We start from the raw sequence: 72089 nt of genomic DNA, 5'->3' as shown, positions 1-72089 counted from the left end.
TATGCTCACTTCAAAGGATGACTACATTGTATTTGAAAGTGGAAATAAAAAAATTGATCTACACATTATTGAGAATTTAATAGTTAATATCTGATAAATCTATTATTTCATTATTCAGTTAAAACAAAATCGCGTTTGTTTAACTATATTTACTCCTTACTACTTTACCACCATCTGAGAGACTAAGAAAACCAAGAAAATTCAGCTCAATTATTAATTCAATTGTCTAGTTTTGATTACTTTATTATGTTTAAAACATTACTGCAAAAGCCCTGCTCATCAACTTCGACTGTTTATTTGTTACTTGAAATGGATCCGTACACTGTTTTACACAGGCAACACGAGTTTTTTTAAAATTTTATTCAATATTAGTCTACTTTTTCTTTGGCACTCTACCTTCTTCAGTTAAGCGTAAACGAAAAAAGAAAGCAATTTAATCAGTACCTACCAATAATACTTGCAAATAGCAATAAATATGAAATATTAAATGGATGCCCAAATGCGATCTAGTCTCTTCTCTTATTGCCTTTAGTTGCAATGAATTTCAGTTGCAACTGTCTAAATCACGAGTAAACTTTTAATTTTCTTTATTACATACCATATACATAGACACATTGTGAAACCTATATACTGCAGTTCATATACTTAATAATTTGTAGTAATATTTTTTTTGCAATTCGAATACCATTGCACATACACGTACAATGTACACTTTGTTATATAGTACGTTCCATGAATCCTTTTATAAGGAATATGTAGAGTAAGTAAAATGTAGAAAAAGGTTTCAAATAAAAGTTGTTGTACTTAAGGCTGTTTTATACACACTTTTGATTGGCGTGAAATTTTTTTAAGAATCCTTTAAAATATTCATTGGTGGAAGAAAAATTTATAAAGAAAAGCGGTTTTCCAGATAAGAATGGTTAAAGTTACAATTGTATTTCAAGCACTGCAATTATATCCTTTATTCTATCGATTTGAAATTTGGATATGTTATAGATATTCATATTCTACCTGCTCTGGGTACTTTTATTTTTCGAAAATCATGTTCTCAATTTTCATCGTTCACTTTCAGGTACAGTGGAGTAAGAAAAAGTATCTGAATGTGAACAAGGAAAATTGGGAAAATTAACAACATTTTCGAAAGTCTCCAGGGCATGTATAATAGGAATACCTATAACATCTTCAAATTTCAAATCGATAGAGTAAAGGGTAAAATCGCAGTTCGTCTTTATAACTGAGAACTATTTAATTTAAAGTATATTTCTTATCAATTAAGAGTTCGAGTTAACTCTTATATGACCAAGGGTGTGTTTGTTAAATTATAGATCTTCTGCAAATATCTCTTCTAGATCTTTTTGAGCTAAAAAACATTTGTTTGAATGATTTGGTAATTTAACCTACAAGACTTTTTTTGAAACATACTATACAGCTTAGCACCGGCAATAGCAATCGTGAATATATGTACAGTTATTTACTATATTAATGTCGACAACAACATAAAACTCATATTTTACTCTCGTAAATCGTATACTACACGTGATGTTGCCATGGATACACGTTGCAAAGTATTGTAATGTGTATAGTTATGTTCACACTAGAATCTATTCTCTACTTAGACCGTGAGCCCATAATAAAACAAAATTTCTTCGATGCTTTTTGTCTGACCTTTAAAGTATTGATAATAACTCAAAAGAACAAAGTCAACTCAAATATTTCAACTTCAATTAAAATATTTCCACAAATTTGTGCTAAAAAATGATAGTTCTCTAAGCATCCTTTCATCTCATCTGATGCCCTTGGCCATCACTTTGATATTGATTTAAGAAGGATTATTATAAGTTGAAAGTGTTTATCTGTGCGTCTGTGTGTTTCTCAGTGGCATCGTAGTCCCTAAACTGTCGAACCAACTTGATTGAGAACATTTTATAGCTAAGTTTCCAAAATCGGCTTACAAGGAATAAATCGCATTTGTCGGGGGTTTTTTTTCAATTTTGTAAATTTTACTTGTTAATCTTCAAAAAGGCAGATAAAAGAATAATATATTTTCGCTTCATTATGGGCTCATGGTTTAAATACTATACGTATACATTAAACTATTATATTAGTTCAATTCAAAGTAGGTACATTGTGTCCATGATGCGACCAACGTATGTGAGTAATCAATCGTCTGGAATTTGTAAATCACAAGGAAGTATGTGGTATTATTATTTAATTGAAATACGTTAGTTGGTTGTCGGAAATAATTCATGCAAAGCTAAGCATAAAATTAACAAGGAAACTGTCAGTAAGGTACTTGGTATGGAAATCAATTAACGAAGTGTCTTATACTAATGAGAATAGTTTTTTAAGTGTAGTTAGTTTTTCCTTAGTAAGTAGAAGAAATGAAACGATAATTATAGCCAAAAAGAATAGTGGTCAAAAGTATAATGAACATTGCATAAAACAGAAAATGCTTCAAATCAAAATTAATTACAGTATTTTCGTAATTTACTCCCTTAGACCTGCAGTAAAAAACACAACATCCAACTGCGTTAAATAAAATTTGAAAAGACAGAAACAAGTTCAGTAGTTTACATAGCGACTTTAACAATCTGGGTTCATTATTGGGAAGATTTGGAGCCGGTCTAAATTTTAATGGGCTCCGACTGTTAAATTCTGTATGTAAACTATTGGACTTGTTTCCCCATTTTCAGATTTTATTTAACGCAGTCGTGTTTTACGATTTTTTTAAATTATATATTTTATTTCAAACTTTTTAGTGTCCCCGCACTAAGAAAAGTCATTTATTATACTAAATAAAAACATGTTAAACCAATTTATTATTCCTAATTAAATTTGAATATGTCTATTTCTGCAATCTTCTTTTAATTTACTTTCTTTTGATAACCTAGTCGGTAGGTTTGAGTTTGTAGACACTTGGGTTTTTAAGGCGAAAATAGCGATACCTTAACTGTCAAAATTCATCCAACTGTTTGGAAGATACGAGGTAATACAGAAATTTACAAACAAATAACGTACATATATACAAGATACGCGCGAAAAACATCATCATTCCTTTAGTCTAGTAAAAATGTCTGCCAAGGACTGCCAGACCTTTCTAACATCAATAACTGTCCTAAGTATGCTCTATTACTAAGTATGGGTATATTCAATCCCTATAAGAGCATAGAGTAGTTCTTGGCCTGGGCTGTAAGAAAATATAAAAAAAACTCAATAAGTAAATTTGTCATTGCATAAGATGCTGAAATATAAATCGGGCAAGAAGAAGAACATAAAGATAAACTTAGTGAATGTGACAAAAAGAAAATGTACACTATTCGGCCTGACTTGGTTTGACTTCCAAAGCAAAAACAATTTTCTTTGGCTATTAAGGTAGTACCAGCATGAAATCACTTTTCGACAGATTTGGCCGAATTTTTTTTCTCGGGTTTATAATAGCTTTATTTATGAATTCCTAAAATTTCATAATTTTTGACCGTTTAGATCGCGAGATATTTAAAGACAAAGTTCGCGATTTTGAGGGTCATGTCCCATTTAAAGCATGTAAAATGTCCGGTCTCTCCAACTATTTTTTATGATATTATTATATATTGAAGAAAAAGTAGAAAAAAATGTTTATACAACACAATTCTAAAAAAAAAATTTAGAAATTAATTTTCACTTTCGAGATATTAATTTTGACGTAAATTGATCGAAATTGGGACGTTGGCATAATTATTTCCCATTTTAAACGGTCAAAATTTCTGAAACTTTGGGAATTAATAGTAAGCATTATTAAATTCTTAAATTTAATTTTTCGTTAAATTCTGTCGAAAAAAAAATTGTACCATTGCTTTAACATAGAAACTGCAAATACCATGCTGGAACATCGTTAAAGAACAACAAAAACTGAGATATAGTTTTATCAAACCAAAGTGGCACTGAGCAAGAGAGAGTGTAGATATGAGTGCACATGCATATATATCTCTTTCGCAGTGTCACTTTGTTTTGATAGAACTCTAAAAGTAAACATTACCTTGTATAAAACTACGTTAAATATAGAGCAATAATTCTGTAGTCTCTAGGGCCACTACTTATTAGAGAAAAGCATAAGATGCATACTACTTATTAGAGCAAAGCATAACAGTAACCATTGAATGGCACTGGAAAATAAAATTATCATCGAATAAACAATTAAGCCCAGTGGAAATACGTCCTCCCTAACTAATTAACATCGACATATAATAACGTTTTGAAAGTAACCACTTTGCAAATAATTTCATAAATAAATTCATTATGAAATTTGTTAAAATTATGTGATATAACTCTATTCACCATTTTGTTCCCTATATCTACTCTGGTTTAAATTATGAATACAACACACATTCATGAAATATTCCCCTGTAAATCACATTCTGATTATTTATAATGATAATGATGGAATAGAGTTTAGAGGTTTAGGATGATTATGAATATTATTCATCACATTCTATTTAAATAAGCGCCATGTTTAGTTACACGCTAACATAATTTCCTATTTCTTTTATGTCGAAGGCCCGTTGAATGCTTTAAATTTATCACTGTTCTTGAGCAGATCTTTTTCTTCGTTATGTTCGTACAGGCGTTTAATTCTACTACTTTCTACTCGCGATTCCTATTTTGCCATTGCCTTGATTTCTCCTTTGCTTTTGATTTCCTAGATTAACTGAAGCTGTGGAGAATAATGCAAAATAATCCAAGTTTCTCAATGGATAGTATCCCTTAAATGAATGAATATGGCGAAACTAATCCAAGTTTCTCAATGGATAGTATCCCTTAAATGAATGAATATGGCGAAACTAGTATATTGTTATCTAAAATATCTCCTATCTTTCCATATATGAAATATGATACAACAAAATATGATTCAAAATGTTCTTCGAATCGTTCTGGTCAAAAGCTCTCACAGACACATAATTTAGTAAAGATTATGTGTCAGATCGTTAAGAAATTTTATGGCTGCGAGAGCTTTTGATCATTATGAGAACAAATAAAAGTGGGTTAGAAAAAGTTTGAAGTTTCACAGAAAGCTATTTTCCTAGCCAAAGCTATTTTACTAGTATACATATTATTGTCAAGTTTCTTAAATGTTATTTTTGGTATATAGTGTCTTAATTTTGCTTGCAGTCCGGAAACATGAAACCGCTTTCTATTCTCACATAAGTTATACATATTCTCAACAAACTTTTCATTGCGAACCATGGTATTTAGCATCAGTATTTCTTCAGAAGTCTCACGAATGTCCTGACATTTCTCTTCAGATTTCAAACGACTGTAATTAAAGTTTATTACCGAGGTGTCATTTCAGCTTATAAAAATTCGTTGTAATTTAGCTAAATAGTCCACTTGTTTAGACCACCAGTCTCGTAAGAACGCAGAAATGTTTTTTATCAATTCTGAGCCATAAGCAGTAGAAATTATATAAAGTACATAAAATATGTTACAGAAAAGAGTGGCTTTACTGGATATTTCCGTATTTCTAACGTTCGTAGAAATCATAAACAGTACAGTTAAGTTATCTCTTATCTAGATTATTTACTTAATACATTTTCAAAAGTCCGAATACTCAGAGGTGGAGGAAATATCCATCTTGCTAAAACTGTTAGCAGGTTATTTACTCTCAGAACTGAACTGTAGATTATTTTTCAATAAATGATAACTCAGCACTTTCGTAGAAAGAAATTTGAAGTATCGTGTGAGTAGACAGACATAGAAAGTATTAAATGAATGGCGAGTGAGTTCATACAATACACATATCCTAGTGACTATCTAAACTAAAGGCATGGTGTGCTTTGGCTATAATCAAATACAATTTATTAAATGAGTGAGTACTTGCTTGCTCGTTGCAGAACATATTAATATATCTAGGCAGAGTACAGTCAACCAACACTAACTAAACCAGCCAGCCATCCAGCCAACGAGCTATCCAGCCAACAAACAGTCATTCAGTGGTCGAGCGGGTCTTGTTTTTACGTTGTGTATATGTGTAGCAACGAATGTCGGCATCATTACTATTTGTTTACTGAATACATAAATTTATAACTTATTACATACTACTACTATATTTACACACATATACTTTACACACGTATGGAAATTGTGTTTTTAGTGGATAAGAAGAAGGAAGTTCATGGTTGTCTGAGATGTCTTGACTACTTTAATGTGTGGTTTTTGATTCATATACTTGCTGTTGAATATTCTGCTAAAGTGTGGTTAAAATTATGTGTTTAAATTTATGCAATGTAATGGTGAATTTGTATTGGTTATGTTATGAAGTTTGATTTTGATGATTTTACGAATTATAATGACTGCAACTTATAAGGTTATATCCAGTTAGAATTTTCAAATATTCTTTTTTTGTATTTCCGCAATGTACATATATTTAAGTATATTCTCTGAAAATTTCAAGTTGATCCGACAATAACTGAGTGTAAACGTCTTTTAAAACTTTAAACGCGTTTTTCTCGAAACAACTTTTTCAAAGTCGGTTAGAAAATTTCACCGAAACAGCTGGATCGATCGAGCTCATCTTTGATAGCATAGCCTGATAACGAAAAACATTAAACATAGGTGCTGTAAGTAGCAATATGTTTCAAGTATTGAACAACGTGATCGTGTAAAGGAATATAGATAAAAAGTTGATATCGTGAGTAGTCCACAAAAAATATACCAGAAAGTTTCTTTAGATAGGAACTATCTAAGTAGTACGTCAATAATCACTGATTTTTTGTAAACTTTTGAACAAATTTTAACACCCACAGCAGAAGCCAATAAAAGAAGATAGGAGACAAGTGTACACTCGTTTACGAGAATGTACTGCTGGCATAACAATTTTCAATTTCATACCATGTAAGATAAGAACGAATACATGAATCTTTGCTTTGACTTTCCTCAAAAGACATATTCAGATTAAAATTCTTATATAGTAAATAATATTTGAACACACATTCTTCCTTCTGTTTGGTGTGTATCAAGTGTTTGCTGATTTAACCTCACTTCCTTCCTTTTATCGGTCTACCACAAGTTTTGTTTTAATATTCATATTGCAGTATAATTTTTATTCCGTATAGTATACAGAGTGAATGTTGTAACAAACGAAGGTGGAGTTAAATTGAAAAATTAACGGAAATGAATTTAAAGAATCGCAAGAGAATCTTATTGAAAATATTTTACATTTAGTTTATTTTATTTTTAAACATATTCTTCAAAAGTGAAATCGAGTGCTAACTTCATTTTGAATTTGCATTTAAAGGGTTATTTAGCAGTGCTTAATTTTATTTGGAAATGTGGAACCTATTTCGTCATTCTATAGTAAAACTCTTTTCAAAGCAAGATAAAATATCAGACTGCGAGCCATTTGTTGGATACAAGTTTCGAGTTATGACGCAAATATTTTGATTCTGCTTTGCTGTTTCTGTAAGATTTCTCTAGACAACTCACTATTAATTTTCATCTTATCAGTTTTGGTAGTATGCATTTGTCTGAAATAATTTGTTCAGATAATTAGGATAAATTATAAAATCCCTTTCCGGATTAATTATAAAATTTGTCGGCGATATATCACAGTCTGCCTAGTTATCGAAATTATTTACATTCTGGACTTCAAAATAATACAAATCCAAAGAAGCATAGGAATGTTGAAAGCTGAATGAACGAGCATTTTTAGATATTGTAGGAATCTTCATATATTGTTCTGCGGGAGCGTAAGTCAGTGCATAAAACAAAAGTTTTCGTTCACGAATGTTCAGCCGGAGATCTATCTGGTATAGGGGTTTATGGACCTGGAATAAAAAAATCAATTCCTATTGATCAATATGCGACGATTTTTCAATCGGAAATCTTCGCCATGCTAAGAGGTGTTCAGATCTGTAGCTCAAAAGGTTACAGTTGGGTTATATCTTCTCAGATAGTCATGACTACAATCGAGAAAGTCTATGAATGCTTCGAAGAGCCTGAATCATCCGACACAGAACAAGTCAAGCTGATCTGGGTACTGTGTCACTCTGGCGTTAAAGGGAATAAAGCAGAAGACTCATCGGCACGAGAGAGGTCTTATCAACCGCCCCTTTCAACTGAGCCTGTCACTCTCATACCAAAATGCTCCATAATTTACCCGAATCAAAGAATGGCTAAGGCAAACCCATCTTTACTACTGGGACTTTGCGTAGGGCATGCGACTGGCCACTCTGTGTGTAACCACAGCTAGATCATTCGACTGAGCTCAGTTGAGAAGGGTGGTAGAATTCTTCAAAACATAATAGCTTACATTTTTTTACAGAAAAGTAACTAGCAATTTAAGTGTACACAATAAAAGAAAGCTTTCCGTTGTTGTTTTTTTACAGAATATTTTCAAGGGTAAAATTAATAATATTACCAATCTTGGCAATAACAATAGCAGATGACTTGTTCAAAGTTCATTCCCATCAATTCATCTATACTTAACCCCGCCTTGGGTTGGATATAAGAACTCATCCTATATGTATTATAGTGCACTTACATAGTTAACAAGTCTGTGTCTACAACTTTGATTGCACTTCTGGCGTCAATTTTAACATTAATTTCCAATCGTGTATAATAAGTATATGCATAAAATATAGTTACAAGTTATACATACAAATACTTCAAAATAGATTTTATTATCAATTTGTTTTATGTACAAATATAAATTAAAATGACACATTTTAATCTATCTCATATTAATTATTTTGTTCAATGCAAGCATGCATTATTACGTACAGTATTTGATAAAATGATGCAGCGGTCCGCTAAGAAGAGAAATTGGAAAATTTTAAACAAACCATCACAATTACTATTGCTAGAATGCCGTAGGTCTACACAGGTTTAAGTATTGTTTTATACACTAACACTTTATTATTCAATGATAGCTTAGAATTTTGACCCAAGAGGCAGCATAAAATAGAAAATTTCAAGTTTAGCTGTTTTCGTTTCAACCTGCAGATGTGTTTACTCTAAATAAGTCTTCTATAAAGGTGTATACCCAGATATTTGACTGTGGAAAACTGACGTTCATTATAACAGCTGGACACGTTTCTTTTCTCAAAGTGAACGTTACTTGAACGCATTAACTTGAACACGCCACTTATTCAACCAATGTTGTATTTTATCGATACTTGTCTGCAGTTTTTTAGAAGCTGAATGTAGATTTTGAGATAGGACAGTGATAACAATTTATAAAAATTGTTTTTCCAATCAACAAGTATCGTTATATTGGCTACTGTATGAAATCACTTATTATTATAACTGCATTTTCTGTTAATCTAAAGCCTTTTTTTGCAAGGATTGGATGAGTAGTTGAATTGAATGGCACAAGGAAGTAAAAATGATACATAATAACTCTCTCCAGTTTTTGAGTGATTAAGTAATTTTCAATGATATTCTCATAGCCTGTCTAAATTAAAATGACACATTTTAATCTGTTTGATATTAATTACATCATCAAATAACTACATTACTATTTACCATTTATATTATGAATGGGATCAGTTATTCGGTCACATATTATACCGAGAATATATGATTATGTGTATTATTTTATATACAGAGACCTTTCCACTTACTTAATTAAAATTTGAGGTAGGTTTTGAAGAAATACTATTTACTAAATGAAAACTTGTATAAATAAATTTCAATATTTAGATTTTCTCGAGAAAAAGTCTCAGAAAAGTGAAATGTTTGTTCTTGTCTATTCAATAAAACTTGTGAATTCGATGTTAAACTTTTTTTATTTAAAGAATGATTTAATTTAGATAATTTTTTACCTTTTAATATAAAAATCGTAATAATTCTTTTTCTGTTTGTGTAGGAGTTAGAGGCATTGTTTCGCTACACCTAGTTTTAAATTTTATAAACTTGTAATCAGTCTGTCGCGTATTTATTCCCACAAAAACTGTCTTCCATTGATCCTCCGAAATTTTCGGTGCTTCATTTAAATACGTTCATTAGTTTTAGTTGTGCACCTAGCTGATGGTTTTTTTATGGCACCTGTTTGAGGTACCAAAGTTTTGACGTCTTTGGTACCTCATCCTCTCGTCATTACTGATATTTGACGGGACATACCTGTTATAAATCATATTAAGAGCTATTGATTGTTATATGGTCTGCCGCCACAACTAGAAATTATGTTTTCTCAAATTTTAGATTAATTTTCCACGACTTTTTTCTTGACAAAATAGTCTGCCCTTTAGTTTCTCTCGTTTTTAGGATATTTTCTAATATTTGATAACATTTTTATGTATACAACAAACAGTTTTTAATTTTTCAATTTTATTATTTTATTAATTTTAATTTTCATGCTCTTGCACCCGTACTTATTCTCACAGAAAACGCTTGCAGTTCAAACTTCTAACCTTTTTTTTAATCTACATAATGCTACCATTTTCACCTATACACCTAGTATAGATAATCCTAATTACTCGTCTGACTTATCAGACTGATGCTTCTGTGTTACGCAAGTATAAATCTTCGAATTTCTGTACAGACTTCCACTACACCTAGTTTTTATTAAAATGTCTACTATTGTCTCTCAGTCATTGAAACATGTGCCATAAAATAAAAACTAACTAAGTAGGAGCGCTAGAAAAAGTGGGATAGTAAATTAAGTATGAAGAAATTCTTTTAAACATAGTTTTTATTGATGAATAATTTGAAGTGTGGGCGTCGCAATTACTGTGAATTTGTTTCAATAATATTGTACGATTAGGATCAACCTGTAATGATAACTATTCGCTTTAGTTCCGACGTCAATTGTATGTTTTTCTGACAATTCGTATCTTCATACACATTTTAATCAAATTTGAGTTTCTCAAACCAACAAGTTTCAAGGTTACACAAATATCTTCTATATTTATCGTTGTGTTGTGCTGTGAATAATGCCAAGAGAATTTTTTTTCTCTTGGTAGACTAATTTTTTTTCTCAATAAAAGAAAATAAAATAATAAAAAAAACTTTCTGTTATTCATAGGCAATTCTCCAAAGACTTGTTTGTTAGTTTTTTTTTTTATTACACAAACAATCTATACTGAAACTATACAACGCGTCTTCTTTGATTTAATGTTTAAGTTCGAATTCAACTACGATATAAATGTCTAACGATTATTTACTTTTTGATAGATACTATAAAACAAAAGTGTTATACCCATTATTACAGTGTATGTGAGAAAATGATTGAATATTGGAATAATATCATGCCAGACAAATCGTTAAAAACCTACCATACTGAAAATGGTGAACGCTTGATAAATGTGAATCCTTCTCTCGTCGTTCTATAGAAAAAAATAAAAATAGCCAGTCTTCATAAAAGTATCTTTGGTCTTGGTCTTACACATTAGTCTTGGACTTCAAGGCTACATTTGACTTGCATTTCGAAGACTTCCTTATTGTCAAGCTTGCGCTCACGTATTTTAAGCAAATTAAGCAAATAATATCATTCATGCCTAGCCAATTATAAAACTCAAATTCAAATAACAACCCCATTCAAATGATTTAAATAGGTTATTTTTTAATCAAAAGCTTGTTAGTAGTAAGCAAAGGCCAAAATATCTGATAATTAGAATTTATATTGCTAAAAAGTACATGAAAAATGATTATAAAATCAGCTATTTTCACAGCTCTTTTAGTAAACGCAACCTTCCACCATGCGAACTTCGTTTCCACCAGATTTCGATAAGAAAATAACTATTCAAAATCCACCAGTCTTAATTTTTTCGAAACGTTGCCAGTTTTTATACCATTATACAAATTTTTATTAATAAAATAAAGTAAATATGTTAATAAAACATACTACTTCCATTTTATTAATTGGTTTTTAATTTAATGATTGGTTTTTAATTTATTAATTAGTTTTTAATTAATAATTTCCACAAATCATTATATTTTCTTCTATTTTTCAAACCCCCATGTCCATGCCCCTATTTACATTTTCATGCCATACCACAATTTTAAAAAGAATTTATTTGTTGCAATATTGAAAATATAAAATATCCAATATACCTATATTTTCAAGCATAATTGAAAACAATTTTACCAAATATTCTTTTGTGGTAATAATACCACATTGAATACTTTAACATTTGAAAGGGTATACAATTGTCTCTTCAACTATGAAGAGACAGATAAACAGAAGATGGATGAAATCTAAAATTCTCTAGATACCATTTTTGAGTTTCCCCGTCGATATCTAAATCGATGTGTTTTCACTCAAAACAATAATCACATCAGGTCAATAGTTATTAAAGCTGGATACATTCCATCTTCTGAAAAGTTATCTTAAGAACCAATCGATCGATTCCATTTTTTTATCATGATTGAATAGAGAATTTTATGCCCTTTCAAATGAGGTGAAACAAGGTACTGGGTTCTATTTGAAATTTAAAACTTTTTTAATCAAAACTTAAAAACGTAATACTTAAAAAAGTATATAATTCATTTCTGGCTCTCGAGTGAGGATACATAAATTACGACCCAGTCGCATAATGGGTATTTCTCAATGAGTTTATAAATATGTATATGTTGTACTACTACAAGAAAGAAGTAGGCGGAAATTTCTTTCTATTTTATATTTTTCGTGATTATGTAACATTCAAACTAAATATCATTCACATTTATCTTATTTTTTTAATATTTTTTAAAATGAAAAACATTATTTTATATGTGTGTGTATATATATATAATTTAGAAAAATTTCACTTACAATTATTATTGTCATCATTTATAACAAAATATTCATCCCCTAATAATATTAAATAGAAAAATACACCCTCTTCAAAGTACATAATATATAAATCTTAATTTATTATAATGCAAGGATATGTTCGTGTGATGTCACCAAATAAAATTGTACTTCAAGAGGGTGACTTTTATAATTATTAAAGAGAAAATAAAAACATTTAAAACGGATAAGTATGAATATTATGTTGTAATATGTTAAAAGGTTCTACATGCAACATGAACAAGTGGGGCTTGTTCCTAAACTTAAAAAAATCCTTGACTTTTACAAACAAACTTTTAGAAAATAATTTTTTTTTAAATTGTCAAAATTGAAATTCTTATTTGTTACTCAAAACAGCACGTCTACATTGTAAAAATTGATCAGACCGATACTAAACCAAAAAACGAATAACATACCGTCCAATAATTGTTCAAATTTTTCGACGATGTCATGCCAAAATCAGACTGACGATTCAATTTGTAACGCTTGAATGCGATTCCTAAATTCAAATAAGGATAAAATTATACAAAATTGGAGTGATATTCAGACTATATTTTTGTCTGAGTATCCTATTCAAGTCAGTTTTTCATTTGAGTACTTCAAATATCGATAAACTCTTTTCAGACGGCATATTAATAAAGGTATACATATACTATAGCAAGAGTTAATCAAACTAGATTCAATGGAAATGTTTGCTCGCTATCTCTATTAACTGTATTGCTAAGTTTGCTATAGGGCTTAACCTGACTAACGCTCTAGCTAGAGCCCTAGAAACCTGTACACTCACAGATCTAGTCAAAATCCTCTACGCTTTAAGTCTCTTCAGCTCTGCGACAGTCTTATTCCCAACTCTTGCAAAATAAAAAAATATAAATTTTTAACACCCAGCGCATATATTTTTGACGCTAGCTCAATTTTATATGGTACACATTGGTGTATTTGTCTATTTACCCTCAGAGCAACGATCAATGGTGATATTTTTCATTGTGTAGAGCAAGCTCAAAGTAAATCAATAAATTTGTCTACATTAAAACTGCATTCGGAAAATCTGTGTAATATTGCTTACAGCATCTAACTGCCTCACAGTAATCAACAGTTTTCACCAAAAACAATTTCACTGCGAACTAAAAATTAATCTAATTAATGTTTCTACATTTAACTATATCCGGAAAAACTATATAATATCACTGAAAAAGAAAATTAAACAATGCAGGAATATTTTTATATATTAGGATTATACATGTTACCGAATATATATATATATATACAACATGTCCCGTGTGTCGACGGACATAGCTTAAGAGCATATTCTTTGGGCAATTCGAAAGGATTTTTTTACTTTTCTCCAAAACCAAATACTCCTAGTCAAGAGGAGTAAATTTAACAGTAAATAAATGTAATTTGTCTTCCATATAATTATTGTTATGATGACATTTTTTTGTTTATATTCATGTTATTTAGCGAATTTCCGACGGTTTCTTGATCGAATATTCCTAATAAACAGTTCTCAAATTTAGCAGAAAAAATTATCTTAAAGCTAATGCAGAACGTCTCGTACAACAAGAACTTACTGGCGAAGAAATTGTTCTTAACATGATCGAAAATAGTCCCTCTAATTGTGAATGAAGACAAATTTTTAAGTAATAAAATATTAAATTACTTTACTCAATAGTCTTTATTGCTTGAATTCAATAGTGCCCATAATCTCTTCCAGTCATAAGGCACTTTCGACTTAAAATTGGCCAAAGAATGCGATCTTAAATTATGATCATCGAGTTACGGAAGACCCTGTTTATATTACTAAAATACAATTTTAGTCGATAATTTCGATTTTTTTACAATGATAAAAACAGTATATACTCTACGTTTGGTATATAATTCAGTGTAGAATTTAATTAAACATCGACATGTTTATTTTACCAAAATTTCCCATGGGGAGTATAATATATACACTTTAAAAAAAATAATCTAAAAATTATTAGGTATATATACTTTAAATACTACAGAATGATACAACCATGTCCTAATTTCTAATGAAAGATTTCTTCCGGAAAGAACCTTACCTAGAGAAGATGATATAGGCTTGATTTTTTTTATATGCAGATAAAATATATTTAAAAAACTTGAGGGGTCTTATTCGATAATTTAAATAAATAATTGACTTCAAAATTCAAGCTTTCATCTTAGGTCTTAATTAGAAATTGAAACCTTAGTAACGAAATAATAAATACAAAATCGTGTCAAATGACTTCATTAAAGATGTAAGAAAAAAAAAGATTACGATTTTCTCAATTTCAAAGACTGAGTGCACCTCCTTCATGCACATACCATGCACTACACCGGCCTATCACAACTATTAATTAAATTAATTTTGTTGCGACGGCGGGAATCGAACCCGCTATCCTATACATACCGCGGCAGGAATTGGTAACGCCTTAACCAACTGAGCTAAAAGTGCGACAACGTAAACGAAACTCAATTATTTGATTCACCCTGTTCATAATATTTTCAATGTTTTCATGCCTCTCAATAATAATAATTTTAAATATAATGACAATTTTTTTAAATAACTTGAATTTTCATAAAGTAGCTTCGGGAAAAATTTTTTCTATTGCTATTTTTTGTTATTTTTATTACTTCCAACATATTTTTCCGTTTTTTGTTAAATAATCATTTGAAAATCGTGTATAAATTGTGATATAGTAAGTTTACCAATTCAGACTCTTAGACGAGGAAATTTAACACAAAAAACGTCAAAACTACGAAAATTTCTTAAGTAAGATGAATCGAAACGCGGAGAACATTGCAAATTATGAAGAGATAATTTTCCTCGTTTGTGCATTAAAAAACTATTTTAGGAAATTAAAAAAAACTATTATCCCGTCAAATGTACCAAATGGACTGAAAATGGTTACTTAAGGGTTGTTGGGGTCGCTGAACACGAATGCGATGTTAAAAAAATTTCTCGGAGTATCTGGGGACTTGAGCATCCTGAACAAAGCAGAACTTTTGAAATAATTCATAAAAAGGTTGTTATAGTCATGAAATGTAAAGATATTGAAATAATTTTCAAAAAATTCATTTTCTTACCATTACTATATATGTTATATGTACATTTTATTAAAAATGGGACTTTTGAAACTAAACTTTTTTTATTTCATTTGAAAAATTAAACTTTTTTTTATTTCATAAAAAGCTAATAATGATCATGAAACGTAAAGATATTAATAATAATTTTGAAAAAATTTATTTTTCTGATCATTATTTACTGTGTATATGTACAAAACAAATATACAAAAAATGCATTTTTAAATACACAAACGAGACAAACTTCTATAACCCCATGCAAAAATTATCTATCTTACTTTAGAAATTTTCGCAGTAAAATGTTAAATTCCCTTGTCTATCTCTGCATGAAACAACTGTTGTTTTAAATAAACAAGAATAAATAATTATTCTCTCTCAATTCATTAGAATTCGATTTATAAAAACGAAAAAAAAATTGTTATTTATAAACCTCGCTCGTATTTTATTGAAATCATTCTGAATAATAATAATAATAATAAAACGTCATGGTTTATTTTATTTATTTTTTACTTTATATACTTTAAACTAACATTTAATTTTTGTGAAAACTCATTTTATATACATAGAATTTGCATTCCATGATATGGGCAAATTATTTATAAAACGATATCGTATAACTTTTTAACATGAACGATAAAGTTTTTGTACGGGATCGCTCTCAAACTTTACAGAACAATTCATTCAATACATTCTTACAATTCTCACATTCTTTTTGCAAAGAATTAGTCAAAACATTCCTAAAAGTTAATTAAAAATCAAATTCTAAATGTTTTTTCTTTTCAATCAGCCTTCTTTATCGTCATGTCAGTTAATTCTACTTCTTGAATTGTACTATTTCTACATCAAGTACTCTCATTTCGTATATACGCATGTTATGAAACTGTTAATAGGAATAGAACATTAAAATCGTTTATATTTGTGGAAATATTAAATTGTTGAAACGCCAATTGTTGAAACGCCAATTTTTGCAACTTTTCTTATACAAAATAATATTTTTTATTGATATGAAGAAATAATTAATTTCAAGATATATTATATATTTCTCACTTTTCAAAAGGCGAATTTTTCATTTTCAGGTACACAAAAGGTGACTTCAGAATTCCAACACTTGGATGGATAGGAATGGGTGGAATATTATTTTTTTATCGATTTTCTTTAACTAATTTTCTTTTAAAATTGGTGGAAGTGTCGATAACTATATTATTTTTATGTGCAATTTTAACGTACACTGAATAGCAAGTTTTGGTATAATAGACTTGTTTTTGAAAGCATCTTATTACCTTTCTAATAGCACAAACTTTGAAATTTTGATTATGAGATGAACATAATCGTATAAAATCTTCTTTCTTTAGTTATTGACCAGCTGAATTCGAATTTGAATTGCTTCATCAGATCAATTCTCAACGGAAACAAATATTTTCAGTTGCCATTAAATGACGTAGAAACAAATTTAGTTCGTACTTTATCATCATATTAACATCAGTTACCTTTAAAAAAATTTAAGAAAATCTTATCTGACCAATTCTAAGATCAGGGTCAATTTCAGCACAATGTAAAATCTATCTCGCAAAATAAGGAGAGAATTCAAAACCGTGTTGTATGAATACTTTGAATTTTTGATTATGAGTGACACTCAATAAAATCATAAATATTTTCCATTCTTTCAAACATTGTAACACAAAAATTTTAAATGCATGATTGAATTTCCAGACTGGGATGATTTTCATGTGGAAAAATGTATTTATCTTTACATAATACATTCATATTTCAATATGACGTCAGAATTAAATGTATATATATATATATATATATATATATATATATATATATATATATATATATATATATATATATATGTACGTTTTATACGTAAAAAGCATGCCTTGCAACTTTAACATAGAAATAATACAACTCGAATATCTAGTCATGCAGAGCGGCAACCAGCCAGTCATCCATCTATCTACAGCCAGTCAGCCAAACAAAACCAGTACATAATATATATAACCAGCAAACCAGGAAAGAGGACGTTAACTTCATAAAGTTCCTAAAAAAACCGAGGAAGTATATTTAACAATCATTTTAAATACTTTATATCACTAGTGCAAAATTTTCGGAGCGCTTCAAAATAAGGTAACAATCATTATTTGGTGGAATGAAATTAAGGATGTACGAAGGCCAGGACAGTTATTGATTAAAGACTTGATTTTTTTAAAATATGAAGTTGGACTAAATCTAAATCAATACAGGCCCGATTATATAAATAAATAAATAAATAATGTCCAAAAGTTTTAATACTGAGAATGGACGGATATGACCAAGAGACAAGAATAAGAAATAGATATAACTGATTGCCAATGCCATCGTAACTCCCAAATGAGTTGACAATTTATTTTTAAAATTGTAAGTTGATTTAATCAGGATGGTTGTCAAATGCTAATCTATTCAGCCATTTTAAGCTATTGAAAAGGTCTTAAAATTTTATGTAGAAGTTACCAACACTTTCAAACAAAATGTATGTCATCTGTCTATATGTATACCATCGTAGTTCCTTTAACCAAGATACTTCTAAAAATAAAAAAATTTATCAAATAGTTACAACTTTATTAGCTGTTTTACGACTGAGGTTTACCCTATTTAGAAGGAAGGACTACCTCGCATTTTTGGTCTTGCTTACAACTAAATACCAAAACCTAAAACAACACTGTTAATATATATAGGGTGTTATTGATGTGTAGTTTTGTTAAGGAAGCAGTACTGTTTAAATTCTGAGTCTAGAAAAATATTTCATTTATTCTTATTCTAATAGGAAGATAATCAACAAAGCGGCGGGACTGAAGTCCGAAAATTGGCAATGTGGGAGAGCCGATTATCTTCTTATTAGAATAAGAACAAAGGAAAATATTCATAAATTTTAAGCTAGGGTTGCAATTAAAGCTTTTTCCGGACTACCTTTACAACCTTAGGATTATGGCCACACATTTTATGTAACTTGTTGTAGCTTTATACACATAAACTTCGCATGAGAATTCCTCTTTGATATTTTTAAAAACCATCTGTAATATATACCTATATATTGCTAATATAAAATACTTGTAAGTAAGGCATAAGGTAAATATATACGATACCTATACCTTTTAAGGGGTCTCGCAAGTCTATCAATAAATACTATACTGACAATGAGCTGTTTACCTGCGGTAATAAAATACGTAAGGTCACATTCACATCCCAATAAATGATGCTGAAGTTTTTTTTTTTATAAAAAAAATATATATATATCTGTTTTGTTCAATTTTGTTTTATTTTCGTATTTTTTTTTTTTTTTTTTTTTCTATATAATTTATTTGTAAACTTTTTTACTCTGAATTTAAAAAAAAAACTGTGGTTTAATTGATGTTAAAATGTCTAATGTTAAATATAAAAAAATAAAAAATTCTCACAAACGAGAGACATCGAGAATATTGAGGGTCAGTTCTGCAAAACAACCTTGAACTTTTAATAATAAAGCGTACCGTATAATTATTGAAATATAGCTATTATGCGAATACATTAATAATGTATTCAAAATAAATCATACTAGACGTTTGTGTTTATGAATAATACAATCAAGATTTATTTGTTAAAGAATGAAAAACGTATTTTGATTAAAAAAAAGTGTAAACAATACGTTGGATATTCATTTTTTTAGCGATTTTTACTATTTTAATCTCCCCGAGTCATATACGGAAATAAGAGTCTTATGGGAAGTAAAATGCTAAAAAATTCATTGAAATGCAATCTTAGACTTTTCGTAGAAAGTTTTCAGTTGTCATACAATACGTTTACGTTAACAGACTTGATATCTCACTAGCATATTTTAAATCTTGGTTTTAGCTTATGAGTTACGTTTAAAAAATCATCTATTGATTATTTCTTATTTTTAATCGAATCCTATGTATGCACGTTATAGTTTTGGTTTGACCCGACTGACTCTGATTTTTACTAAAATGTTTACGCCGTCATGTGGGTATCTAGAAAATGTAGAAGTGCTATGAAAATTTGCGAAGTTCTAAATTGGTAATTTTAAATTGTGTTTTACAGCTGGAATAAAATGGTTTGCAGTTTTTTGTCTTTTTCGTGTTCAACAGCATTACTAAACAATTCAACATTAGAAATTTTACAGTCTACAATATCTGCAAAGATCTATTTTGAATTGGTATGTGATCATAGAATAGTTGTGAATTTGTTATAAGGTAAAAGTTCTAGAAGACGAAGTCCGAATAACAATTATTGTCTTTATGTTAGTGTGATTATGGACCAAGAATCACTTTGCCGATTTATGTAATTCTATGTTTTTAGAGAAATTCAAGGTTTTCTGCAGATTATCAGGAATTTTTTTAAAGCACAAATTCTTTACAGTTTCTGTAGTTAGAATAATTGACTACAAACCTACCAAATTTCGATATGCATATTTGCTTAAATTTACTCCAGTATTAATCTTAAGACAAATGAATGGAAACTAACATAAAACAGTAATTCTATCTTCAAAATTATGTAGAAGCACGTTTGCAGAGATAGATCAACCAAATATAACACTTTTACTGTTAATTCCTTTAAAAACCTACTTATCAATACTTAAAATCGAACAAACACCTAAACTACAAATACAGAAATAGAAAATAAATGGTTTTATATTTGATTAACTTCTTTAGTTTATTCATATCCTGTAGTACTAAATTACAATTTCAAGTGGTTTTTAGAACCCGTTAAAAAGGTTAAGTACAGTACGTATATGTGAAGTACTTTACCGTTCAATAACATAAATGTACTACTAATTACACTAAAAAGTTCAATAAACATTTCATTTCATATAAAATTCAATATATTATTACTTTAGACATACACACAAGCATATCTCGCATCGGTTAACATATGTTTTACTACAAGTTAAGTGTTTATATATGATCTTTAACGCAGAAACGAGCTGATAAAGCCTATATATTCAATAATATCAAATAAATATACTCAACGACAAAGAAACCGAACCACTTAATACTTACAGTCAAAATTATGAGAGGGTATATTAAATTTAGTCTATAACATATAAACTAAAAACTTAAGGAAATCTCCGACACAAAATCAGGTTTGATCGATTCGCCTGTGGCATCGTATTTTCTTTTTTCAAAGATAGTTTGCTCGAGAGCGCACATAGATACAAAGATACACCGACAAGTTAAACTTATAACACCTTTCTTAAGGGTTATTGAGGGGTTAATAATTTAGATTTTAATGCTAAGAAATATTGGTAGAGCTGTACATAAGATCATATAATTGATTCTTATTTTTATTTATCTGCCTGTATATCCATCCGCCTATCCGTGATAAATCGAGGTCAACACCGTACTATGCATATGAAAGTACAAGTCCGACGAGACAAATCGGGTAGTTTATTCAGAATAATAAAAATAACAGAATAAAGTATGATATGCTTGCTTGTCTTCTTATATAAAAATATAAAGAAAAATGTAGCAATTTATATATTTTAAATAATTTATGAATATAGTTAGTTAATTCAACTCCTTACAATTACATTTGTGCAATTACATACACTAATCACGAAATATGCCAGAAGTATACCCAAAATTTTGAATTATCTACTGACCCAATTTCTATGAACGTGAATGTATGTGAAATTACAAGAGATATCTTTCGAGTGTAATATATTGAGAGTGAAAACCCAAAGTAAACTTTTTAGGATACAATTAATAACTTTTGTGGTTTAATGTTTATATCTATATTATTAGTTGTGAACAAGTTCTAAATAATATTTACTGTATGTTGTTATACAGGAATAAAATCAGATACATAGATCTTGCAAGACCTTAATTTGTAAAAGTTTTTGATACCTACAACGAACTAAAATAGAAAGATACTTTTACCCTTTTTTGATCAAATTATCTATAAATATTGCCCAAATTAGAAGAGCAAGTTATAAATTCAATAGTGGAAAAAGTTGTTTCCCAAAACATGGTGTCCGTCCACGAATGATAGTGAACAAAAAAATCGTTTTGGTCTGAGGTTTTAATCACGTGATCTAGATGTTGCTTCGATCGACAAACGTAAGACTCCAAGCAGAAACAGCAGTTTTACATACCTCATTTTTCGAATATGCCTAAAGAAATATTCATCTTACTAGACTTTCCAAGACTTTCGTAACCAGCATTTTTAACCTACATCAAGAAGATTTATTCTGTAAACTGATACATCTTGTAGATAAATATAAGATTATGTACATAAACGACATTAACTGATAACAGTTATCCTTGATTTCTCATTTCTATTGCGGTTAAAGAATAAATACCATAAAATACATTACTATATTGTAGATAAGCTTTTCTAGCAATTAAAGTATTGATTACACATTATTTCCGTAACTTTTCTATTAGAAAATATAGTAATTTTCGATACTAGCTCCTTATAATAGCTTGAACGCATTTTATTATTCCTATTGTCTTATCAAATAAAAAAAATTATTTAATGGTTTGATTTTTCTAAATGACCAGGAAGAAGTATTAAAATACCATGTGTAACAAACAATCGTAATTAGATCAAAATATCCATTATTATCCTTAATATATATTGATAAATTATATATCAGTTATTCTGATGCATGAGCTATATTATTATACAGTTTCATTCAAATCTATTTGCTAGTTTTTGCGTGAAAGAGTAAGAAACAAACAAATAAACAAATATCCTTAACTTTCACATTTATAATATATAGGTACTAGAAATATAATCGTTTTTAAAAGCAAAGGCAAAACAACTTGAACTGATTTCTTATCTTTATCTTTTGATTACAAAATCCACTATTTTGTGTTTTGATTTCGATTGAGGTAATATAAATATTTTGGTATCAAATAAACGAGATAACAGACATGAAAATGGCAATGATATAGCAACTAAACGACGTGATATCTCACGTTCATAATACATTTCTGTAGTTTTTGAGTTCGTTCCCAGGCTATATCATAATATTGATAATTCACCAAACCACCAACTATATTGAAGAACAGTGAATTTTGTTATTATTCTCAATATTTTTTTTACTTCCTTGCTTAAAGATAATTTTCAGCCACCCAAAATTTATTTTTATTGATTTCAGAGTGACTCTCTATACCCGTAAATACGATTACGTATGTATGCGTCTCCAATTTACTAAACAATTGGTCGGATCTTGAAATTTTAGACTTGAAACTGAATGTCTTATCATTACCAAATATACCATAACGTTGATACTTCATGTAAGCAACTTTAATCTAATATAAAATCGTTAAATTTCAGGTCTTTTTTTATATTTCCTTACTTCTCTCAACAAAATAAAGGAAGTTGTCAGCATTCCTTCTCCTTCTATAATTGCACATAGCGACATCCAAAATTTCCGATTTTAGTAGTAATATCCTTTGTAACTATCCCTGAATTCATTTGGATTAGTTTTTAAACATAACAAGAAAATCATAAGATGTCAATATCAAATTATAGAATAAAATAATGCCGATGTATTTTCTAAATACATCGAAACGGAATTCTAGATACACAGTGAAAAGTATTACTAAAAAAAAAAAAAACAAATTTCCCTTATCAACAACAATTTTAATAAAAGAGTAACAACAATTTTTCGTTCATTGTTTTTATTTACAATTTTGTTTGTTTACTACAACAAAACAGAGGCATACATACATTCTTCTCTCCGAAATCTGAAATGATATTACTCCCATGTGGTCACTTCACAAACAACACTACTGACATGAGGCCTAAATCTGTGTGAGCTTAACAATAATCAGTGGGATAAACACATATACGCATACACAACAAAGCTCATACTCATATACGAGTTTTTAGACTTAACGATGTTATTTCAAAAATTACATTTTTATATTCAGGAATGGCGTCATAGCAAATTACTCTTTTGTTTGTTTTCCCACACAGGTTTAAAAAAACCTTTTGACCTCTTGTTCACTATTCCATTTTCAATTAAAAATTTTGTTTATTTCCTCAATAACCAACAACCATAGGTACATAAAATATTTTATAATTATTGAATGTGATTTACGGAACAAATATAAATATATTACATAGTACGTTTAATATCTAGGCCAAATCCTTGGAGATTCGATGAAATGTCTCTATTTTTTATTACTGGAAATCAGCATTCATTTTATAGAATAACTGTAAAATTATAGAGAATTCGAATCACTTTAAGAAAATTGCATAAGAAAATGTTTCAACCATTATACAACCTTTTCAGATATTTTATTTTAAAATAATACTTCGACTTTTCACCATTTTCGTTATCAATTTTCTTTCGATTCTGAATAAAATGGAAAACACTTATTTCTTTTCTACATTATTATGTATGTTAAGGATTTATAGTATATTTTAAGGGCTCTTCAAATGTTTATATAATGAAAATATCGCATTGACAATTTGAGCATCTTCACTTCGATTATCTGCCCATTCTAAATAGAACTGAAAAAGGCTTATTGTTAACATTTTTAGTCCCAGATTGAAAGGTTTTTATTCTAAGACCTTTTACACTTCATTTAAAATACTATTCCTTTGATTTTACATAATTTATAAGTTCAAGTAATTCTTTCCACATTTGCTCACGACAGATATTTCTTTAATACTTCATCAGTTAATAATAATGTTTGTTTCTTTTTGGACTGGTTTTTAAGAGTAAGAACTCAAAAACATAAGAACTGTTTTTTGTATTTTAATTCATGGTCTTCAATTTTGTTTTTTTTGTTTAAATATTGGAAATTTCCCTTAATTGAATCATGAAAATCTTCTTGCATATTTTCCTATAATTTGAGAGATTTCCAAACCAATTTCTATTTAAATGATTCTAGAAATCATATTCCTAAATTATCTAAGTAAATGAGCATACTTGTTAGTTACATCTTCCAACAATTTAGCGTATAAAAACTTCTTTATAAGTTCCTTTAAGTATCAGTACCCTTCTTAGATTAATAAGGGTTGTGATAAAAATTGATCTTGTTATAGTAAATTGCAAATATGTATAATAGATTGTTGCAGTAGAACTATTTTTAAAGCATATCAGTTCTAACTATTGAGGAGGTCTAAAAATTACAAAAAGATTTTAATTTTTTCATATAAGCTATAATAAAGACCTTTTAAATAATCTATAATTTCTTTTATTTTTGAACACTAAACAACCAGGATAAAAAGATGATCGATTTCAATGGTTCGTAAATTTTCTAATTCTATGTTATCTGTATTTCCCAATAGAATAGAGGCTGGCTCTCTTTTAAAGAATACAGATTTTATTTACGAATTTACGGTCCGAAGAACTTAAAGCAATAATACGAAACTCAAATAAAAAATACAATATAAAATAAGTATCTTTCGTCTTTTCATATAAGCTTTATTATTCTTTAGAACCTTTTTAAGTTTTTAACATATTTAAGACTTTAATAATATTCAAAATTCGCAAGTTTATGTTAAAAACTAGCAAAAACACTTTTAAAACTACCATTAACATTATATTCCCCAAGCTGACATAACAATTTGTGACAACAAATCGATTGAGAAAATATTTTTACATAGACTTGAGCTGATAAAACCATGGTAGAGCATTATTTTTCTATAATTAAAAATTCAGTCACTCCTGCTGTTATTCTCATTGCACGAGTTGATAATTATGAATGGAATAAATTATAAAACTACGAACTAACGTAGAACAACCACACAACTGGTAAATCTTCCCAACGCCAACACCAACAACTAAAACGTCATAAAAAAAATCCCATGTATTATGGAATCAAATAAGGATTTAACCCCGAAACGTTTATAACAACAAAAATAACATACAAAAACACCATAAGAAAAGCATATATTTTATTGATTTTTCACTGAAAAAACATTTTTATATGTATATATATACACTTAAAAAATGTTTTTCACCAAATGCGTATATAATATAAAAGAAAATTGTTGTTTGGAAAAGCAGCATGTTATTAAAATGTCCAAAACATAGTAATAAATCTTCGTATGTATTCAAAAAAAACCTGTTTAATGAAAGAGCCGATCGTATATGTAATGTTTGATTGAAATGTCTGATAAAAAATCCATTAGAAATTAAAAAAACTCATTTTGTCTCAATGTCTTTTTTAATTTAATTTTATTTTTCTTCTAAAATAATTGTGTTTATTAAAAGTCACACCCAGTATATAGAAAAATATTTACTGGTCTAAATTTTAATCAATTTTTTTTTCAAATAGTTCATTCAACCTTAGAAGGTGGGTTATATTTTATTATGAAATAATAACGATACTTACCAAAAAGAAAGTAAAGGAGAAATGTTAACATCCAAAAATCCATTTTATTGTGAGTGTATACAAAAATTTTTATTTTAAAATTTTATAACAATAACATTTTTTTTTTACAAAACAGTAGTGAACCACACAGAGAAAATGTCAATCCTTTTTACACCAAAAAAATTTTTTCAGCAAGTAAACACCAAATTTATTTGATTCATGATTATTAAAAACATTTTTTTCATTGTTTCACCGTAAAGTTAAAGTTTTTTTATATCCGTAAACATTTTTTTTTACAATAATTTTTTTCGCTGTTATTTTGACAACATGTGCTCTGTATTGTAATAATCAGAGAGTAGAATTAAATACAATGAAAATAAAATGTTATCCCTAAACAGGGCATGCTTATTAACTACTCAGAACTGTCTGATTTAAAATCATCTCCTTTGCATAGCTTATACACATATACACATACACTCTTCCTTCTGAAGTATTGACCCAGCTTGTTTAACGATACCATATGATTCTTCAATGGAAAAAGACAACATTCCATCAATATATATTGCTCTCTTTGTTTTTTAGTACGTATTTATATTCTATTGCATCCGCCCGCATTTAGTTTTATATTGCGCTTGCCTAGTAAACATCATTCCCCTTTTCTCGTAAGACCGTATATATGTGTATGTATGGTGTATTCCACAGTGTGGTGGTATTATAAAATGGTAAAAACAGTGTCGGTTTCTGTAGTCACAATCGTTATCGTTTTTTAATATCGATAAATCATTTTCTTTTTATATCTATTTTTATAGATAGTGTATGTAGTAGTTGAAATCGATTAGCATAATAATAAGAAAATAATTCGAATTGTTATCTTTCAATGATTCATATGCGTGATAGTATTTCTAAAAGAATGTAGAAAACATAGAGGTATGCATATAATATTACAGTATGTCTTTTTTTTTTGTGAAGTTTTATCTTTAATTAGTTAGTCACGTGATTGGGTATTGGAACGTCAATTTTTCATTCTAGGTTAGAGTGGCTATCCTGGGGTGGGACACACTTAGACCATATGGTCCGTTGTGATACCGAAAAAGGATTGGCCCATCCGGCCACTACTTTATGAACCATTTGGAGCTGTTTAAGAACAGCAGAAGAGCTTTGACGTCGACGGCCTTTAGGTCCGAGCGGTCGTCAAGTAGGTTGGCTCAAGTAAGTCCATCTCCTCATGAAAAGAGCTGGGCAGTGACAGAGAAGATAAGACATTGTCTCCTCCTCCTCACCACACAGCTCCTGCAGTAGTCGTGATACACTGCCAAGCCCAAGCGTTCAGCATGCCTGCCGCCCAACCAGTGTCCTGTAGTAGCCGCAACAACTTTGCGAACAGAGGCCCTTGGAAGTGATATAAGATCTGCGGAACGCCTGCGATTGTACTCAGATCATATCTGTTTTGTAGTACCACAAGTACGTTCCTCTCTCCATCTAAGATTGCCCCTTTTTATGATATCCTCTTTGAGGAGCAACTTGCAGTTCGCAAATGGAACTCCCGGATAATTATTGATGCTTGTGTTCGGCAGCATTGTGCCATTTCTGGGAAGCTCACCGGCTTCGCAATTTCCTGGAATATCCCTGTGTCCCGGTACCCATACCAAGTTCACATTCATTTGTTCCGTCAGCTCATTTAAGGACGTACGGCAGTCCTGTGCTACTTTTGACGTTAGATGGACTGAGCTGAAGGATTTAAGAGCTGCTTGGCTTCATTTTAGTTGTTGTCTAGTAATTATTTGTTTAACGAACGTAAATATCGTCATAGGTAGTCTACACATACTTCTAAAGAACACTTAAAACGCATTATATGAGAATATATAATGTTGATATAATATATCTTTTTCATGGCACCTCCACCATTTTTTATTTTTGGAATATAGTTTCTTCACTCGGCTTGCTATGATGAGCAAACAGGTAGAATTTATCACGTAACAGTGTGAGATTTGCTTTGTGTGTGCATGTGTGTGTGTTCACTTACTTTATATTATTTTTATTTATTATAGTACACGAATTTTGCATTTTTGTACTATTTATATCCAAAACTGATTATGGATACGTATGCATAACTTGTTTTGGATATAAAAGAACTTCGTTTTTAAAGGGGGTCCTACGACCGCAATCTTTTTTTTATTTCAAAATCATTTTGAAAACAAAATTAAGATAGTTAAATTGGTTAAAAATGTGCAAAAAAAACGTTGGAAACACGCCCACATCTGTAGATATCTTATATACGAATTTTTTTTAACCGAATTTGCAAACAGAAGAAAATGAACAAAATATAGATTGTATGTGAAATAAGCATGTCTATGTTCGTATGTGATTAAGCCAACATGATTGGATAATAAACGAAAAGAAAAAACCGAATCTTCCTGGTCATGCCATATTAAATATCTTACTTGAATAGATGGTTGGAAGTTACGTAGTCGTAGCCGAAATGGGAAAATCGAAATAGCTGATCTATTTATAATGATAAAAAAAATGCCATTGTAATCCGCTTCCTTTTGAACTAGTTCCAACGTAAGATTATCGATAGAAGTATACCGTTAATTACTAAAATATCCGTATAAATTTCCATATAGGTTTTAACGATTATAGGAAATAACGAACAAAATTTTATGATCTTTTAGGCAATTTTGAGATTAAATAGAAAACCGATTGGACAATTCTTACAATGTTATCGTTCGGTTATTGCATCTACAAAGATGAACATGTTACGGTATTCGAGAAAAAAGATTCAACTGAAGATGCTGCAATTGGTCAGAATATGAATACATTTTCCATAAGATTACACTACAGCCACAGAGGTGCTGCAACAAATCCGTCACTGTATTAAATACTTTTCAAAGTAGGATAAAAACAAGAGATCTAATACATATAATTGTAGAAGTAAAGTAGACGCCGATACAATTTTAAAAACATTTTGTTGTGTTATAATATAACATTATCTATCATTTTTATTATACATTTAAAACAATAATTATACTCATCTTGAACGTCATTAGTCTGTAACAATTAATAATAAGAAGTATGAGTATAAGTATGTAGTATGATCTTAACGAACCATACATAATACATTTTCAAACAAATTTATAATAAATAAACATATAACATAATATAATATCTATCTATATATAAGAAGAGATACAGTTTATTAAACATTTAACACATATTATTTAGTATAAGATACATACAACATTATAAACACTAAACATAGATTCCATATATTAGAATATTATCTGGTTGCATTAAGGAGACTAGAAGGAATCATCCAGAAGATAGACATAAAACTTTAAGAACTGTCTTTGATATAATATTGAATTGAAAATATGAAAAACACACAAACAATTATTTATCGAGTTTGTTTACTTCAACAGGTATTTTCCAAGTTGGTTTTATTACGATGCTAACTGCGAACTACCCGCTAAGCTGGGCAACATCCTCACTTTTACCTCCTCCCCATATCGCCTTGCGCAAGGGTTACAGTTTTGTAATATACACATCATGCTTTATTTGATACTCCACATGGAGTTTATTTGAAAATATTCGATTATATATCACCACTTTCACGCTCCATCATTCCACCCCCTAATTAATTGCATAATGACTGGATACATTAAAGATAGATGCAGGATTATGTTGATTTCAAAAAACAATGAGGGTCTTGATATTTGGTTATCTGTTATCAAATAGGATCAAACCCAAACAGTAAACTATATTTGCTTAAGGAGGTCAATTTTTGGAAAAATGCTACCTAATTCAAAATTTTTGTATGCTGTTTAATTCAAAAATTAACTTTATAAAAACATCGATTTAGCTTTAAAAAGTTAAACTTTATTCTGAATGAGCCTTGAAATATTGTGGGGTTCAACCTTGAAATATCGTTAGTTTATCGTTAGGGGATAAGCTTAATGTCGAATTGGCTATATTACCCATAAAAATGTAAAACTGGACTTGATACCATGACAAAATTTGAAAGTGAAATTAAAATTGATTAAAAAACGAAGCAGTTATTAATGAAAGAGATTGAATTCAAACATTGCTCGTCTAATTTTAACAAAACAAAGTTCACCTTCACTTCTCGTGAAGTAAGAATTCTTCACCTGAAGTGATAAAAAATATTTGGTCCGATCACCTATTGAGCTTATCCATATATTATAAAACAAAAAATCTCTCTGCATGCGTTCCCATTCATGCAATCTTAGACTGAAAGAGATTAATTATTGAAACGAACAGGAGAGCAGTCTAAAAAGACAAATTTTCGAATCGCATATTTCATTAAAGTTAACTATCTATAGTCTCATTAGTTGCAGACATCATGATTGGATAAAAAAATGAAAGGCAGATGCAAGATGTAAATGACTAAGTTGATTTCAGAAAACGATAAGGGTCTTTTTGATATTTAATCATCTGTAATCTAATATTATCAAACCCTGTGGCTATACATACAAACAGTAAATTATGTTTACTTACGGAGGTCAATTTTTAGGAAATTGCTACCTAATTCAAAATTTTTTTTGCTGTTTAATTCAAAAATTGACGTTCTAAAAACATTGGTGGAGCTTTTAAAAAAACTTTATTCTTCTGAATGAGCAGTGAAACATTGTGTTTCTGAATATTCTTCCTCAATGTTATAAATGTCAAATTTAGCGAGAATGCATGGATGTATCAAACTATAGGTATACATTTTAAATATATTGGAACACGCACATTTGAGAGTTCCAATAATTCGGTTATTTTTTCTCTTTAAATTTTGAACTATTTTCGTAAATCCCAATTATATACTGGCCATGCCTGCCATTATACATAATTTAATGGGTTTTTATATCATTCTAACCAATCCGAGCCAATTCAAACCCCTATATATTTTATCTACATATGTGTGTTTGTTTGTTACGCTTTCACGCACAACTACAGAAGGATTTGAATGAAACTCTACAATAATATAGCCTAGATCAGGATAACACATGAGCTATAATTTATAAAGATATATGTTTAAAAAAAATTAAATTTAGCCTGACATTTCACTGCATCATCTATGAGCATCATTTTGAACCATAAATTAAAGATTTCTGTGAGAGGTGTAGGCTATAAAGCGTCGGTATATACCAATCTTAACTTTCAAAACAAGCGAAGCAGACAGGTATCAAGCTGGGTTCCTATTCGTAAGATTGCAATTGAACTATCGAAACGAATAGGAGTACAGTTTTTAAGTCTAAAGAAACGAATTATCGAATCGCATATTTCGTGAACGTAACTTTAGTCTCCTTAATGCCATCACTGCCATTATTACGTTATGCTATTATAAGTCTTGACATAACCACATAACACAAATAAATAATTACAAATTTCCTAGTGTCTGATGGTTTCAATTAAATAATAAATAACATTAGATTCACAATATTTGTTGTATATTATAACAAACTTATATATATATTTGTTCAAAAACTTATTTATTATTAAATATTTAAATAGTTTAAACTATTTTTTTTTTGTCATTATTGTTGTTAAATGTTTGTTTAGTAGTATATACTCGTATGTATGTACTAAAATTATTGTTGTAACTACAAAATCTATATTTAGAGATAGATAAAATAGTTTGACATAAATTTAAATAGATACATACTCCTGTGTATGTATTGTGAATATATAAACTGTTCCGTGAAAAAAGTGGCGCACTTTAAAAAGAAAAACATCACACAGTCAAAAAATATACGAAAAACTCTCATATTATGGCTCTAAAACTAGACGCCAAAATGTCTATAATAATACACACATAGTAATACAGACTCAATATTTTCGATTGAATTTTCAACAGATTTTGTAGATTCTGAAACTGAACTTCGAGGGTTGATATTTACTTCAGTAAGTCTTTTTCAGATAGTTTCAATACCAATTACAATACTTTTGGCTGTACTGCTGTCGGTTTTGTCCATCGCGAATGAAATCGCGCCAATTTGTAATCCAGTTTTAAAACAACTGAAACAAGTTTGGTTTTGAAGTAAATAAACTATCCATGAATCAGTGCAATTTTGCTCAGGAGTTCCTTTTTAATATTAGCATATTTAATAAAAGCATAATTTTAGTGTTTTTTGAAAATATGACTTATCGACGCTTCCACCAAATATTAAAATTACACATTGTTTAGTGTTTATTGTTTTATGCACTAATGGTCTAAGATACGGTATAAGGTCAATCTTCACCCATTTGAAAACAAGATGGGTGAAATTTTATTGATTTTTAAACATTCCTGTCATAGCTTTTGTATCGAAAAGTGTTCATGGCTATTTTTAATTAAATTAGTATTAATCAATTTGGTCCATGAACGGCTTTTTTCAGTCAAGCCTATACCATTATTTTCGTAATTAAATTATCTTTTTTCAGATACCAATTTCGATTGGTTAATAGGTCGGTGTAAATCTGTTCATATCATATGAACGGGTAAGTCAATAGAAGTAACTACACCGATCTGTTAAGCAATGGAAATTGGTCTCAGAAGAAAGATATTTTAATTACGAAAATAATGAAATAGGCTTGCCTGGAAACCGGTTCATAGAATAAATTGATAAAAAATTAATTTGTTTTAAAATACTCTCTAAAAATGAAATAGTGAAAAGTATAAAAAATCACTATTTTGTAGTGACTATTCACTATTTGCTAGTGTGAAGTATATCACTATTTGAAATAGTGGTATATTTTTCCATTATTTTCCCTATTTCAAATTTAAGAGAGTAGCCATGAACACTTTTCGATAGAAAAACTATGATAGGAGTGCGTAAAAATGAATAAAATTTCATTAAACATGCCTCTCATCTGGTTATAAAATGGGCGAATATCGATCTTATACCGTCTCTTGTGCTATAAAACAATTTTTATTTTCGATTTTTGATCACCATTGTTGTAGGTAATATCGATTTTTTTTATGTCTATTACTAAAAACTTTTCTTTACCAAAACAAAGTCTCTACCCAAAACTCGAAAATAATATCACATTTCAAAATTACTTAATTAAATTTTTGGTGAAAATATATGCTTAAATATAAGTCAAAATAGAATGCATTCGATATTAAAAAGTTTTGTAGTTACTCAAACAAAAGTTTTTTTTTTTAGTTATCGTGTGTTCCCTGTTTTTATGACTGGTTTCTTATTTTAAACTTACCGAAAAAAATTCAATTAAAATTTTTTTTAAATTAAATTTTGCAAAGTGCGCCACTTTTGTTTGTGGAACAGTTTAGTTTTATATAACATAAGAGGCGGTTGGTTGGGATAATACGATTGTTGAGTATTAAAATATATTCAATATGTAAAGGCACGCGTGTATTCTAGAAAAGAATAATATCGTTATCAAATTGGCTAGGCGACAGAAATCTCGTTATGACTAGGATTAGAATCTCAATATCTAGAAAAAAATACAAATAAATAGAACATGACCCAAAATATCCTAGGAAGAATTTTAATATAATAAATATAAATTGCATTAAATCTCAAATTTGACTGTTATGTAAAAATTTAATATGACTTTTCTAAATATCGGATTTTCAGTGAAATTGGATCCTATTTTATTCATTGACGAAATTGGGTACTAAGAAACCATAGTAATTTGACTTGAGCACCAAACTTTTCCCTGTTAAATTTTGACAGTATTGTTGCAGACAAGACAAGCAGGTCAAAACAATAATACTGTCAGTATCGTAGTGTTTAATGACGTGCATTCTGATCTGTGCACTTTTATGTTACGCTTCTAGAAATGGCCTTAACAGTCCAATAATAGATCAGACAAAATTTTATGACTTCGTAATAATATATGAATACACACAACATCTATGAAATAAAATGGAATGAAGAATGAATTCTAAGATGTGATAAAAGCATTCAATTTTTGATGACATAGTGAAAAGTTTTCGTTAGAGAAAATTAAATAGTAAAACGTAGTAGATAATTAGGAAGTGGAAAACTCGAGAATACTATTTACTATCTCTTACCAATTTATAACAAAAATGAAGGGGAATTACACAATAGTACATTTTATATGTCCAATTCATGTTACGCTCACGTCAACAGATTAAATTCAATTGTAAGAGGGGCGTGACAGTACAACTTTTTTATTTCTATCGAATTTATTACTCACTCCAAAACTCATTCATCTTTTGTCAACCAGGCTGGACAAAAAATAAAACGAAAAACATTTAAAATAGTAACATACCATAAGAGTATGGCGTGTAAGCAGACCTACGATTAAAAAATATTGACCCACAAGTCATTTGTTTTTCTTTAAATGTGTTCTAAGTACTAACAACGGCAAAATAACATTGATTTTTAACTTTAATAACACTTATTACAAAGATTTAGATAATAAGTTTCGGAGAGATGCGCTCATCGTATACAATTTTAACCATATCTCGAAAATCGCTCCACAAATTATTATACAGTATGTCGCATTTAAAATGAAGATACCCCCTTATATCGTTATTTATAGGAATAGGGATTAATAAATACCGAAAATATGAAGGTGTCTTCATCTTAAAGGTGCCACAATGTATATGCATAATTTTTATGTTTCATGAAATGCAACTTAACAAAACATCATTCTGAAATTATTTTTGAAACAAATAAATTTGAGTTAATTTGTTTCAAAACTGAAACTTTTGAGTTTTGTCATTATTTCATGGTTTGCAAGAAATATTTAATTATTCCCAACGCTTCTATATTTTCATCATATATCATATATCCATGGAACTAGGAAATTTGTTAAATTTCTTCAAACAATCACTTATACCAGATTTGTCGTAATATCTAAAGCCAATGGACTCACAAGCAGGAAACTTCTAGAATTTTTCTTTTATTTCAAAGAAAACAGTAAACCAGAAGAAACAATCACACAATCAGAAACGCGTCTTCCAATTTCTTCAAACAATCACTTATCAGAGATTTGTGGAAAAATCTAAAGCCAATAATAGACTCAAAAGCAGGAAACTTCTAAAACTTTTTTTTTTCAAAGAAAACAGTAAACCAGAAAAAAACAATCACAAAATCAAAAACGCGTCTTCCAATTTCTTCGAACAATCACTTATATCAGATTTGTCGTAAAATCTAAAGCCAATGGACTCAAAAGCAGGAAACACACATTCAGAAACGCGTCTTCCAAGTAGAAAGAAACACAAAATAAAATTACCTTCTCTATATATCTTATGATGAAACAGAATTAGTCAAACCATGTTTTTTTTTTTTCAACTGTGGATATATACAACCAAAATAAGCATAGGCTCAATTATTTAAATTAAAAACTTTTTGCCTTACTATCGTTTCAATTTACATGATTTGATGTTTTTATCATTCATTACCAATAATAGATCAGGTTAACTTCTATATTTTTACAGACCCATAAGAAATAATCGCAACGCATAAGGTTAAGACAAGTCATTCGTAGAATAATATCTCTAATCTGACATCGCAATTCGCGTAGGGATGAAAATTCACATCACCACGAAGAAATCGGTCTATAGTTAGCCAATAATTCTCAAAACATTTGCATGTTATCACACCGAGAGCCGAGGAGATCGAAAAACTGTCACTTTTACGGCAACAATGACTCCGGAAATTGCTTATAACCATTTACAGTTCATCGTTTTAAATCAGGGTCAAAATTACTATTACATCTGTAAAAATAATTCAGACAATTTCCGTGCAAAATTTAATTCAAATCAAACACGGATTGCGTGACTTTAATTAAAAGACAAACATCCGGCGATAATTATGCATTTAATAACTAATTACGATAAAAAAAATGTACACAACAATTATAAATAAAAAGACCCAGAGGGGTGTTTTAAAAAAACTAGAATATCCAAACAAAATAATTAATACAAAAATAAACAACACTTGTTTCCCCTACATTAGGCGCCAATGCTTCTCTCTTTTTTTGTGTATGAATAAATCAAGTGTTTACATTTGTTTTGGTTTATTGGAATGCTGGAGTATACAAATAATTACATTTCACCATAGACTGTGTAAGAGTGCAAATATTCATCAATGACTCATTCATGAAAAGAGTCGTGTTATTAATCCCCCTAAAAAATTCACCCCTTTTCATCGTACTTGGTGGGTTGTATTTTTGTAATTTAAAAAAAGGGAAGCATCATGATATACAGATATAAGGTATGCTATTGCAGATATTATATTTACTTTAAAGGCGAATCTGAAACACAGCAATGTGACCTGTAGTAAACAAATAGAATAATAATTTTTTTTAAACAGAATCAACATTCTATATTATATATTTCCGACTGATGTTCATTTTTTGTTTCGTCATTTAGATGATACAGTATCTATTTGCAGGCCCGTGCAGAAGGGAGGGATTTTGGGGGTCAAAACCCTTCCCTTTGAGAATCTGTCCATATAAATATTGAACTAACAATATAGTCTTGTAAATGCACCCATGAAACGCATTTCCACTGACGAATCAGATATTCATGCATATTTGGAGCTCGATACATTCTTTGACTATGTCTTTGAGTCGAGTACTTCAAACAGAAAACCTGGATATTGGCGAGGCTATGGAACTGGCTGATGCTGAGAAAACTTTGATTGAAAGAAGAGGAAACGTTAGAGAAAACTCTTGCTCGACTTCTTAAACTAAAATAGTGACATCTGAATGGACAAAGTTCAACTTTGACGAAAACGTATTGCCAAGCGGGGTGTCAAATGCTTCACGTTCTGGCAGTTTTGCCTGTGAACAGCGGCGAATGAACGCTCCTTTTCAACCATTCGTCATTTCAAAACATACCTTAGATCGACAATGTCTGAAGATCGACTAAACGGTTTAGTCCTTGCTCAATATACATCGCGGTGTAGAGATCGATGCACACAGAGTTTTGGAAAATATTTTTTCTGTATCTCTCAGAATTAACTTATTTAATAACAGTGACTGAATATTACGTTTGAGCTAATTAAATGCTCACTTACTCGAAGAAAAACATCTTGTTTTTATTTACTTAATGGCCTACCATGCGAACAAAAGTTTGAACCCCTCCCTTGGATAATTCCTGCGCACAGGCCTGTCTATTTGATTTAATGTTTACTGACGAGTGTAATTTTTAGGTTATGGCCTATAGATCTTTATATATATATATGAGATATATATCAAAGTATACTAATTCTATTCTCAAATTTGTGACGGTTAAAGAATTGATTTCATCACGATAAATGAAAGAAAAAACGAAAAGAGATATGAAGCTGAAATTTTTATAGCGTGTTCAGGACGTAAAAAGTAACTTTGAGTTCGTAAATGAGCAACGTCAAGTCAAGTGGACCTTGGGTCCGTAAGACCCATCTTGTAAACAGAAGTTTAAATGTAAAATAATGTTCCTTAAAAATAAACAACTTTCGTTTGAAACTTTTTTCGTAAAAATCACTGTGAGGGCGCAAATTGAAGAAAACTTTGGTGTCTATTTTCTATAAAACTATAAAAGATTGGTAGCTGAAAAGGTAGGTAGTAGGTTTTCAGGTAGCTGTAACTTATGAAAGATTCTCGAAAAATAGAAGTAAATCTAGAACAAGTGAAATTTAAAAAACGCAAATTTTTCGAATACGGAACCCTAAATTCTCACTTTCAAACAAAACAAAAAAATCAAAATCAAGCAGCCAGACACACACACATAACGATCAAACTTAAAACACCCTTTTTTTGGTTCAGGGGTTAATAAATGCAGTTGGCGATATTACACTATTTTTCTAAAGATGATATTATTAAACATAAAAACACATCCTTTTACTCGATTTCTGCGAAACATTTTTGATGAAGTATTTAAATTCCTTATTACGAAAACTTATATTTTATTTCAGAAAATAAAATTAATTTCGTATTTTGTGTAGTCTCGGAAATAGTTCTGATCCGCTTTTCTGAGCAGAAAAAGCCCAAAATTTTTTATGCAGGTAATAAACTATATTTTATTTTATTATACTACTCAAACATTGCATGTTTCCACAACTTTAAGTTTTTACTTAATGCATGCCCTCAAGTTTTGGAGAAGTTGCTACCGTACACTTCGGAATGCCACTGATTGTGAATTTGCAATGCCTGCTCGGATTGTACTACAATCTACCCTATATTTTTATATCTTGAAGAATCATCATTTTAAACTACGTTCAATTTATTATTACCCTTATTTGAAAATGAAACTTTGTGTCACATATATATGGTGGTTCTACCCATCGAGATAATTTTCTAATGTTCATTCAGGGAAGAAAATATTATCTACAATAATTTTCCACTTATTGTATTTCACCCCTTAAAATATTTTTATAATTTATTTATATTTATATTGTGTTTGTAGGATAAATTTAAACTTGAGAAAGGACTTTGTAATGGTTTTATTGATTTCAAATATTGTTTTATTAAATGGAAAGTATTGGAAAAGCGTAATAAATAATGGGAGAAATGACATTACACAATCCACGGTGTTGTATAAAGAATTTAGTTTAACGAACAGTTAATTATTAGACAAACTTAAACTTTTATTAATCACAAAGTACTGAGCATACTAAAAATGTATATAAAAATACGGCAGCTTCTTCCTTTGTGATTAAAAGAACAATACGATCCGAACAAACTCTGTTGGAGATTACGAATTTTGACAAGAATTGTGACTGATAACCTTTAAACGACTGATCGATCTGATGTTCTTCAAACATGGGACATAAGGACAGCACATTTAGCAACTTGGACGATACAAATGATGCTTTCTTGACAAGATGTACATTTTCTCTTTAAAAGAAGTTATTTCTTAGAATAAAATAATTTCCTGCGCTGTGATCTTCAAAGCCCAATAAGTAATTTTCATGAAGTTAAAACTCAGTAAAAGAAGGTTTTTTTTTGGAATTTATTAGAGAACACTGGCTCTATTCCTGGAACACACTTCAGAAATTCAAAAAGAAAACAAAAATTACATACTTTTTTAATTACTTACCTTTGATCTTCTATAAATGGTGTATTATGCAATGAAACATTGACTTCAAGTTGAGACATAGTTATTCAAATAAAAGACCAAATAATACAATCGTAGTATTTAGGCTGTTATTTGCGTAACTATTATTTATTTAGAGTTTTTCTAATCTTCTTTTAGATTTTCCGCATATAAAAATCTTTATTCTGATTATTATCTTGATAAACCAATTTCACTAATTCACTTCAAATTCCATTTCACTTGAAAAATTGAATATAGTACAAATTTCCCAAATAAGGGGAATAATTATTTCAACGGACGAAAAACATGATAATTATAAATATTTTTATTTTTTGAATAATTTAAAAAACTGTATTTATATTTACAAAATAAGTGACTTAAAAATATTTTTCTTATGAATTTAAATTACTTACAATTATGTATGTAAATTACTTATTTCTTTTTTTGGATTCGATTGATTATTTCCTAAAATTACAAAAAAATAGTTAGTAGTACCTTGCAATGCTGCAATATCCGATTTTATAGGTCTACTTTTAAAAGATTTTCGCCCGTCGATAAATAAATTTATACACTACATATTTACATATATGTATAACGTATTGCATAAACTGTTTTAACTATATAGGGAATATTCATGTATTTTTTTTATATTTTTAATTCATTGTTTACACCGTTATAACAAAGTAAAAAATATAAATACTGTTTAAAAATGATGTATTTAAGTGTAAAAAATATTTAAAATACATTATAATTTTGAGATATTTAAACGCAGTTTTTTGGCGCCCTCTGTTGATGATGTATAATTTACACTATAAAAAAATGAATTTAAAACACAGAATTTACACTCGTTATTATTAAGTTGTCTAATAAAAAGCCGTAGAATAGTATAATTTAATGAAATACCATATAAAATGTAAGTAATTCATATCATACAGTATGGCAACAAATTTGACAAGCCCGTACTTTGATGTCACGTCCATATAAAAATTGGAATTTCCGTTTTAGAAATTTTTAAATGCCCTCACTGAATTTGTACTTATATTAATTATTTTTAAGTAATTAAAAAAATATTAATTACTAAAATAATGGTTTAGTTGAAATGTCCAGTCATTAAAGTTATGGAAGAAAAATATTTGAACCAAATTTAAATTTCATGAATATTCCCTATTTCAATTTATAGTAACTCTGTAAAGCCAACTTTTTACAAAAACACAAGACGAAAGGTTGCACAAATAGGTAAAGCGATACGAATCGAAAACATTGGTCTCACTAATCGGACACATATCATTTCAGATATTTGTTCAAGTATCAAAATCTCCTGTGAACTAAAAAAATATGTACAGTAAAAGAAAGATTTTCAATTGATCAACTTTTCATGTTAATTTTATTCCGTCGATTCGTCTGTAATTATGCACTACAGTAAGCAAGTTTTGCCCAATTTTGACAAATCTTGTTTTAAGAGATTGACAAGCCACCAATATTTGAAAACAAATTCTTTTTGTGGAGTATGTAGTTTTGATTTTAGCCTTTGTTGCTCTATTCAATCAGAAGGGTAATTTTATTACAACGTTGGGTCACTGAATGGCTTATGAGACCCTACTGCTTATATGTTGTTCTGAAAAGTTTATTAAATAAATTTCACTTACGCAATGTAATAGGACTAATCTGTCGTCTCATTTCATACAAAATCACAGCTAATGCAGTACCGATATTTAAACTTTCAATCCCATTTGAAAGTGGTATATGTAATCGTGCCCCCGATTTCTGTTCAGCCAATAAATAGGCCTCATTACTTACACCCTGTGTTTCCCCACCAACAATTACGGTAATTTCTGGACAATTATAATATTGAAAATCATTGTAAGTTGCAGACACTAATGACGGGTATATATTTAGGTTGTTATCGGCGATAAAAATTGATGAATCTCTACCGATTTCATTTTGTATATCACTCCAAGATTGCTTTTGTTCAATAGCTATTCGAAAATGTGCACCGGATGCACTGCGAAGAACTTTTAAGTCCCACAATTCAACACATCCTGTAACAAAATTTTATTTTGAAGCTGTATACAAAAAAAATATTTAAATTTCAAGGATACCTTTTGTTAATAGTAATTTTTTACATCCAACCGCTGCTGAGCATCGTATGACAGCTCCCAAATTACCAGGATCTCGAATATTATCACAGACAACGGTTACAGGTAGGTCATTATATTCGGTTTTGATTTTGGATACATCTGGTGTTTCAAATATTCCTGAATAACATTTAAAATAAACGTATTACAATTTTTTGAGCTTTGCATTTTTCGTAGCTGTAAAAATTCATGGAGTAAAAACTTAAGGTTTACCCTCCATGTAACAGTTTTAAAAACCGTATATTATACTTAATTTGTAAATAAAATTTTTACCCATGATGCCGGGTGAAGTTTTCAATGAAGACCAAAGTTGTAAGTCATTATACGGCACTTGATACAAACTAACATTCTCTTTCGGTAACAAATCTTGTACACTTTTTAATTCACTCATACGGCTAAAGAGTATCGTTCGAGGTTTACAACTCGCTAACAAAGCATCACGAATCAATCGTGTACCTTCCAATAAAACAATATTAAAACGTTCCCGTTGTTTTCGAAATTTAACGTCCATCATCAAAGTACTAAAATTCAAATAAAATTATTTACACTTTCAATTTTAACTGTCTTTAGTTTTGAAATACCTTAATTTTTTATCATTTCGTTTCATTTTTTCGAACGAAAATTTACCATCTTCATTTTTAACGCGATATACATCGGAGTTGGTATTTTTCTCTTCATCCAATGGAACTGAATCCGAGATGTTTGCTATAGAAATTGATTGATCTTTAGGTACTTTAAGCTTCTTAGCAGACTGTATAAGTTGATCTGCATCTTTTACATTCAATTGTGAACGAGGTATTCGGATTTTTCGAGTTTCACTAGGAAGATCATTTTGTATGTTGTCAGTAGAATTTTCTAAATTACTTGGATACACTTTTAATGGTCTTCGATGTGACCATCTAGCATACTGTCGAGTTATTACTCTTAACACTGATTGTTGTTTCAAATTAGTAAAGAAAATAGTATTTAATGACATTGTCAATGTATAATTTAAATTTTAAGGTTATATTTTGTTTGAAAATAAAACACATTATAATAAACATACATGTGACTTAAAATATCAAACAAAATAGGTGGCAGTAGTTTGAAGATAAATTTATTCGTTTAAAGGTAGAATAAAAGATGGAGCTAGCAAAAAAAATATTAAAAAATAAATAATAAAAATTATTCTTTTTAATAACAAGTGAAAACAAACAATTGACTCAGTTAATTGTTGAAATACCCTGTATATAAAGCGTTGAATGTCAGTGCTTTCATTATTTTTAATAAATTAGGTTTCACAATTATGGCGGCTTTTCGTTCGCCATTTGATTGGTTTTCGAAAATTTCGAAAGTATATTCAAGATTTTTTCCCCTTATTTTCGAAAATAATTAAAAAGACCACTAGTTGAAGCTATCTGCAAATTATCAACTGCCTATCTTTTATAGTTTTGGAGGAAATAAACATCAAAGTTTTGTCCTAATTTGCACCCACACTATGAAACATCACTTCAGTGTGAATAAATGTTTCAAACAAAAGCAGTTAATTTTTTATAAGGAACATCTCTAACGGTTTGCAAGATAGTTTCTACGGACCCAAGATCCAGTTGACCTATACTGCTCCAAACTCACTTTTTACATCCTTTTCGTTTTTGAGTTATTGTAGTATTGTTATTGAAGGAGAGACATACAGACGGGAGGACAACCGGAAATGGACTAATTACGTGATTTTATGAGCACTCAAATCAAAATTTTGTTCATAGTATCAATATTTTTAAGCGTCACAAACTTGGAACTAAACTGAATAAACCATGATATATTTCATTTTATACAGGGTATAAAAAGAACAATTAAATACAATACAATAAAACTTCAACCAGAGTCGGATTAAGCGCCGAGCGCCCTAGATAAGCATATTACATCGCCCCTCTAGTAGCCACATATTAAAAATTTTAGATAGTACCTATACAGTAGTTCAATGTTTTAGTAATTAAAACTTTTTCTCCGTATAATTCCTAACGATTGGGTTTTGGACAAAATTTTAAAAAATTTTGGAATTAAAATTGTCCAAAGAATACGCTCTTAAGCTATGTCCATCGAGTCACTAGATACCCATTATAATAGCCATGGAGATTATGATTGTAGCCTCGCGCTCCTTAATAAATTCGATTAACGGTTTTCAAGATATCACTCTCATGGCCTTGGGACTCCAAATCCGAGAAATTGAAGATCCAATATCTAGAAATCCTTTCGTCCATCCATTTCGTTGTTTATATGTTTAGGATTATTTTTCAATTTAACCCTAGAAACTGATTTTCATTAAAATCGGCAAAAAAAAAAAAGATTTTTGCAAATTTCAAAACATTTCAAAGGGGTAATTTACGGCGAATTAAATTTCAAGGGCACCCTAGACAGAAACCGCAACTTTTAGTACAAGAAATTATATAACTATCTAAACTTCCTAGGTGCCAAGTTTGCCTAACGGATAATCCGCCTCTGTCTGTGACCATTCATACTCATTCTAAGTACGTTTAATTCCGGAATGATATCACTTATGGCTCTGAAGGTTTCATTCTAATCCTCCATTTACTCTGCCCATGACCCCTTAAGCTCATTCTACGCAAGCTTAATTAAAGAATGATATCGCTCATGGCTCTGAAGGTTTCATTCTTGTCCTCAAAATACAATCATATAAAAAATTATTTCTTTAAGGAAATAATTTTATGAATTCAGAAATAAGTAAATCAAATTTTTTTCTATCTTAAAAAAATTAGTTTTAAATTCCATTTCAACAATCTTGTAAACAAATGTTATGTTGAAATATCCTGTATAGAAAGTTTCAAATTATTTGGAAAGTAGCGAAAATTTTAGAAAGTAATTTCTAGAATTTCTGTTTCGTTTTTCGAGAATGTTTCATAACATCACAGTTTGAAGCGACCTGCAAATTTTCAACTCCTTATCTTTTATAATTTTGGAAAAGAACGTACACCAAAATTAGTAAGCCTTTATAGGTATATACTTTCATATATACAGGGTATAAAAATTCAATACCTCTTATAAGACTATTATAAATACGGAATCCTTATTAATAAATAATTGTATTATATAAAAAAATATAATCAATTAATTTTTAACAGTTATTAATAAAATTTTTATACCATGTATATATGAAATATACATAGTATTATAAGTTTAGTCCCAAGTTTGTAACGCCTAAAAATATTGATGCTACAAAAAAAAAATTGGTATAGGTGTTCATAAAATCACCTAATTAATCCATTTCCGGTTGTCCGCCCGTATGTCCGTCCGTCTGTGGTCACGATTACTCAAAAACGAAAAGAGATATCAAGCTGAAATTTTTACAGCGTGCTTAGGACGTAAAAAGTGAGGTCAAGTTCGTAAATGAGCAATATGGGTCAATTGGGTCATGGGTCCGTAGTACCCATCTTGTAAACCGTTAGAGTTGAATAAAAGTTTAAATGTAAAAAATGTTCCTTATCAAAAATTAAACAACTTTAGTTTGAAACATTTTTTCGTAAACATCACTGTTTACCCGTGAGGGCGACAATTAGGGCGGAAATTTTATAATATGTACTATACTTGATTATCAGTTATGTATGTGTCACATGTTGGTATATGTAATGTGATAAAGAAATCAACACTGACTATACATGGTATTTCAACAATTAACTCAGTCAATTGTTTGTTTTCACTTGTTTAATTTCGTTTTAATTTCGAATACCTAAATTAAATTTCATTGGAAAAATATTTATTCTATAAAAATGAATAGCGAAATACAACCCGTGAGGGCGACAATTAGGGCGGAAATTTTATAATATGTACTATACTTGATTATCAGTTATGTATGTGTCACATGTTGGTATATGTAATGTGATAAAGAAATCAACACTGACTATACATGGTATTTCAACAATTAACTCAGTCAATTGTTTGTTTTCACTTGTTTAATTTCGTTTTAATTTCGAATACCTAAATTAAATTTCATTGGAAAAATATTTATTCTATAAAAATGAATAGCGAAATACAAGGATGTATTGTTTGTGGATTAAATGTTGCCCATCAATTTGCCTCAATTTTTGGATCCTCAACAATAATAGGGGCTTGCACTCATACATCCAAAAATTTTACCACGCTATTATTTACGAATTCATTTCCAAAGTGTATTTGGTCCATAATTATAACTATATTATTAACTATCAATGCATTATTAATATGGTATGATCTTTATTTATTATTCGAGGAAAAAAATCGTACAACCATTTTATTTCAAATTTCAATCACAGTTTATGTTGTTAGTGCGATTTGTTCTTCATTATGTTGTAAGTAGTACGTTTCCTAAAATATTCTTTTTGAAATAATTTATATTGAAAACTTGTAAGGTCGCCAAACACTGAATATTTGCTTACTACCATGGTACCTATGCGAAAATATTGCCTCGGCTAAAAACCGTGTCAAGATATGATCTCGTCATACCCACTTTATCGGGCTTCAATACAAAATCCAAGGCTATACCTACAAAGTACAGCCTTGAAAAATTTGCAAAAAAATAAGGCACATAATCCGTAATATTTGGTGCAAATTACTTATTACCTATTCACTTTTCTTTCCAAACAGCTTCAATTCAGGGGCCACAACGAGCCCAAGAGTTAAATGGTTTATTAGAAATATCAAAATCTCAAAAATATTATGGTATAAGTGTACTTTTTTCCAAGCATGATGAAAAACATATGAAATGGTTTTTGAGATTTTCAGAAGTAATATTAATAGCTACATTTGTTTTGATAACAAGTACAAAGGTCTTTTATCGTGAACAATCATATCAATCTTATCCTGGACTAAAATCATTTTTATTTCTTGTTGCAATTGGTGTAATTGCATGCGATGAGTTTGATTATGTAATAACATTATGGATTTATTCACGAATGTATAAGAAAATTACAGGTAAGCTAAATCTGTAAATTTAAAACTTCTAATGGATCAGAATCCGCAGGGAAAACGAAAATGAGGTGAAACAATCCACTGAAAGCTTCAACTCTCTTCGCTTGTAAAACATCGATGGATGTGGAATATTTCGAAAAATTAATAATTTCTCTTACCGGCCAACTTTTGATAAAAAACATCAAAACGACATGGTTTTATCATTTTCATGGTTTGTGAAGTACTCTTCTTTTCAAATGGATCTTGAATTCTGGAGAACACGTTATCGTAGACTGCTAATATTTCTTTGGTTTAAAAAAAGCCTAAGTATCCTGCCAAGGAAGCTCTCTCAGTGGGATAATCAGAAATTCAAAAACCATGATGCAGGATTCCGTCAATTATGTCCTACCTGAAAAACTGAATTAATTAAAACCAAAATTGTAGTAGAACTTTTAAAAGAGGTTCATGACCGTATAATACGACTCTGTGAGGTTGTTAACACTGTTTTCGGCGAGAATATAATTCACGATCGAGATTATGTTAATGTTACAAGAATATATTTATTAAGCTGTACTTAAATGCTTATTTGAGTAACAATTTACTTATGTGCTTTGATTTAGATTCATATTTGACGTGAATAATTAAATTAGAATTTGAAGTAATTGATATAGCAAACGATAGGGGTGATAAATTTAATCCACAGCAAATAATTCTGTGCACCAAAAAATGTTTTAGGGGAATTTTTAAAAAGGGGAACTGCCTCGGTTTCTCTATTGTAGTTTCGGCCCTGCGGATAAAAGTGTGCACAATATACCAAATAAGATCACGAAAAAAAATTTAAAAAAAAAGCAATATTGACAATAAAAATTATTTTCAGTACATATTAAACAAATATTAAATAAACATTTAGCCGTGGAAAATAAAACATTAAGCATCGTACATTTTTTAAATCAAGTGTCACCCGTTTCTAATCGTACAGATTCTTCGGCAATTCCTCTACATAAGAAATTGCAATTAACTCGTCGATTATATTTAGCAATTACACACAATGTTCGTGACACAAATGCGAATTACGATCCAGTAAAATTAATTTATCATTTATCGACGGGTATAATACTTATTATAAATATTTTTACAATAATCAACGAGTATCAAAATGATAATATTGTATATTCATATCCAGCCTCAGTGGCACTAGCAGGATGTTTAATGATTTTATCTTGGGGATGGTGGTATGCAGATTGCTTGATTATTAAGGTATAAGAAATTATATACTTTTTGGGGGCGATTATGGCTCCTCTACACTCTCGGAAAGTTACACAAAGTAGCTGCGGTGTCATGCCTATGCTCGTCTCGCCTTATCCGACTACGCTAAAATCCGTTTATTAAAAAAAACCGATTTTTCAACTAACAAAATAATGATTACTGTTAATTTGTATATTTTTTAACATGAAGATAATTGTACAAGCTTTATGCTCAGAAAGCAGCTGTTGCCACTCCGATGACAGCGATAGCAATGAGAATAAAGTAAGACGAGAGTATAGTGGTGAGTAGTGGTGAGTTGTCCACTTCCGGCTAACTTTGTCGAGTATATTCGGTGAGTATACTCCGCGAGAGTGTGGATGATACGCCTGTCAAATTTTACATCAAAATTGCAAAACGCGATGTAAAGCTACTTTTTTGGTATGTTATTTGAACCTTTATAGGAGTCTGAAGCTACGATTTGCAAGCAAAACAAAGTTTTGCTATATCTACATAATCCATTAAAAACTGTATTCGAACTTTTTTCAGTTTTGCTGTTGAATTATTACCTATTACACAAGTAGCATACGCGTAGTTTCACTCTCCCTTAAGGGGCTCAAATAGCATACCGAAAAAGCAATTTTTATCGCGTTTTGCGATTTTTGTTGTTTTTTTTTGTAAGATTTTACATGCGTATGAAGGGTTATGCTATAAATATTTTTCGACTATGGTTTTGCAGGCTTCAGAAATACGATCGTACTTATATTTGTACCCGATATCTAAATTGGATACATTGTCAGCCAGAGAAGTAAGTACCTAGACGCTTGAAGTTAGATATTTTTTTCAAAATGTAATTTGAATCTCGACTAGAATATCTTGTATTTATATAGTATGTAATAATTTTAGGTAGAAATGATATTAGAAACAATAAAAATACGAGTTCCTATAATAACAGCTTCTGGATTGTATCAAATTAGTACAAGGCTTCTGGCATCAGTAAGTAAAGATAGTATATTTGTGTGACTTTTTCAATAAAAAATTACTTCCATTTGTTTGTTCTTTCGGCTTTGTAGATGTCTGGAATGATTGTTATGTACGTTTTGGTTGTAATGCAATTTCAAATTCAACTTGAATGAAGATTTGATACCGACAAATTTGAAATATAATATTTCCAAATAAATGCTTTAATAATATTATTGTTGTTTATTTTAAAAATACATTTAAAAAAAATTCCCTTCAAAAATAGGTTCGCCTGTAAAAATTGGAACACATTAATCGCAATTTAAACACATACACAAATCTCCATTATCACTTAGAGACAACTTTCCAAATGCTGTGATTCATGTGAAACAGAGACTATATGAGTAAACCGATATATTCTCTGATGTTTTACCGATGATATATTCTCTGATGTGAAATAATAATTTTCTTCTATTTTGATTATGTGCATTCATTTTAACCACAAATTATAGCCATATAAATTTGAGTGGGACTTGTGCTTATATATCGCAAGGAGCTGTTCATAAACTACGTAGCCCTAAATTTCACCACTTTTGAACTTGCTACCCTTCGTCACGCTGCGTTACACTCTTTGAGCCAACCATAAATATTACATAACAAAAACTGGAACCCCTTCCTATAATTCGTTCATTTCGATTAATAAATAGTACCCAATTATTGATTTTTAAAATAGATATTAATTCAATATTAAAATTTCCTCATGAAACTGCTCCATGTCACCAAGGTGTGTCTCAACTTAATCTCGACCTTATATTTATCGAAAATGCACGAAAAAATATCTTATATTTACCGAAAATTTACGAAAAAATATCTTTAATTTATGGGTGCTAATTTTAGGTAGAAATGATATTAGAAATAATTGAATTCAGAATTCAAATTATCTCGGTTCTATTTTTAATTTTTTTGTTTGTACAATCGTGAAAAAAAGTTAGTTCTGAAATTAAAAATTTATTAATTATAATGAATTTTTTTGAACATTAGATAGAGGTACGGAACTCTGAATTAATCAATTATATAATAAATAATATTATATAATAAATAATAAATAAAATAGATTCGTTTTTATATAGTTATTAATACCTTTAGATTAGACTTTTAATTAATTAATTTAGAGAGTACGTTTCACTTGACATATGTATTCGCTAAACATGGATAATAAAACACATGGATGTATTGTTTGCGGATTAAAAGAAATTCAACAAATGGGTGCATTTTTTGCGTGTTCAGCGATAAGTGGTACTTGTATTCATAAATCCAAAAATTTTACGAAGCCTTTGTTTATGAATTCAAATATAAAGTTTATTTGGTCCATAATTGTAACGATTATACTTGTTCTCGATTTATTACTAATTTGGTATGATATTTATTTGTCATATGATAAATCAGCTCGTACAACTCTTTTATTTGAAATTTCAATTGCAACCTATATAATTAGCGCAATTTGTTCAACATTGTGTGGTGAGTAAAAATTTGTTATTTTGGTATAGACTATTGTAAGTGTCTTTTCATGGTATAGCTAAAATTCGATTAAGCAATAAAATTTAGCTACATGGTAAAATGAAGTCATTATGATAATAAATACATAAAAGTTAATACTCCCATCATTCCCAGCACTTCCACTTTTTCGTTTTTACCATACAGCAAATTTTTACTAGAAGAAATATTTTATGATTTAGTCTGCAGTTCAAACAATGAGGTGATGGAGGTCTAAGGCGAAAAATTCCCTGGCGTTTTTCGATATGGCGAGTTATGGCTTCGTTAATTATCGTTACCAAGTTTTAAAGAATATCTCGACCCATTGAACGTATCTCGTCACAAACAATGCACGGATTACATATAGTGCTTATTATAAATATTTCGATTTTTCTAATACAAGCCAATAAATTCTAAAACTTAAAAATATTTAACGAAGCTTGTTAACGGGGCTCAGATCGTTAAACGACAGAGGGCTTTTCATCTTACTTCTATCCGTATTCATTTTTCTGTTATTCACTATTTTATAGAAACCTTGTGTATCGCAAAAATAATAGATAGCCTTCATTTGGTGATGTTATATATTGTTTGGCACTTGCGCACTTTTCGTATGAATATGATGTTCGCCTTCACTCCTGGCGACAGCTGTAGACTTCGGGGATAATGGTAAATGATACTGAACTATATACAAAATGACACAAGATTATCTACAGAAGACAGAATAAGACTGCTTTTGTCTAGTTTCCTATAGAAGTCCCAAATTCGTTATGCATTAGTATTTTGCTTGTCTTATTGGCGATAATTTTATTATTGTCTTTCTTTCTCTTTCTAACAGCTACAATACAAGGTCCACAACGTGTTAAAGAGCTAAATGGTATATTAGAAATATTAAAATATCAGAAATATTATCGAATTAACGTATTATTTTCAAAAGATAATGAAAAACGTTTAAAATGTTATATAACTATGTCAGAATTATTACTTATAGCTAGGTTCGTTTTAGCTATAAGCACAAAATTATTTTATAATTACAAAGCATATCAATCGTATCCGGGCCTTAAATCATTTATATTAGTTTATGCAATTGGTGTTATTGCGTGTAATGGTCAAATTTACGTAAGCTCTTTATGGATTTACATTCAAATGTATGAAAAAATTACAGGTAAACTATGTTTAAGGATGTTCCAGCATGGTATTTGCAGTTTCTATGTTAAAGCAATGGTACAATTTTTTTTTCGACAGAATTTAACGAAAAATTAAATTTAAGAATTTAATAATGCTTACTATTAATTCCCAAAGTTTCAGAAATTTTGACCGTTTAAAATGGGAAATAATTATGCCAACGTCCCAATTTCGATCAATTTACGTCAAAATTAATATCTCGAAAGTGAAAATTAATTTCTAAATTTTTTTTTTAGAATTGTATTGTATAAACATTTTTTTCTACTTTTTCTTCAATATATAATAATATCATAAAAAATAGTTGGAGAGACCGGACATTTTACATGCTTTAAATGGGACATGACCCTCAAAATCGCGAACTTTGTCTTTAAATATCTCGCGATCTAAACGGTCAAAAATTATGAAATTTTAGGAATTCATAAATAAAGCTATTATAAACCCGAGAAAAAAAATTCGGCCAAATCTGTCGAAAAGTGATTTCATGCTGGTACTACCTTAAAAAAAAAAAAGAATTATTATTAATTATATTGCGTTCACAGCTTCTAGATTTCTGGGTCACTATTTTAAATTCAGCTGGGGGGCCAAATAATATAAAGCAAATTATTGGAAAATGGTCAAATAAAGAATCTTAGTATTTTAGAATCAGCCTAAACCTCTCTTAGATGCTGGTACTCAGGCTCACCAGAAGGCTAAATTGTATATGCCGACCTTGACAGCACACTCAGGCTAGATAATAATTGGAGCAAATGCCTAATCGTCTCAGATACGTCACGATTCACTGTAGCTCGTACGTTCCATTCAGCACTTCGAGCACGCTCTTTTGCCGAGCTAGAGTAAATTCCAAAATCAAACCACGAAAAGGTGAATTCATTTAGAAACTAAAACAAACCGAGCAACTAATTTCTGTAGAATGATAGGTACACTGTATTCTGAGATTACCGCTTAATACACCGTGCTCGGTGCAGCGTCGTTCTACTCCTTGCCGATTTTGAAAAAAACAGCATCAAAATATTTTTATTTTAAAAAACAACATCAAAATCCGTTGGGTAGTGTTAAAGATCTAAGCATACTAGGGGAGCAGGCAGACGGAAGCGACTTTGTTTTATACTTTGTAATGATAGTGATAATCAGCTTATTGTGTTTAACTATGATTGGCCGTTGGGAATTATTAACACACGTTTGTTGTTTTGTCACTGGTTCGCTCGAAAGCTGGCTGGCCTAGAACACAAGCCTATGCGAAAATTAACAAAAACGAAAAACATTTAACAGATATATTTAACAATTGAAAATTGATTACAGCATATACTCAACAATTATTAAGTGAACATTTAAACATTGAAAATAAAAAATTAAGCATATCACATTTTTTAAATAACAAAATATCACCTGGATTAAATCAAGCAAATTTTCCAGAGATTCCTTTACATAAGAAATTACAATTAGCTCGTCGATTATATTTAGCGATTACATACAATGTTCGTGAAACTAATCATGTTTTTAATCCGATGAACCTAATTTATCATCTTTTGACGGGTGCAATGCTAATCTTTAATTTGTATACGTTAATTATTGAATATGGCAATGGTAATTATAATTATACATATGCAGCCTTAACGTCATTAACAGGCTGTTTAATAACTTTATTTAGCTCATGGCTGTTTGCAGATAGTTTGATAGCCAAGGTAATCAAATTTTTACATTGTTTTTAGGGAAAATTTAAACATTTTCTGTTTGCTTTTGTAGGCTACGAAAATACAATCGTTTTTATATTCTTATCCAATATCGAAATTGGATGAACTATCAGCCAGAGAAGTAAGTAATCAATGCTTGTTGGCGGTGCAGAGTAGTTTGACATAAATAGTATATTAAACTACAAGGGCAGAAAAGTTTCCTGCACTGCGCGATATGATGCCCTCGACTTCGCCACGGGCATCTTGGCGCGCAGTTAAAGGCTCTCAAGTCCGACATTAATGCTTTGGTACCAAAGCATAAATGTGGGACTCTCGGTCTCCCAACAGAAGCAGAAAGTACGTACTTTCGGCCGTGGAAAAGAAATTTATTATCTTAAACTGAACTTCACTATTCACTTGGGTTAATAAAACACAATCAAGTTGTGTTCGTATAATTCACCAAAAACCAAAGAGACATATTACCAGAAATCCTAAAAAATGTTGATCAATGTCGGAAAATAAATCAATACATGCCACAAACTATCAGAACTTTATGTCAGATATTTGCGGTCAAACTCTTGAAAATATACTGTCAAACTATGTCTCACTAAATAAGAATTTATATCTCAAAGTCCAAAATTCTTGCATTTATTTCTTTCATTTATTCATTACTAAATATCCAATTGGCAGTTTAATATAAAGTTTTAAGAAATTTTGATATGCCTGAAGCACAACAATTTTAACGGGATCCATCGAACTGAAAATGTTAGTTTTAAAAATTGAAATATGGAATGAATTTTAGGTAGAAATGTTACTGGACACAATATCGACACGAATTCCTATAATAACGGCTTCCGAATTATACCAAATCAGTACAAAACTTTTATCATCGGTAAGATATTTATCCACATTTGATCATTTACCAGTATAAATTTATTGGTTTGTTTGTCATAGATGTCTGGAGCAATTGTCACATACGTTTTGGTGGTAATGCAATTTGAAATACAAATCGAATGAAGATCCTCTGTTCTCGAGAAGAACGTATAATTATTCCGGAAAAGTATTGGTGAAAGTTTTAATTTGATTAAGCATTTGTGGGAAACCAGTAAGCTTTTCGCCTACAATTTTCCTCCTTCCTGTGTTTCAAACGTTTTTAAACCATTTTAAAGTGTGAAAAAAATTTATTATAATCACATACAAATGCATGACAAAAATGTGTGGTTTTCTAAATCCACTCAATATCACAGCTAAGACGACACATATTTTTACCGCAAACGATCAATAATTTTATCACTTCTATGTTAAATAAAAAACAAACGTACTAATAAAAAATGAAAATGTAAGTAATAAAATTTGTAATAATTACTTAATTACACTAAAAAAAAATTCGAAATAAATAAATAATATAAACAATTGTATAATTAAAATTTTATTTAATTCCACAACGAAATTATTTTAGAACTTCGTTTAAATTCGAAATGAGAACACGTAAAGATATTATAAAGCCAATTGTCTTGCCAAGTGAAATAATGCAATCGCAAAAAACTCATCAAGGCTGTTTAATTTGTGTGCTTAAATATTCAAATTATTTAGGGAAATTTATTGGAATTTCACCAATCACATGGAAATGTCCACACACACGCAAAAATGCAAATAAATCAGAATTTCATATCAGTAAAATTGCTTATGGTATCTCTTGTATATTTTCGATATTACTTTTAAGTACAGTTTGTTACAATATCTACGACATTTTAACTTACGATTTTAAGACACAAAAATTACGTGTTTTGTATATTTTTAACGATACTTTACATATTACAATCGCTGGACTGTGTACGTTTATCTCATTGATTCAAATCCAACAAAAAATACAGGAACATTCCGGAATTTTAAAATTAATTGATGAACGGGAAAATTATGGAATAGGGAATATGTTCGATGTAAAACGAGCTCGTTTTATTTATATTGGTGTAAATTTTTTTTCAATAATTGCAATTACATTAACTTTAATCCAGTTATTCTGGGATTTAGGTCGATGTATCGAGAATAATGTTTCGCTACTAATGATTTATCAATTTGTTATGGCATCGATTGGTGTTTTTGTAACAATTGTAATTTTATTACAATTTATCGCTAGTTGTTACATTTATAATGCGTTATTTCAATCGATGCATGAAAATTTATGTGCTATTTTAAATCCATATCGAAAAGCTTTTATACAAACCGAACGAATAAATTCTAGTTCTTCAAATGTACAACTTGTAACGGCGGATTCTGCAACTAATGATAAATCATCATCGAATTATCATCGACGATCGTTGGTTGAAGTAAAAAGTAGTACGGATCATAGTGGGTTTTTCATAAATCATCGTAAAGATCCATTATCGATTCAGTTAAGTAAATTACGTCGATTATATGCGTCGTTTATATTTAATATGAAAATATTAAATGATTTTTATGATCCAACGAAGATAATTTTAATCAGTTTTGTATTGGTTTCGATGGTGATTAATGTTTATTTATTGATTATGACCCAAATTGAGGATTCGTTGGATGGAGGAATGAACATACAAAGTGGAATTAAATTGTTGAGTAGCTTATCAGCTACTGTTTTCTTTTTTGAAACTGCAGATCGTATACGATTATCTGTAAGTATTTTTGTTGTGTAATAATTTTACTAGTTATTATTTCTATAATGGGTGTTGTTTATCCACTTTTGATAAACAGATTTAAATAGAGCATAATTTATGATGTCGATTAACTACTCATTAATGATCATAAACGTGGATTTAGAGCCAGCTCAAAAAAATTCTTTGAATTTACTTAATTCTTGATCACTTGATATTTATTGTAGGTACATACATTAGGGCTGACTGCCCAGCTCTGTTTTCACATTGTTTCAATATTGCAATATACAATTTGTATAACAACTTTCAGCTTTAGTAAATTCATTTAAATGCCATGGCAATCATAACTAAATGTTATTATACATTAGGGCTGACTGGCTAGCTCTGTTCTCACATTTAACTGACTGACTGACATAACTGTTATTTATATGCAATATACAAGCTGTATAAACAGTAAGTAAGTTTAGTAAATTTATTTAAATGCCGCGGCAATCAAATTGAAACTTATTGCTTTATTGTATATATATTAGAACTGACTGGCCAGATCTGTTTTGCTCATTTAACTGACTAGCTGTCATAACTGTTATTTATATACAATATACAGTTTATATAACAATTTTGAGCTTTAGTAAATTCATTTAAATACCACGGCAATCATAATCGTTTTGATAGCATATATCTGAACCCTGTTCTATCGTTCGCTTGATTAACCGCATTAGGTACGTGTACACAACTGTTATAACCAATCCTCAAATAATCAGCTTTAGTATATTTAAAGAATTTTTTTGGCCTGGCTCTCTCATTAATGGTGAAAGTATTGGGTAGAAGTATTCGATTTTTTTCAATTCGAGAACAGTTACATTTTTATGCTGATCTTTTGATGTGCTTCCAATTTAAGAAATAAGGCTGTTCTAATTTCTGATATTTAAGATTAAAATAAGTAATGAGCGCAGATTCGTAACTGATTTTATTTTTTATTTTAGGTACAAAACATTTCATTATTTTTGTACAGTTTCCCGATTAGTGCATTGGAAACACAAGAAGCTGGAGAGGTAAATCACTAATTTTAGCTCGACACCAACCGCGTCACTTGCATGAAGTATTTTACGCGTTAAATATTCTTTAACTTTGTAAATCATAATATAACCTCTACAAAAGTTTATATAAAGTTATTTTTTAATGCGCTAGCTCTAATTAAAATAGTTTTTTATCACAAATTTTTTAATTTACCGAGTGCGGCTGATATTAAACTAACGAAAGCACACGAACTGTGGTCTGAAAAGTACACGAACACCTTGATCTCGTGATGAAAAATTCCTACAATTACTTAAATAATTTATTCCAAAATATCTAATTGATTGTAAAATTTTATTCCATTTAGGTTGAAATGTATTTGGAAATGTTAAATACCCAACGACCAATTTTAAGTGCATCAGGAGTCTTTAATATTGGGACTGGATTGCTTGCATCAGTAAGTTGATAAATTATCTTTTTTCTTAACGCCTTTTATTATTTAATCACCTGCCTGTATGGGGATCATTCAAGCTTAATTAAGATTATTTAAGCCATAATTTGAAAGTAACTGAATTCCAACGACTCTAAAGTCTATTATATTCATTACTTTTTGTTTTTGTTTACTTTTAATCATGCATACGATATTTATTTACATCATGGTTTCTCGATTATAATGTATGTTTTTAATATGATACATACAGGCGTAAACTAAATATTGACAAATATATTTTCTAGTAATCTTAATTAAAGAGAATTGAAAAACAAATTCTATTATATTCAATTCAGTAAGTAATATTAAATTTTGTGACAATCGTCAAATTGATAACGTACGAAATGTTTACATGTGTTTTTTGGAATTGAAAACATTTACAATATGAAAAAATTGAAAAAAAAGTTATTTTTACAAAAATATTTTTACAAATTTTACTTTAATTAATAATTTATAAGTTTATGATTTTCTTTCAGATATCTGGCACAGTAGTGACGTATGTGTTAGTGGCTTTACAATTTCAAATTGCTTGGCAATAAATTTACTAATTAACATTGATTGATTGATCGATTAGAGGTGCTAGTAGAAAAATGCATAGTAATTTATTTTTCAACATCTATTCAAAAAAACAAAAAAGATTGTTATCATTCAATTACTATAAATTACTACTATTATGGCATATACTAACGTGGATAAATAATTTTATCCGATAAGCACTTGAACAAAAATTTAATTTTTTTATTAGATCGTAAAATTTAGATAATATCATCACTCAATATTCTATTGTACCCGGTGTTATAAAAGTGATAATCACTTGTTTGACAATATGAACTTAGGTACTGAATATTAAAAATATTCATAGATAATTCAATTTTAACCAATAGAAAGCTAAATTTATGATATAATTGTAAGAAATTGTTAGCAAGGAGTAAACAACATTCTAAATTAGACAATATTTGTAGTTTATGTAATAAAAAAAATAGATATCGATGTAAGAATTTATTTCACAAAGCCACTAAATTATCATACTAAATTTAGCAAAATTTTTGGGCTGATCAAACCATCATAAACATCGGTTTCATGATACGTACGCCCATGATAGAAATGCAGCCATAATGCAAGATGAATTTGGCACGCCTGGCTATTGGTCTAGTTTTGCCTAAGTGAAAACAAACAATTGACTTGGTTATGAAATCGTTTGTTTTTTCACGCCTTGCAAGTAAAGAGAGAAAGCCACACTTATATAGCCAGGCGTACATACATATCACACACACATGATTAATATTGCCATATAATACATACTATATAATTTGCGCCCTCACGGGTAAACAGTGATGTTTACGATCAAATGTTTGAAACAACTTATTTTTTTTATAAGGAACATTTTATATAAAAAAAACTTTTGTTCTATCTCATAAGGTTTACAAGATGGGTCCTACGGACCTAGGGTGCAATTGACCTATGTTGCTCATTTACGAACTCGACCTTACTTTTTATGCCCTGAGCACGCTGTAAAGATTTCAACTTGATATTTTTTTCGATTTGGGTTATCTATTGTCAGACAGACAGGCAGGCGGACATTCAACCGAGAATGGACTAAGTAGGTGATTTTATGAACACCTATACCAAAATTTTGTTCGTAGCCTATACCAATATTTTTAAGCGTGACAAACTTGGGACTATTAGTATACCATGATATTTTTCATATATACATGGTATAAAAACACTGGAAATTAATGCAGATATCGAAAATTTGTATTCTTAATATATTCATCATAAAAATAAAAAATTTCAACCCTTAATTTGCCTTGCTCACTTCTTTAAAAGAAGCAACTTTTGAACGAATGTGTTTGTTATTGTATAAAGTATCAATATTGTGTTCGTGTCGTTCGAGTATTTTAGTTATGAATATTATTATACAATTCAACAAAAATAATAGACTGATTAATTAATATTTATTGTATTGTTTAAAGGTATTACCAACCAACCAACCTTTCTAAGTATAATAATGAATAAAACCACGCAATTATCAAATTGAAACATCATTAATAATCAAACTTTTACATCAATATAGGGGTATAATAATAAATGTCATTTTACTTTTTATAATTGTCTATAATGTATATAAAACAGACGTGGCTTTGCAAAAAATTTTATGCAAGCTATATATAAGTTTAGTCCCAAGTTTGTAACGCTTAAAAATATTGAAGTTATGAACAAAATTTTGATATAGGTGTTAATAAAATCACCTAATTAGTCCATTTTCGGTTGTCTGTCTGTCAGCACGATTACTCAAAAACGAAAAGAGATATCAAGCTGAAATTTATAGCGTGCTGGGTAAGTCAATTGGATCTTGGCTCCGTAGGACCCATCTTGTAAACTGTTAGAGATAGAACAAAAGTTTAAATGTAAAAAATATTTCTTATAGAAAAAAATAAACAACTTTTGTTTGAAACATTTTTTCGTAAACATCACTGTCATGCACAAATTGTATAGTATGTATTATATGAGAATATCAGTTATATATGTGTGACATGTATGTATGTGTAATGTGACAGAGTAATCAACATTGTCTTTACTTACATGGTGTTCCAATAATTAACTCAGTCAATTGTTTGTTTTCACTTGTTTCGTCTGGCGATCGCCATATTGAAATTTCATTAATGCCATATCTTCAGTAGCACTCGTAAAGATAAAACAAATCGATTGTGTAAGAATCATTGAAATCGGCCCATGCGTTTGGTCTCAATTGCGCCACATAGGAACACCTTTACATTTTTTTCACAATATGGCGCCTGGTGGTCGCCGTATTGAATTTTCATTACTTCTATATCTTCAGTAACACTTGCAAGGTTAAGACAAATCGATTGACTCTTGAATCTCAAAAAAGTTTTCGTAATTCCAACCCTGGTTAATTTATAAATTAGTATAAATTTCAAATAATACATAATTTAATCAAACAGTACATTATTTTGAATAGCAGCTAGGTATAGGTGAAATACTTGACACAGTTATAAAATGAAAATTTCGTGTTAAAAAGTCATTTTTGTATAAATATACAAAAAAAATTATCATTTTCTAATCAGATCTTAATAAAAATTTCTTATTCCTTATTTTAATAGTAATTATAATTATACACTTCTTAACAATAAAAGTATGCCAATAATAAAACTTCGGAAAACGGAAAAATATTTCAGTTTCTTCTTCGGTCTGATACGATAATGTTAGATATCCAAAAGTCGCATTTAATGGGTTGTGCAATTTTTTTCCAATTAAAAAACTTAATCGAAATTGGATAGATTGAAGAAGAATTAAAAGTCAACTGCAAGAAAAGACTTTCTGTGGAAAATTTTTGTTGAAAAAGTTTATTGGAACAAATTACAAACATAATTTATTCCTTTGAAAGAATTTTGAAGTAAAACTTGAAATGGAATAACATTGGAAAACCGTTATTAGTTTCACATAAAAATCATGACCAAAAAATTACCTAAGAAATATTGCCTTTGCAAATCATTACAAATTTCAGTATCATTATGCCGAATTTTCGGTTTATTCCCAATATCATGGTGCCACATTAAAGATCAACAACAAGTTCGATGTCAATTTCGTGTCTCCCGTTTATGGTTACTATATTCATTGATAATCGCTGTTATTTGTGGAAACCAAGCGATTCAATCTGGCCGCCAAATGTATCAACCACATATTCAATCCGTTTTACCAGTACTTTTAAGTGGCATGAATGAAACAATTTACTCGATTCTATCAACAAGTTTAATACTGTGCCATATGATACGTGCTAAGAAAATGGTACAAAGTTTGAATAAAATTGCACCATTAATTAACAATGGTTTAATGTGTGATTCGGCAAGTAAAATTCTGATTCGATTACAGTACGTATTTACAGCATTAATTTCGCTACATTTGATTATACAGTTTGTTTCGCTGTTTATTCTGAATTTTGCTGATAAATATATTACGAATTGGGACTATGATCGATTTATTGTTCGTTTTGTTTCCAATATACCGTTCATGTTTTATTTGGAATTTTGTACTCTATGCGCGCTTTATATTTCATTTTTTGGATGTTTCGAAAAAATGGTTATCAAAACTTTGCAATTTAAACATGTGCATCCTTTACAAGAGGTTAACGAAACCAATAATTCTTTAATTTTATTTGGATGTATAAAATATAATATTTGCAATGAAGAACATACATTGCCAACGAACGATGAGTCGAATTCGGGGAAAAACATTTCTAGTTTGGAAGCAAGTGAAATGATTGAAAAGTTACGATGTTTGCATGAACAAATTTGTATTTCGATTCGAGAGACAAATAACGCTATGAATCCACAACTTTTGGTGTTAATTGCTATGGAATTGGCGGTTTTGGTTATACATTGGTATTCGGTGATTATTTACTTGAAATATAATAATATTACCGCCATGACGAATACGATTAATTTCTTTAACTGGATATTTATTTTTACACATTCGGCTGGTATCTGGTTGTTTTTACGATCCGGGCAGCAAGTAATGTCAATGGTAAGAGATTTTTTGATGTTATTTTGTAAATCGTTGATTATAAAAAATTGAACCTATCTATAGCATGTGGCATTATATTTTTTTAGTTCAAATTACTTAAACAGACAGACTTTAATAATGCTTTTGTATATTCAAAGTGGTTCACAACTTAGGGCACTGAAGATACTCTTTAAGCAATTATTTCTTTTTCGTTTTCAAGTTTTATTTTCTCGGAAATATTTGTTGAAAGGTAATTCAGATTCAAGAAATACAATGGTACCAATTCAAATAATACAAAAGCAAGTTTTAAGAACAAAAATTATTCTTGTAATCTATAAAATGCGTTATTTTCAATAGTCAAGGAGGCTACCTTTTCTTTTACGGAATTCCTTAAAAATATTCCAGTTTAATTGGTTAATTGTGGCTATTTTTGTCATTTTCAACCAAAGTTTCGATAGGATAAAAGAATGGCAGACGTGCAACTGATATACTCGGAATGCCTATTTACCAGTTTGGGATTAAATGAATAGTTTGTGTGGAGAAGCCTTTGCTTAGCTTTTACCATTTAATTTTGGAAACCGTTTGAAAACTACGATGCCGTAGCATTTTTAGCTCGTTTTTGTCGAAGATTAAAAATGAACGTAATCAAAAACTGTCTATTTTAAAAGATTAGCTTTAAGATAAAGACTTTTGATCAGAACCAAAGATGTTACCTACCATAAAAAGTATTAAGCCCTTTTGAAAACGTTTTTCCAATAAAGATTATGCTGGAATCTTTCCCATTTTTGAATTGAGTTTTTCTTATAGTTTATGTAATAAATTTTGATAATTACGTCTGAAATGAATTAATTTTTTTTTCTTTTTTCTTAATGATGAATGTATTAATTTGTTATTAAAATATTAGAATTGTAACTTGATTAGTTCATTTGAGCACATCAATAAAGATTTATTATTATTATAAAAATAATAATAATAATAATAATGGGGTTTAACCTCCGTTTCTCTGACATATACGCCTATAACAAAGGCCACCCACATCATTATTTGTTAATCTTTATTTTTTAATTACAAACATGTTTACAATTACATTTTGATGTGGGTGGAGTCGCTTACTTCGTTCTTATCCAAGCGACGACAATGTGATCAATTCTGCACTCCCATTAATTATAAATTGTTTACACTGCCGCTGCCTGGATTCGAATCCGCAACCTAAGTCTAAATGGACAAACAAAGGCAGCTCATACAACAGGCAGCGTGGCCGAGCGGTCTAAGGCGCTGGTTTTAGGCACCAGTCCGAAAGGGCGTGGGTTCGAATCCCACCGCTGTCAAATAATTTATATTCAATTTTTATTTTCTAAGAATTTATTATTATTATTATAGTTTAATGGATTAACAGATTTTCTGCTTGAATATTCTACAAGACACTTGTCTTTATCAGAACATCAACAGATTCGTATATTTATCAATAAATTGAGATTTTCATCAATAAAATTAAACGCAAGCGGAGTGGTTAGCATTAGTTTAAGTTTAACAGCACCGGTAAGTTTTAATAAATTTCTATCGATAAAAAATCAATATACAAATAGAAGTAGCCTTAAAAATTACTAGTTTTTCTTTTTTAGATTTATGGAAATGTTTTGACATATGTTCTAGTAGCATTACAATTTCGTGCACCTGAAAATACCTAAAATATCAAGAAATAGAGACAGTTTATTTTCACTTTATATACTAAATAGAAATTTTTAATTAAATAATTGGTTTGGTTTAGAGAACAGAAAAATTAACAGCAGATACATTTAAAATAGATTAATAGCTTGTTAAATTATTATTCTTGCTGATTTTGTAAAACTTTGGAATAATAAAAAAAAAGTTGTTGGTTTGAAATTATATTTTAGAACTACTATTTATATCCATTTTTTTTATCCGTTTAGGTAATTTGTAAGTAGTAATTTTTTATTACTCCCCCAAGCGACATATATTGAAAGGTATTATTTTTTGTTATTCCGACACAGCCTGGTAATCGATTAATAAATCTGGATGTCCGTTGAAATTGAAATTGAAATTGAAAACAAAAATTTTCAAAGTCCTATGAAAAAGAAAACTCTGCTACCATAAACTTTTTTTGTATGATGCTGATTGGAAGGACGTACAGAACGCGTAAAAAGTCTCAAGGGTGATGTAGAAGCTTAGATTCTAAGTGTGAGACAGCGCACCATTTGGTTCAAACTTCCCTAAAATACATGTAGCGTGATCAAATTAACTTTTTGAATAATTTAATTCTGAGTTCGGAGAAAAAAATTGAATTTAGTAGATCATTATGATACAAATTGAGGAAACTAAAATCTAACATTTTTTGATGGTCGGAAGGGGTCCAAAAAAAATGGTAAAGTGGCCTAATCCGGTCTTTTGCGTCAGACACCGTCGGATTGAGTTAAAAATAAAAAAGTGTTTAATAAGCTTAGGCGCCGTAAAAAGGCGAAAAGAATGAGCTGCGAATGAACCCGATTGGTCCATCGATGTCCCCATAAATTGCAAAAAACCATCGATTTTGCTCGAAATTTCAAAACTTCATAGCTCTTGTTGTTTTAAAGATTTAAAGCTGAGATTTAAATGGATTGTAGCTTTTGTACCCATGAAGTATCACACACAATTTCAGCAAGATCGAATTTATACTTTTTGCAAACCGCAGCTGAATGCAAAAAACAGGACTTTTGTAAAATGGCCCCAAAAAAGTTGTGGTGCGGTAACGCGCTATTTTTTTTACGCGAGCATATGCTTCAATAGTTAAAGTAATACCTACTAAAGTGCCAACCTCTCATCTTTAGTAAAAGTTACTAAAATATTAATTTTAAATTACTATTATTTTAAATTATAACATTAAAAATAGGATGGAAGTAATGGGAGCAATTATTAAGACTATAATGTCACATAACTTCTGTCTCTTAATAATTGCTCCCATTACTTCCATCCTATTTTTAATGTTATAATTTAAAATAATAGTAATTTAAAATTAATATTTTAGTAACTTTTACTAAAGATGAGAGGTTGGCACTTTAGTAGATATTACTTTAACTATTGAAGCATATGCTCGCGTAAAAAAAATAGCGCGTTACCGCACCACAATTTTTTTAGAGCCATTTTACAAAAGTCCTGTTTTTTGCATTCAGCTGCGGTTTGCAAAAAGTATAAATTCGATCTTGCTGAAATTGTGTGTGATACTTCATGGGTACAAAAGCTACAATCCATTTAAATCTCAGCTTTAAATCTTTAAAACAACAAGAGCTATGAAGTTTTGAAATTTCGAGCAAAATCGATGGTTTTTTGCAATTTATGGGGACATCGATGGACCAATCGGGTTCATTCGCAGCTCATTCTTTTCGCCTTTTTACGGCGCCTAAGCTTATTAAACACTTTTTTATTTTTAACTCAATCCGACGGTGTCTGACGCAAAAGACCGGATTAGGCCACTTTACCATTTTTTTTGGACCCCTTCCGACCATCAAAAAATGTTAGATTTTAGTTTCCTCAATTTGTATCATAATGATCTACTAAATTCAATTTTTTTCTCCGAACTCAGAATTATCTAAAAATTGACGCCATTTTTTTTTAATTTGATCACACTAATGTTATAAAAAATATTTAATCATTATTTTCAAATATTAAGAGAATTTTTATTTGAAATTTTTTTTTTCGATAAATGTATATATACGATTTCTCTCAACTCGCTTAAGATCAATTTTAATAAAATTACATCAAACACATAAATTACATCACTTTACAAAACTTGACTTTGTAAAATTGAATGGTTTTATTTTCATGATTATAATAAATTTGTGAAAGTGAATATTGTCTGTCGTTTCTTATTATATAAAAAAATGAACTGGTTGTTTCATATGTGGGTTTTTATTCGTACACGAATTAATTTTTTTTTCTTAATTTATTTACTTTTTAGTTCCGCTCGCGTGTTTTACACTATACCATCCGTTCCGGATTAATTGATTATTTTAATGTATACATAGTTAATTAATCGATATTTTCTTGACAATAAAAATGTCTATCTGCCGGAAATTCGATCCCGGAACTCTTTTTTTTTTACGACAAGGTCTTAAATACTACTTTATATATTTATATGAGTGGGATCGTTCTCCATTTTTATATATAAGTATTTCTGCTCGCTAGTGAACAGAAATAAAAGAACTGTGATACATAAAACAAATGAACATATATGTTAAAAATTATATTGAAATTATTTTTAAAAATTGAAAAAAAGTATCGATAAAAGTCAAAAATTGTGTACTAGTTGTTCACATCACAATCAAGTATATAAATTTTATATTATTAAAAACAAAATAGTGCCACTTGTCAAAATACATAAATTTAATATTATTAAAAAACAAAAGAATGTCATTTGTCAAAATACATTTTAAATTTAATCCTTAGTTAATGGCAACGTAGTGGCAATGTATAAGAATAGTAACTTCATTTGAATTTAAATATTTTGATTACAGTGGAAATAAAAGGTTCAAAAGTGTAAAAAATATTATTCTAATACACCTATTTTGAAACATAGTTTACAAAGATATAGCTGATATCTATTTGTTTACTTTTTAGCTGCAAATTTAGTAAATACAAATTCCTTTTTATGTGCATTAAGCTCAAAGCTTTATACAACATACTGATGCTGAGAATTTTCAAAATAAAACAATATTTGAGTTCCTCTGTTTAAATCTCTTGGATTCGTAAGAAAATATTGTCATTTTATATTTTATACAAACGTTTTTCACAATTTTTGACAACTTGTTATCAGTTATTGATGATTTTGCGTATGGATAAAGGTTTAAAGAAAACAATTTTATTTTTATATTTTAAGAAAATTATTGTTTATTCTTAGAATAAGTACAGACGCAGACAAAATATTTACAACAGCACGTATTAAACAAATTAATACAAAAAAAAATTAAAAAAATAAAATAAACTAACAAATATACAAACAATAGTTATTAACAATAATAACAATAACAAAAAAATGACTGGGATTTTAATTTGAATCAACACGAATATGATTCAAAGAAATAGAGAAGAAAAAGAAGATAGAGAAAGACAAAGGTACAGGTAGAACGCATCGAAACCATGAACATATGGAATGGATTACGCATTTAGTGCATTACATTTGGTACGATAAAAGAGACGGCATGTCCACTGCCATATATTATTGGCCTACGGTAGCTCTTTTTCCCTTAATAGTCTACACTAGATTTTGATCGTATGAGTAGTCCATTTATATATGTTCATGATAAAAACATTCATAATATAAGTTAAGTAAAAGTAACTTAAATACTAATACTGAGAATGACTCAGAAATAAATATATCTCTGAATCTAAGTCACATTTTTGAGAATATTATTTACTTATTTGTGGTGTCCACTTTCTGGACCATAGCCGTATGGGCCACCTTCATCACCTCCATGACTCGGACTGTAACTATCACCACCGCTACTCGAATATCCGCCGCCAATTGAACCACCGCCTACACTATAACTGTCATGACCCGAATAACTATCGGCACCTCCAAAACTAGCACTGAATCCACCGCCACCACCACTGTAGTGACCACCACCGCCGCCTCCTAAGCTTCCATGATCATCATGTCCACCTCCACTGGATATTCCAACAAATCCACCACTGCTTTCGTGGCTGCTAGCGAAACTACTACCTCCGTAACTTCCTAAGCCACCTCCACTACCATGATCACTACTGATTGAGATACTGGCATGGCCTCCGCCGCCACCACCTCCGTATCCACCTCCACCGATATCTCCATGACCACCTGCATATCCACCGCCAATATCAGCAATGTGGCCAATTGATCCACCTCCGTGTCCACCGCCGTAACCACCGCCAATATCTCCACTACCGTGGTCACTACTTATCGATACACTGTGGGCGATTCCTACTCCTCCATAGCCACCTCCAATATCTCCACCACCATGGCCACCTCCAAATCCTCCTCCTAAATCACTGCCATGACCAAGTGAAATTCCACCGCCATGACCGCCGCCAAGCGAAAGTCCACCGCCGTGGCCACCACCAAAGCTACCACCGCCATGGCCGCCACCAATACCACCTCCATGACCACCTCCAATACTATGTTCTTCAACAATTGTAACATGGCCACCACCGCCGCCGCCTCCATGACCTCCTCCGTAACTTCCACCTCCAAATCCACCACCATGTCCTCCTCCAAGTGATAATCCACCGCCATGTCCTCCTCCAAGTGATAATCCACCACCGTGTCCACCGCCAATAGATATTCCACCTCCATGGCCACCACCGAAACTGCCGCCTCCAAAACCTCCCCCATGGCCACCACCGATACTGTGTTCTTCAACAATGGTAACATGTTTGCCACCACCTCCATGGCCACCTCCGAAACCACCGCCAAATCCACCTCCATGGCCACCACCAATAGATATTCCACCTCCGTGTCCTCCACCGAATCCACCGCCTCCATAACCACCACCACCGTGACCACCAAATCCACCGCCGCCACCACCACCATGGCCATGATCTTCAACAATGATTACATCACCACCGTGGCCACCGTGGCCACCACCGCCCCCACCTCCGCCGCCATGGCCATGATGATCATGGTGCTCGTATTGGATAATCTCTTTGTGGTGGTGTGATTCTTTAATAATTTCAGGTACATGTACACGGATATGAACACTGAAACAAGTAAAATGAATATAGTATTTACAATTTTGACTTCTTTCTAGAAATTTATTACAAAAACAAAGTTCAAAGTGAAATTAAAAACAATTTTTTATTTTATTTTACTTTCGCTTTATGTGACCATCGTGAAAGATTTATCGCCATCCAATAAACTATTTAAAAAGTATGATAATAGCAATTTATGTACTATTATTTATGAAACATGTAATTAATACCTGCGTTCATTTCTTTAATGCATTTTCTTCTTCAAAATCTTATATAATACAATGCCACACTAATTGAAAATACATGTTTAGTGAAAAAATGTGTTTATGCAGTAATCATTGCAATATCATAAATTCCTTCGTAAAAACCCTCAAAAATTATTGACGAAAGGAGATTCGTGAATGAATATATCCGGGAATAAATAAATAATTGGAAAATTGGAAAGTAAAAAGCCTATCACGCAGGTCATGTTTGCCGAGACCGAGAAAGATAAGCATTTTGGGTTATACATAAAGTTTTTTCTCTGGGATTAGTTTATTATTTTCTCCATTGGCGTTTTCTTAAGGAATTTTTTCAACGTAGGCCGAAGATACAGTAATGAAAATAAAACAATGTTGAATTTTTTTCTACAACTGAGCCAAGTTCAGAACAAATTGACATGATCTTGAATGACATGAGCACTTTAAAAATATTGGTTCTATTTATTCTAGCAACAGATTTTATGGTCAAGTTTATAAGATGCCGTCGAATTAAATAATTAATTAAACGACATACAAAAAATTTATGGTGAATCTCAAAAAATGTTAATTAATCAACGATAGCAACATAAACAAGAATTAAATTTCTAAATCAATTAAAAAATTATTGATATTCAATGACACTTGACGTCAATAAATAAAAATCTTCCTCTGTTAATGATTCAATCATTTTACACTTACTGTTCAGTTCCACCAAATGTTGCTCTGGACACAGATGAAAGTGACAACAGCGTACATGCGAGCTACAAGTTAAACAGAGAAAAAAAATGTTTTAATTATCAAAATAATTATATGAATCAGACTTCCGTTTTAACATACATGTGAAAGGAATTAAAAAATAATAAAAGATATTAAAAAAATAATATCATTAAAAAAAAAACTGAAGAAAGTTGGAACATAAAATTTAGTTTAAATAATGAGTTTGTAGCTGAAATTATTTTTTGTATATTTTATAATAATTATACGTAACAATATATTAAATTGGTATTTAATTATTTAATACTAATTTATTTTTTTTAATGCACTTCCTATTTTACTACTCCGCTTGTTAATGTAATTAGTATTTTATTTGAATTTTTAATAATTTTCTTTTAATGAATTTTATCAAAAAAAGTTTTTTCTAAGCTACATTCACAGAGCGTTAAATTATCCTGCGTTTATCTACCTATAAAATGGGTTGGGAATAAGTGAAAACATTTAAGAACTATTTATATATATTTTTTGTAAAAATGTTTGCTATTTTATAGAGATTTTTAAGGAATTATTCTCTTATCTAGAGTCTTTTTTAAAATTTCGCTCGAAAACTTCAAAAATAATTTTTCTCAATGAATTTTATAGGATGTTAAATCATCCTTCGTTAAACAACAGCAAGAATAGAAATTTTAATTTGATAAAAGTATAATTTGAATTTCTGGAATGCGTGGTTACAATTTTTTTCAAAAAGTAATTTTTATGTCGAATCGAATGAATTCAGGACATTAAACTTTAGTTTAAATTATTAAAAATTAATAAAAAAACGTTCTCCCTTTTTTTCCCGCAAGGTAAAATGTTTTACAAACAACAAAATATACAACTCTGAATGTAGAAGTTATCGGTTATAAAGTTTCGATGTAAAAAATTTATTCTTCGGAAAATAAATTTTTATAAAAATTAAAGAATTTGAGCCATAATAGAAAATAAGACACTATAGAATAATTATTTCGAATTTACAGTAAATTTACAAAAAATGAGCCCTCTATTGCACTTTAAATTATGCTATTATCTAGAATCAGAACAAGGTTCAAATTTTTTATTTATTTTTTTTTGAAAGATTAATTGGATTTTTTTTTATTTTCTAATATTTATTTACATTATAATTTCAAAGTGAATTTCGTTAAAATTGATAAATCTTAATACAATGAATCCCGTGAGAAATCGTGCTCTTATTTTTCACAATCGATTGGAATATTAGTAAAAATATTTATTTAGATTTTTAATAATTTTTTCTTAATAATTTCCTAATTATTTAAGGGTTTAGTATAATTATTGAAATTTTTCAATTAAAAAATTTCAATAACATAGTCATTTTTTGAATTATGGCAATTTTTCGGCGAAATAAATCCACACAAATTTTCGATAATGTTGTCTTATTTTCAATAAACAATGAAACAATTAGTATAACGTCCAATATTGAGATTGTTTTCCGATTTTTCAAATATTTCGATAAATAACGTCTCATTAACCAATAAAAAAACAAAATTCACTTTAAATTTATATAATTAAATTTTTGAAAATTTAAAAAAATAATAATATTCACTCACTATAATTTTGGAAGCCATTATAGCTAAATTTTTTGTGGTGTTTCCTTTGGGAGACAACCACCTTCAAACACAACGAACTTGAATGAAGTTCAAATTGAATCTGATTTAAAAATTGTAATTGTATTGCAATTTATACCAAAATTTTTGCCACACTAGAATTTATTATAGATTTTAATTGGTAATGACAATGATCTCACATGTAATTCCCACATATGAAGAAATAAATGATAGTGATGAACTAAACCAGTTTTTGGTAGGGATCTTTACTATATGCACATACAAAATTTAATATGATAGTGTCCATGACCATGACAAAGATAAATATTGTAATGCACTGCAAATTATCATACAATTAAAAAAGAACAGCAATATTTTGTTTTTGTATAATTTAAAGAGTGGAAGAAGAAATTATTATTAATAATATTTCTAACTTGCTTTAATTTCCTTTCTCCTGTAAAAATATTTTTATGTATAAAGTTTGTTATACTCATGAATTTAATTTTATCAAGTATGAATATTGAAAGTAAATAAAGGATTCTATATTAATAACATTTTTTGGCAATTAAATAGACTAATAGATTAAAATATTAGGGCATTAGTTGTTCGGACATTTCTGGAATTTCTGGCATTAGTTGTTAGGATTATTAACTCTGGATTTCTCTGAAATAATATTTTGCACATCGTAACTCTGTGCAGCTTACGAGCGCAATAACTACGCACGTAATAACTTAAGTGTAGATGTGATAAAAAACTGAGCTTTGAAAAACATTTTGTATTGAAACATGTCCATCCATCCGGAACTAAAAAAAAGTACCTACATTATTTTTATTATTCTATTATTGCCAATCTTTTATGCTTCTGTTTATTTTATTTTTTTTTTCAATTATATTATTACTAGCTGCACACACCCGCTTCGCTGTTTTTTTTCCAAATTTTACAGTTATGGATTTTTATACATTATCAGTTATTTTCGTTTAACTAAAAAAATAAAATTTAAAATTCAAATCAAAAACAAAAAGTAGTCTTTTCAGAATTTTTAAAAAATTTTGAAAACAATTCGGAACGTTCTAGGCTGATAATAAATATTTTCGAAACATTCAAATATATTTTTCAGGACGTTAAAGATCATTCTTCAGATTTTTAAAGCAATTCAGAATAGAGACTGATTATTTAAAGCTTTTTTATAATTTTAGAGCTTTTTATATCACTCTTTAAGTTTCTAGAATAATCCAGAACACCCTAGACCCATTCAAATTATTTCCATCTTATTTTATTTTCATCTTAATATAATTTAGAGCTTTCCTAATAGTTCTAGATCATTTTCTAGATCAATCTTAAAATTTCTAAAACTTAATACTCAATCTTAACATTTC

At 29.7% G+C, this 72089-nt stretch overlaps 2 protein-coding genes and 1 non-coding gene across 3 annotated transcripts; 1 reads left to right on the top strand and 2 right to left on the bottom strand.

Moving 5' to 3' along the window:
• Positions 1 to 38705: 38705 nt before the first annotated feature.
• Positions 38706 to 42292, bottom strand: LOC123296013 (rRNA methyltransferase 3, mitochondrial). Its single transcript, XM_044877475.1, has 7 exons — positions 41868 to 42292; positions 41560 to 41807; positions 41251 to 41406; positions 40798 to 41190; positions 39584 to 39616; positions 39155 to 39197; positions 38706 to 38799 (listed from the first exon to the last, which is right to left on the bottom strand). The coding sequence occupies exons 1-7, from the start codon at positions 42260 to 42262 to the stop codon at positions 38706 to 38708; spliced, it is 1362 nt and encodes a 453-aa protein (XP_044733410.1). The 5' UTR covers positions 42263 to 42292.
• A 20398-nt stretch (positions 42293 to 62690) lies between these two features.
• Positions 62691 to 62770, top strand: Trnal-uag. Its single transcript has one exon. It is a non-coding gene; the product is annotated as a tRNA-Leu (tRNA).
• Positions 62771 to 66832: 4062 nt separating this feature from the next.
• Positions 66833 to 70798, bottom strand: LOC123296012 (glycine-rich cell wall structural protein-like). Its single transcript, XM_044877474.1, has 4 exons — positions 70717 to 70798; positions 69098 to 69159; positions 68032 to 68168; positions 66833 to 67947 (listed from the first exon to the last, which is right to left on the bottom strand). Exons 1-4 carry the CDS (start codon positions 70732 to 70734, stop codon positions 66851 to 66853), a joined length of 1314 nt encoding a protein of 437 aa, XP_044733409.1. The 5' UTR covers positions 70735 to 70798; the 3' UTR covers positions 66833 to 66850.
• Between the last annotated feature and the right edge of the window lie 1291 nt (positions 70799 to 72089).

Source organism: Chrysoperla carnea, chromosome 3 (assembly GCF_905475395.1).
Source record: "Chrysoperla carnea chromosome 3, inChrCarn1.1, whole genome shotgun sequence".
Taxonomy (NCBI): Eukaryota; Metazoa; Arthropoda; class Insecta; order Neuroptera; family Chrysopidae; genus Chrysoperla; species Chrysoperla carnea.
The sequence above is the reverse complement of the archived record's forward strand: the minus strand, read 5'-3'. Positions and strand labels throughout refer to the sequence as shown.

Coding starts and splice junctions, on each gene's coding strand:
- LOC123296013 (XM_044877475.1), bottom strand. CDS start 42,262: ATGTCATTAAATACTATTTTCTTTACTAATTTGAAACAACAATCAGTG. Junction 41,407..41,559: donor AACTTCACCCGGCATCATGG/GTAAAAATTTTA, acceptor AATGTTATTCAG/GAATATTTGAAACACCAGAT. Junction 41,191..41,250: donor AAAATTACTATTAACAAAAG/GTATCCTTGAAA, acceptor ATTTTGTTACAG/GATGTGTTGAATTGTGGGAC.
- LOC123296012 (XM_044877474.1), bottom strand. Junction 68,169..69,097: donor ACATTTGGTGGAACTGAACA/GTAAGTGTAAAA, acceptor TACTTGTTTCAG/TGTTCATATCCGTGTACATG. Junction 67,948..68,031: donor TGGCCACGGTGGCCACGGTG/GTGATGTAATCA, acceptor GTGGTTATGGAG/GCGGTGGATTCGGTGGAGGA.